The 72,089-nt window shown below is 40.5% G+C and overlaps 2 protein-coding genes across 2 annotated transcripts; both read right to left on the reverse strand.

Annotated features, from left to right (window-relative positions):
• Positions 1-19,491: 19,491 nt before the first annotated feature.
• LOC131394113 (sperm-associated antigen 11A-like) lies at positions 19,492-28,371 on the reverse strand. Its single transcript, XM_058525380.1, has 2 exons — positions 28,317-28,371; positions 19,492-19,679 (listed from the first exon to the last, which is right to left on the reverse strand). The coding sequence occupies exons 1-2, from the start codon at positions 28,369-28,371 to the stop codon at positions 19,492-19,494; spliced, it is 243 nt and encodes an 80-aa protein (XP_058381363.1).
• A 17,286-nt stretch (positions 28,372-45,657) lies between these two features.
• Positions 45,658-51,713, reverse strand: LOC131394112 (sperm-associated antigen 11B-like). Its single transcript, XM_058525378.1, has 3 exons — positions 51,659-51,713; positions 50,584-50,733; positions 45,658-45,791 (listed from the first exon to the last, which is right to left on the reverse strand). Exons 1-3 carry the CDS (start codon positions 51,711-51,713, stop codon positions 45,658-45,660), a joined length of 339 nt encoding a protein of 112 aa, XP_058381361.1.
• Positions 51,714-72,089: the final 20,376 nt, after the last annotated feature.

Here is a 72,089-nt window from a genome sequence, read left to right on the forward strand (position 1 = left end):
ACTCTCTAAGTTCAGCAATGACTTCTAAGTGTCTAATGCAATGGCCTCTTTGTCCATAATATTCTGACATGAGCTCTGTGCCACATGTGACTTGAGGGGTCATTTTCAATCTTACAACCTGTCCCTCTACTTGAATTCAACATCCAGAAAACTTTGTGGCTGTCTGCTCCACATTAGGACCTTAGGACCTGATGCTGTAAATGGTACAAAGATGAACAATATTTAGCCTCTGGGATCTGTTACCTTCACTATTCTCAGTCTAATGGTGGAATAGACACAGACACTGACATGGTAGCGCATAATATCAAAGATATAGACTTTGCATTTTGTCCACCTCTCCTTCTGATTGTTCCCTTTGATTCATCCTGGAATTTTTCATCCTTCTCCTTTCCCCTTAGCCCCTAAAAGGGGACATCTTCAAGAATCTAACATTATCATAACAATGATAATAAGGATGATGATCATCATGACAGCTGACATTTGTTGACCACGTACCATGTGCCATACACTGAAAGCAATTTAAAATGGTATAAACACAAATTGCATAAGCAATTTATATGCATTTACTTCATTTGAATCATGCCTAATTCAATAAGGTTGATATGATTATCTGCACATCACAGATGAGGAAATTAAGACTTAGAGGGGCTAGAGAACATATCTTATGGTCTTAATTATATAGTAAATTCTTACTCCTGGTCCTCTTATTGCCACACATAATCCTTGAGATGTGGGTTATCTATGCCTCTATGAAGATGACTTCCATCTTTATCACTAACCTGGGCCACTTTTCCAACTTTCCTGACTGATCTTTACAACCTTTTAGAGATCATTACCATCTTGATAACATCTAGCACCTTACCCTCACCTCAGCTTTTAATTGTCTTCCCGCTTTTTGTAAATATCACTTTCACTTTCTAGTTGCTTGGTAATCCATGCTGGAAACTAGACTTCTGATACTTCTCTTTTTTTAATTGCTCCAATGCAATCACTTACTGCATCCATTTCTACACAATGGTTTGCACAATCTACAGAGCCCAGCCCAAATACCAACTCCTTGCCCTGTTGAAAGTGATTGCTCCTGATTCTGCATTTGGCCAGGGCATATTTTATGTCATACTTGGAGCTATTGCCAAACACCATAGTGAATGTCATGTAGTATCACTGTGAACATTTCTTATGACCTTTAATGGATGGTGTCTTTTCATTCGTGTCCTTGTGTTAATGAGAAATAGATATTCAACTCCTATGTTGCTTTCATCCTTTGAATAATTGGAGACATTTGCAAATTAGGAAACTTAGGAAAAAATATCATAAAGGTGAAATAATCCCAGAAGACTTAGGAAATAGAGAGGGAACATAGCAGGTAATGCAAAGTCAACAAAGTATTTACAACAGGAGAACAATCTGAACATATTTATGTTTTAGAAGAAAATTCACAGCAAATATAATATAGAGGATGGATTAGAGGATTATGAGGTTCAAGGCCAGGAAATGAAGAGATGAACTAAGAGATTAAGGGCTGTTACATTCTCATTGACAATGGCATAAAGACACAGACCGACTTGAGAACTAGAACCACCTAGAAGGTAGAATCAAAAGTTGATATGATTGCACAAGAGTGAAGGAATTAAGAGTGTGAAAAAGTCAACTAGGAAGGCTGTCAGGGTTCTATTCAGGCAGGGGACAGGGTCAATCATGGTACCATAAATGAGGAAAGAGAATCAAAGTGATGACAGCCAGCAGGATCTGAAGGGAGACATGCTGTGGAGAGAGAATCAGGCTGAAGTTATGTCATCTTTCAACAGGCTCAGACAAGTTTACGAATCTGAAGCCCTAGCAGTGATGTGGGACTGTGTGCCTTTCCGAGAGTCTAAAAATCATACCCAACAAGGTGGTGGCTGACTCTCCTGACTCCTGAGGTCAAAATCAAGAAGGGAGTAAGTGCAGAAAAAATTCATCTAAAGCTACTCTAGCATCCTCCTGCTTATCTGACAGTGATATTTTCACTCAGAGTGAAGTGCTCATGATGCCTCATGATGTTCTGTTTATACTTTTACACTCTAATGAGATTATTGGACTGCATTTCATGGTCAGCTTCAGTGAAAACTCATCATACAGCAACTTCTGTTACCAGCCTATAGAGTCTCCTGGCTGCTCCCTTGGACAGGAATTTTAGGGTGGGTGACTCTTACAAAACAATCATGTAGTCAACTCATCAATGGACTGGGGACTGGGGTGGAGGAAGTGATGTCTCCAAAGGCAAGAGGTGGGAACCCAGGGAAAAGTTTTTAAATCATAGGACTTCTGCCACTATTATTTAGTCAGACTAGTAGTTGGAATGAACCTATTGGCTGTTGTTGCAATAGGCAATGGGAAACCATCAAATGTTTTACACATGATGACTGGCATCTACTGAGCTGCAATGATGTACTTTGCACTGTAATTGGTGCTTTACTGCATTTTTGTGGCAAAACAGTATGGGGTCAGTATTATATTCTGGATTTTAAAGACAAGGAAATTGAAGCTAAGAGAAATGAAATAACTTGGTAAAATTGAAGTTTGGAGTCCAGGTCCATCAGGCTCATAGATTATGCTAAGTATTTACTTTGCTACTTGAGGTCATTATAACTATGTTTTATACCCATCTTTTTGTCAAAAGCTTTGGGAGTGAGTTTCCAGTGGCAAGGTGAATGACCACATGCAGTGGAAAATGAATAGGAGATGACTCAGGGAATTGAAGCCGTACCTCACCCACTTGACCCAGACCCCAGAGCTGCTACTGTTTTGAGAATTCTCAGATAACTGCCTTTCGGAAGTGCCCACAATGATATTTATGATGCCAGAGCACCAAGATAAATTCAATCAAACAATGAATCTCAATCTCCTCTTCCATATTTAAAAAAGAAATATTTTATGACTGCATACATAAGAGACCAGAAATCCTTTTCTATAAAGAGCTAGATAATAAATATTTTTATGCATTACTGGTCATGCAGTTTCTGTTGCAACTACTCAGCTATGGTTGCTGTCATGCAAAAGCAGTCATAAACAATATATCAACATTGGGCATGGCTTTGTTCCAATAAAACTTTGTTAACAAAAACAGAGAGCAGCTGGATTTAGCCAGTGGGCCATGACTGCTGACCCCTGGCATATATTTGTAACACAGCGAGCGTGTAGGTGCCTCTAAGATGGCCTTTGATGACCCCTACCTACTAGTTTTCACTCTTTTGTGCAATCCCCTCCTTTTGCTTGTGGACTGGCCTCACTTATTCATTTCTAACAAATAGAATGTAGAAGGAGTGATGGATGCCACTTCTGAGATTAGGTTATAAAAAGAATATGGGTTCAATTTTGGGTGCCCTCTTACACTCTCACCTGCTGACTCTCAGGGAAGCCAGCTGCCATGTTTTGAGCTGCCCTGTGGAGAGGGCCAGGTAGCAAAGAACTGAGGGACACTTTTGGCTAACAGCCAGTGAGGATCTGAGACCCTTAATCTAACAGCCTCCAAGGAACCAACTCTTGCCAACAACCACATGAGTGAGCTTAGAGAAGTGAATCCTTCCCTGTTGAGCTTTCAGATGAAACCGCAGCCCTGAGTGACAGGTTGACTGCAACTTCATGAGTGCCTTGATCCAAAAGCACCCAGCCAAGCCAAGCATGGTTTCCACAACCCACAGAAACTGCAAGATAATCAGTGTTTGTTGTTTTCAACTACTATGTTTTGGGGTCATTTGTTATGCACCAGTGGATAACTACTATAGTGACATGTAGTACAAACAATATTCTACAAGAGATTTAGAGACCTGCATTCTGATATCAGTGTTTTGACAAATTTATTGTGTGAATTTAGGCTAGCTGCTGACCCATTCTGGGTCCTCCATTTACTTATCTTCCTGCCAAAGAGACAAGTATCATGAATTTCCAAATTATTACAGGTCTAAATCTTCATAGTTTATTGAATTGATTCAAATTCACTCCTGCATCTAAACCAGATCATGAATTGGAAACCCATGGGTAAAATATAGCCCACCAACTTAATTTTTATATTAATTGCCAACATTTATAAAAGTAAAGATTCTGCATAAAAATCTAGATTTTTGGCTTCTTCAGAAAAATTTGATGATTTAACCACTAAGATCCACATTTCTACATGGTGCCATCAAAGTGTATCCAAAGATCTCTCACCCCTTTACACAGAATGTGAGCCCCCTAACACACTACAGTGGCCCCACTCACTATCTTTCCCTGGCCTGTCTCACTTTTTCAAAAGGCCTGGCTCTGAAGGGCTTTAGTGGGCCACTTAAATGATACTTGATCTTGCTTTGAGATCTTCCCTAAAACAGAGGAAAGGTGTTCTCTTACCTTCTAGTTATGACTTGAGTCCAGGACATTTGCCAGTTTTGGGTTCAATCTGCCCTTTTTGAAATGCCAGCTGTGTCATAAAATCCGCACCCATGAGTTCTGCGCCACAGACCTCAGGGAAACCCCAGCTGAGAGCGTGGGCAGGATTTACCTCTGATTTGCCAAAGCTCCTTTTCTCTTCCCTCTCCCACCATGCATCTAGAAGATTTCACATCCCCCACTCCATCTTTACAGGAAAACACACACTCACTTCTGAACTCACACACATGCTCACACGCGCACACACATACACACACTCAGAATTATAGAATTCGCACTAGCTCAGATAGAACCTATATTTGTCTTATATTTCCTCTGCTCTAGATATATAAAAGCCCTGGAAAACTCCACATTTTTCCACCTCTTGCAAGACATCACTGCTCCTCTTACCTGATGTCATCACTCTCTAACCCAATCCCTACGAATCCTTTTCTCTTTCTCATTCTTTCTCCTTCTACTTCCTTCCTCTTCACCCTCCCCCTTTTCCAGTCATTTTGGACACATTTTTTCAATTTTTTATGTTATTGGCTTTTGTATTTTAATTATTCTGAGTGCCAAGAATTATCAGCTCATGAAAGATATGATCCATATAATATATGCATATATGTGTAATATATGTATTATGTATATGTGTACTTAAATCACTATGACTTAAAGTTTACTTTGTGTGGACGAGGGTATATTTGTGTTTTGTTGTGAGTATTCACAGGATATGCATGTTTTAGGAAACACTGGCCTGGTGCCACATCTCGTCTTTAGCACACTAGTTATGTGCAGCTATGCATAACTTCCCACACCTGCTCAGAGTGGCGCACCCAGCCATGGAATTTGTCTACTTGCTGACAACCTATAAAAACTGGGGGAGAAAGCAACAGAATATCTAAATGCTTTCAAACACAGTACATATTTTAGAAAAATCATTTTGACAGGGCCTGTGTTTTAATTCTCTGGAGGTTGATGTTTTGGGACCACCTGCCTGTCGTGTCCATGTTGTTATGAACATCATGGTTCACTGACCAGGAGAGACCTCAGGATGGCTAGGATGGGGCACACTGCTTTCCAAAGGGGTGAGAGTTGTCTCCGTCCAGTTGGTGCCTGTAGCCTCTCCAGAACTGGATTTTCTTCAAGACCATGGTGCACAGTGTCACAGGCTGCCTTGCTCAGTTACCAGAAATTTCTACTGCAAGTCTCACTTCATGGGCTCTTTTGATATGTGCCTCTTCCCTGGGAGCTGTGGAAGTTCCAGATATCAGCCTGCAGACCCAGTGCAAAACCACACTCATTTGCTTCATTGAGGAAAAACCGTAACGTGTGCCCAAATATTTTTATTCATTTCAGTGTCTCTTGAATGGTCTGTCTCTTTCTATTACCAACCCCTCACATCTGTATCTTTTCCAATCTCTTTCCCCTGGCGGATCCAACTCAGTCCTTCTCTCTGTCTTGCTCTTGGTTTCTCTCTGCCTCTATTTCTGTCTCTGTGTTCTTGTGTCTGTCATCATCTGTCTCTCACCATGTTCTCTCTTTCTATCACTGTGTGTGTGTGTGTGTGTGTGTGTGGTGTGTGCACGCATGTGAGTTCTCTCTGGTGGTCTCTCTACCTCTGCTCTTGAGGAGGATGCAGTGGTACCGGGGTCTCTCCACATTGGAAATCTCTTCCTGACATGTTGCGTGTTTCCAGCTCTTAAGACCACTCTCTCCACCTGCCAAGGGAATTTCCTCACTGGGAACTCTTCTTCTGACCACACACATACTTCCAGGTTATTTTGGGAGAGCAGGACCAGGACACATAGTCCTACTTCTGTCAACAAACCTTGCCACAAAAGTCAGCAGTGACGCTTCTTTGAAGATTCATGGGGAGCAAGGTAACAGAGATATGAACCAACCCTTGTTTTCCATGGAGAGAAGAGTTCAATGGGGTTCAGATATTATCTAAGACCAAACATTGTTAAATATCAATGAAAGAGGCAGAGGGCAGGTGAGTGTGTCTTGTCTCCATATGAGCAAATATGACCAAATACTGAAACGGTCAAAGCCATGTTTTCGAGGGGAGTTTATTCATTTTTTTCTATGATTTTTATTTTTCTCTGGTGAGGAAGATTAGCCCTGAGCTAACATCTGACGCCAATCCTCCTCTTTTTGTTGAGGAAGTTTGGCCCTCGGCTAACATCCATGCCCATCTTCCTGTACTTTATATGGGACACTGCCACAGCACGGCTTGACAAGTGGTGCATTGGTATGTGCTGGGGATCTGAACCAACGAATTCCAGGCCACTGAAGTGGAACGCGCACACTTAACTGCTATGCCACCGGGCCGGGCCCTAGTATATTCACTTTTTTAAAGTGACTATTTTCTAGCTCTGCTATTTATAGCAGTGGAATCTCAAGACTTAAAGGGATCTTCAAGGTCATGTAATAAAATGTCTTATGTGTTTGTTGAATCCTGCCTCTTTTTGAACACTTTTGGTGTTGCTGAACTCACTGTTTCCAAAGGGATCCCATTCCATTTTCAGCTGCAATGATTATTATTTTACTTTTCCCCATATTGAGCCAAAAATTGCTTCCCTAAAGCTTGTCTCATTGTTCCTATCTTATTCCTGGTTCTCAAAAAACCTTTCTTCTTTCCCTCTTCCTTCCTCCCTCCCTCCCTCTGCCTTTCTTTCTTCCTTCCTTTCTTCCTTCCTTCCTTCCTTCCTTCCTTCCTTCCTTCCTTCCTTCCTTCCTTCCTTCCTTCCTTCCTTCCTTCCTTCCTTTCTTTCTTTCTTTCTTTCTTTCTTTCTTTCTTTCTTTCTTTCTTTCTTTCTTTCTTTCTTTCTCTCTTTCTCTCTTTCTCTCCTTCTCTCCTTCTCTCCTTCTCTCCTTCTCTCCTTCTCTCCTTCTCTCCTTCTCTCCTTCTCTCTCTCTCTCTCTTTCTTTCTTTTTCTCTCTCTCCCTCCTTCCCTCTCTCCCTCTCTCTCTCTTTCTTTCTTTTTCTCTCTCTCCCTCCCTCCCTCCCTCTCTCCCTCTCTCTCTTTCTCTCTCTCTCTCTCTCTCTTTCTTTCTTCTTTCCTTCTTTCTTTCTTTCTTTATTAATTAGGTGGTGTTCCCTATTTTATTTTTATTTTATTTTATTTTTGTGAGGAGATCAGCCCTGTGCTAACATCTGCCAATCCTCCTCTTTTTTTGCTGAGAAAGACTGGCCCTGGGCTAACATCCCTGCCCATCTTCCTCCACTTTATATGGGACGCCGCCACAGCATGGCTTGCCAAGCAGTGCGTCGGTGCATGCCCGAGATCCGAACTTGTGAACCCTGGGCTGCCGCAGCAGAGCGCACGCACTTACCCACTTGTGCCAGCGGGCCGGCCTCTATTTTAATTTTTTTTTGTTCTTTTGAATTTTAAATTTTTTTTAGCTTTATTGAGGTATAATTGACAAATAAAATGGTAAGGTATTTAAAGTGCACACTGTGATGATTCAATATACACGTGCATTATGAAAGGATTCCCTCCATCTAGTTAATTAACACACCCATCACCTCACATCTTTATCATTATTTTTTTTTCTTGGGAATAATCTTATTCCTTTCTTTTTCTCTAACCTTGAGAACAAATTTCAAACTTGTCTAGCGTGGCAGTGACCCAGGACCAGCTGCTCAGACTGCAGTGATTCTGGAGAGAAGTGAAATATTGGGCTGCCCCTGCTGACTTTCCTCAAGAATTTTCACCTTGAGCAGAATATTTATTTTGAGTACAGATTAAAGCCCTTTATTTTTGCCTGAAATCTTCTGGAGGAGACTAGAGACATAAGCCAGTAACTGGGGTTAGACTTCCTTGGGCAGCCTATAGGAAGAGGGTTCCAGTCATTCGGACTTCCTGGCAGAGAGGAATGAACATTTGAGCAAATTGGTCTGGGTTCATGTTCAGACCTGAAATGCTAACACTTAGTCAACATCCCACCCATTAGACAAAAACTAATTATCTGGAAGAGATAGAGCGGAGATTTCTTGAGAGATGGCTCCGAGCTGGGGTCTTCCATTAGACATTGGTTCCTGTTCTCATTCTTCTTGCCTCCACAGAGGCCATCAAATATAAAATGCATTTTTTAATGCATTAACAAAAATTACACTATTTGCAAAGTGTTTTTATCACATGGAACTTTAACTTTATACTTATTGAATGAGCTCTTTGAGACTTCTTTAGACATAATTGCTTATTATATTTTATGCTTTTGTATAAGTGAAAAGGGTAAATAAAGTTTCCATATTGAGAGCATTGTTAATGAAGCCATTCTTATAAGAGGGCTTAACTTGACTTTTTTCAAGGACATTGACACCCATTATGCAAATTTTAATGATAATCATTTCTTGATCTTAAAACAAGGTGTCAACAGAGAATTTCCAGTCAAACTCCAGAGCCTGTACCTCCTTCCCCAAATGGCCCTTATATGGCTGTTGGATGGAGCACTGAAGAGCTGCTGTTTTTCAGCCATGTCACCTGGAATAACAGCTGAGTTTGCAGGTGGACAGGAGGTGACAAATGTTACAACTGCTGTCTGGCCAACAATGTCTGTAAGACGTGTGTCTATTTCAAAAATATGAAAATGAAGAAAAGTGCATATCTGAGAATCTATGATATATGGTGGCTCAACTCCTGGGAAAGCAGCCCTGGGATAGATTTGTGTTAGAAGTTTAGTGGATGCAGAGAAGGTCGCTCAGGCTTTTGGGTGGGAATCAAAGCCAGGACACCCTAGAGACCACAGGCAGAGCACATCCGCAACCTCCATCCCCCTTCCCTGAATTTGCCTGCTTGTGTTTTCCATCTGTTTTCCCAATAAATGCAAATATATATACGCAAAATTTTCCTTGTTATGGATATTGGATTCTTCGAAAAGTCAATCAAAACTTCTATATGGTACTTTATGTTCTTACGTTGGTTTCTAAGCTTGAAATAGGCTATTAGGGAAATCGTGGGAAAAAAGATACTCATTTTGCAAAGTAGAAAAATTAATAAAATGACTAGTCATTTTACACTTTTAGTCTCTGAGTAGTAGACATTCAAGAAGCACTGCCTCGTTTCTTTATATCCTTTCTTATCCTTCTGACCTCTCTCATCTCCCTTCTAGAACTGAGATTCTGCTAGAACAAATTATTCAATTTTTATTTGCAAATAATGATAAGACTGATTCTCATCTTTGAGGGGGAAAACATACACATCGTCATGTGCATAGAAAAAGAAATCTATTTGTTAAATTTTCTAAAGTTTATGAAATATTTTTTTCTTTTTCTGCGGTTCAGATCTCAGAGTATTGTTAAGAATATCAACACCATCAAATAGTTGCTCATTAATTCAGCCTCAAAATTGGGTGTCTTCTTTAAGTCAAGCTATTAGCCAAAAATGCATTTCAGATTTTTAGTAAAAAAGATATTGGAATCTCATCATCTGTTTTTTGGAAGTGGAAGGTCGTAGGAGTGGAAATCAATATCTCCTTCCCCTCTTCTCCAGCTCTATCTTCCATACAAACAAGAGCACAGAGGTTGCTATTGGCATTTCTCTATCCTTTGGGGACAGTCTCTTACAAAGGGAAAAGCTCTTTTCTCTAGTATGAGAGATCTATTTTTATTTCTATATAAGCAAATAAAGAAGATGGCTATGTATCTTTCTACCCCATATTTTATTTGTTCTTATTTGAAGGTCCCAATGTCCCTGCCTACCATGCTCATCTTTTCCAGAAAGACACAATAATTTGACTGAATCCTAACCAGAAGAAGCCAGCTTCAGCCCCTCCTGGGATACAAAGGGAGGTGAGGTGATCCCAGCGGGCACTGATGTGGAGCAGGAAAGAAATCAAATGCTACTTTGCTGAACAATGGGTTCCTAACTCTTGGGGAAGTGAGAAACATCTTAGTAATTAGGGAAGTATTTCCTTCCTCACTATGAGTTAAGACTGCACAGTCCTGGAAACTTGATGCCTGCACTGGGGAGCTGCACAGATGTCCCATCTAACAGGTTTAAGAGCTAAAGAGATGAGCTTGTATGCACTCGCTCTGCTGAGCATGCATGAAAGAAGCTTTCATGAGGGGTTGGACCCATGCCCATCCTTGCAAAGGGCTCCTTGGAGAGCTTAGCCCCTCCCAGTGTGATGTTCTCTGGAGCTGGAGTGTCATCAGACACCCTGGATTATCCTGCTACCCTAGGTGGATGCTCCAGCCTTTGGTTGAACCGGAAGAGGTGGCTGGTCAGTAGGAGGCCAATTGGGGGTAAGAGACTCAGGCAGGAACAGGAAGAACACACTGGGGAAAGACCAGCTTTTAAAATGATCTGAGCAAAGGGACTTTCCTTCTGGAATCTGGGCAAAGCATTTATTTGCCAGACTTTCATTTTTTGTCCTTCTCTGATAAATTTTCCAGAAACTTCAGTAAAACATTCTATTTGTACCTGAAATGTCTGGCGCAGGAGTGTGGTGGATAAGGGGAGGTCCTCGAGGTCTGCAGCAACCCCTGTCTTGTGCTTCTGGAGAGAGGACATTACCTACTGCGTGGAGGTGACAGCAGCGGAGGCCACAGCCCACAGCAGAGCTGCGGTGCTGGGGCAATCTCACGATGCTGCTGGAGAGGGCTCAGGAGGAGCCCTGAGGCTCCACCTGAGGCAGTGGTTCTCAGCTCTGGACGCACAATAGCTTCACTCAGGTACCTTTACAAAAACAACTAAGGATCCACTACAGACAAGTCAGTCAGATCCCTACAGGTGGTGCCCTGGCTGGGAATAATACATAATTCTTGGAAAAGCTGACAAGATGGCACTGAGAACTACAAGAGTAGAGAAAAATGATTTCTCACAGGTGAGGACACTGACTTGGCTTAGAGACATAAACCTTGCCCAGGAACTGCTCACTGTATGTGCTCCTCCAGGTTCCTCCCTATAGCAACACAGTGACACCAATAAAGTGAAATGTGCAGCTATTCCAGTTCCTTCTGTCATGCTCACTTGTGATGTGCACCACACCTAGCCTCAAACATCACACCTGAACATCCAGTTCCATGAGTCACCATGACTCTGCTATCAGCTGGTCCGGCAGACGTGAATTCCAGGAGGCCCCAGGGTGGTTCATCCAGTGGCCTCAGTCTGCTGGGAAAAGACTGGTCCCTGCTCTGGCTCACCATATGAATTTGCATCCCTGGCGCCTCTGTCCTCCTCCCGCATTTTCTCCCAGTCATTCTGGCATCTACAGTGCTTTGCTGACGTGGAGGGAGGACACCATGAGTCTTGGGGATGGAATCGGATAGAGAGACAGCTCGTCATTCAAGGAAGAGGATAGAGAAGGACAGTGATGACAGAAAGGCTTCCTGCCTCCGGGGTGCTAAAGCCCACCCTGGACCACCCCGTGGAGAGTCTGAAGGTCTCATTGGTGGCCGGTCTTGCTGCCTCCTGCTGCCCCTTACCTGGCCACAGAGCTGGTGCTTCCCTCCACAGGTCCTCACTCCTGCTCCTCCACCCCTGAATCAACTGAGTTGCGGGGGCAGGACAGAGTCCCTTGAGCTCCCCCATATTCTGGGAGGGGCTGGTCTAAGCCACCCTTCCAGATGCCACCCACTGATCTTGCTCTTAACTTCCTTCCTCCTTTTTCCCTCCCTCCTCACTCCCTCCTTCCCACAGATATACAGCAGACACGGAAGTAAATGTTCAAGAAAAATGGAGTGCAGACACCGGTCCTGGGTTGTCAAGGAGGCAGGTGGGGGTAACAGACAAGGGGATGGCGGTTGAAGGGCAGGTGATACACTGGCGGCTAGTGGAGCATGGGAGGGGCACCCACGTCCACACACGGGGATCCTGCCAGCCTCCCTGAGCAAACGTAGCCTCAGCTGAGACCTGAAGGGCTAATCCAGCGAAAGGGTGAGCAGTGTCTGGGCCTAGGAAACACAATGTGCAAGATCCGAGAACTAAAAGGACCAAGTGAGCTGAAGAATTTAAGATAGCTCAGGTGGTTGGAGCTTAAGGAGGAGGTGGGTGCATCAGGGGGTTCATGTGAGGGATCCTGAAGCTACAGCAGGGGGATCACGGTTCACCATGAGGATAAGCAGCAGCCATGGATGAGTCTTCGGCAGTCCATCCTGGGCAGTGTTTCAGAACGTTCAGTCTGGCTGCAGTGGCGAGGCTGGGAGCTCCTGCCTCTCCCCAAAGGCCAGCTGGCCTACGTCCTGTCTTCTCTGCCCCTCTCTTATACCCAAGCCTGTTGCTGAGTCCCCGCTCAGGGGCTGGCTCAGCTCTGCTCACTGCAGATGCCCTGTGCTCCCCGAGCGTGCACTCACTCTTTCTCACTGTCTTTCCCCATCACTTGTTCTACCTGCTTTGGGAACCAGCTACCTGCTGGATGACGCCCCGTCCCCCCGGGACCCAGAGCCATCAACCTGGCTACATCAAGTTTGAATTTTCCCTCTTCCACCTTTCTGCACCGCGCAGATGTGGCCAGGTGAGTGGCTGTTCTGCCTTGGCTGCCCAAGGGGATGGTTCTCTGTTTGAACCTCATCTTCTCCCTTTGCTGCCCTCTGTTGCAGTGGGACACTGACCCCTGAGGAGTCCCAACATATGAGAAGGCCCAACAGTCAAGGCCTCTACAGCTGGCTTAAGCCAGAGTTTCTGCATCTCCAGGTCCTTTCAGGTTTGCAATTAGAGAAATACAAACAAACAACTGATTCAATCCTCTCCTTGAACATTCTAGTGGAAGAGGATGAAGCCTGCTCATGCTAACACAGGGCAGAGGGATGGACATTTTTAAATGTAAAGATTAATCACCAGAAGCACCCGAGGCTCTAGCGGAAGTGGATCTCCCCAATTTCCCAGGACCATCTTGTCAGATCCCATCTGCCTCCTTCTTCCAAGGTAGGATAGTGGTTCTTCATCTCCTAGGGGCCCTCTTAATCTTGGGGTGAGTTCCTTAATACCTTAAGGTGATCCTCCTCCAGGGTGCTGTAGCAGCATAAAGCCCATAATTCATTTCCTTCCAGGCCCAAATCTAGGAATGCAGGAGACTTGGCAGAAACCCCAAACTCCTTTCACATGTTCCCACTCAAGGGCAGAAGAAAGCACAGATTGCAGCCCTTTCCTGCCACTTTACTCACTGTGCACTCTTCGGCAGATTTCTTTACTTGGGTAAATGTCAGTTTCCTTGTCTCCAAAACCTGGATATTGATACACACCTCACTACAGATCAAGTGTGTGGCATGAAGAATATGAAAAGCAATTCATAATTTGTGGTCTTCTACTACCATTACTGTGACCAAACTGATTATCACATCATTATTTATTAAGAAAGAGAGAGCTGGAAGTGATATTACACGTGAACACTGCTTTCTCTATATTTTATAGGATGGGGGAATGTGGAATGGGGAAGTGGGCCAGAGAGAGGCCCTATCTGGGTCCACCCTCGACTTGCTGCATGACCTCAGGCAAGCCTCTGAAACCCTAAAATAGGCATAACAAAAGTCTCTGCTGGCTCCCTGGTGGATCTGAACAGAGCTTGCTTCCTTAGATGCTGTGTGGCTCTGGGTAAGTAGCTTCACATCTCTGAGCCTTAGAGGTCTCATCTGTTTATGGGCATACTCATGCTTGCTGCATAGATTAACCAAGATAAATGCATGTGAAGTGCTTGGCATAGAAGCTGAAGCACAGGAAGCACTCAGTAAGCACCACGTAGCTCGTAGAGGTGGTATTTCCAGGTATATCTTGAGAACGTACCTGGGTCCCTAGGCGTTTAGCAGCTCGATGCCCATGGTGACCACCAAGCCCTCGCTGGCCTGTTAGGGTGCAGGACACTCCCCCGTGTGAATGCTCTGACTTACCCAGGACAGGCACATGTTTCCCTGCAGGTGAGAAGTGTGACTGTCTCCAGTGTAGTCACCTGTGGAATAACCCGCAGGTGAGGTGCTACCACTTGGCGTCCTACAGGGAGGAAACCTGGAAACCGCAGCTTCGCCTGGCGTCCAGCAGCTTGAGGATGGTCAGGATCGTAGGTGTGCCGTTCTTGGTCTTCTGAGTCTGGAGAATGCTTACTTATCCCTTGAGTAAGGGATGTAGCCAGGACCCAGGACCATGGGTGGGTTTCTGAACTTCCAGGGGTCTCAGCTGCTAAATACACGATCGTGCTAAACTAGATTCTTTCTGTGAAGACAGTATTATTTGTAATTCATGGAGGAAGATTCCAATGACAGTTCCAAAAGAAGAATTTTAATAGATTGAGCTATTGCAACATGATTGTTAAAGCATGTGGCCTATGGTCTCCCAAAAGGACTATTTTGAAGGATTTTCTTGTTTGTTTTGTTAAAAACCCACCTCATCCCTTTGCTGATGCAGTGTCTCCATGGAAAGTATGATTTTTAGATGATAGATAATTGCTCTGGGAGGGCTATGCTGCCCAACTATGCCTAGTGTGAGGATATAGGGTTTGGCCTGGAGGAATTCTTAATGATATTAGCATGCTCACCTCCCCAGCATGGTATTGTCATGAGATCTTTAGAGGCAGGTGAGGGGACAAGAATCTCACCTTTCTCTACAGCTTACCTGGGCTCAAAGATTCCAAGACATGGGGAGGGCAGGTGCCTTCATCTGAAGAGTCCAGATGAACTCCAAAAGATAATAGACATCGGACTAATGTGAGGGACTGTTTCACCCATGGGTGATTGAAAAACCCATTCAGGCTACAGTTATGTAGAGAAAGACCTTACGTAAATGTGTACATGCATGTGTATGTGTGTATTTTGATCACTAAATCACTCCACCCATTGGTATTCAAACATATTGCAAACTATTTCCACACTGAAAACCAATCTCAAATCATTTTTGCTACATCTCATTTGAATTAAGAAGCTTCAAACATCAGATAAAATTAATCACTTATATGGTTCCAGTACTCTATCATTCACAAAGAATTTCACGGGTGCTTTGTCATTTGAAACCAGCGAATACAAAACTTACACCCAAATTACAAATGAGATGCCTGAGACTCAATGAGGCTGACCAGGATGGGCGTCTCAGGACTAGAACTCAGGAGTTCTGACTCCTGTTTGGAGTTGTTCCCTGACAACGTGCTGCCTGTCAGAGGGGATGGTTTTGTTAAAGGATCTCTTGGGTCCTTTTTTTGTCTAAGATTTTGTGACTGAGGGTCAGGGGACAGCAGGGAAATGCTTGTTGTTGAGACTCTGCATCCAGGGGCACTCTTCATGGCTTCTCCAACCCTTTCTCCTTTACTTCTGCTGCCCAGTGAGGAAGGGGACAGCGGTGGGAGCCTTTAAACTCCCTGAAAATGAACGGGTTACAGGCTCAGTTGTGAGGCCCTGTAATAGCGCAGAGCTAGCCTGGGCTAGGTCCCACTTCCTAGAGGGTCGTGAGAGAAGAGTCTGGGGTGCAGGCTTCAGGCTGTGATGAGGATGTGGCAATGGTCAGTGTGGAGTGTCCGGAGTTCTCTGGTAGCCCCACATACTGCCTTTGGATGAGAAGGGACGGCAGTGATGGATTGAAGAAGATCTGTGTATGAGGCTTGCATTAATTCATTTATTCCTTCACCTAATTCATACTGCTTGTGCTTGGCTGTCACTAAAGGTATAAACATGAGAGAGAGCCAGTACTGCCTTGAGGATTTCCAGTCCAGACATGTAAGTGAACAGTGGCGGCCCAGGGACAGGTACTATAATAGGAAGGCACCAAAGCACCTGAGGGGCACAGAGCTACAGCAGTTGATCTGCCAGGCAAGGCACAGGGGAGAGGGGTAGGGAAGTTACAAGTGGAGGGGACATTCGCGCCCAGTTGAATTTAGGGAGGGAACGCCTCTGTCATTCCTAGTTACTTCCTGAGTCATCTCAGCAGAGGACGTTCGGAGAGATACAATGGGGATAATTATTCTTGTCTCAGAGAAAGGAGCTATGAGGGAGTGTAAACACTTCCCAAGTATAAAACACTGGACCCTTGTTGGACCCAGCCTGGTCCCTCTGCTCCCACTGGCTGCCCTGGGCCTCAAACCACCACCAACCCCTCCTTGGGTCAGTGGAGGGTTCATGCTCCTAGCGCCAGTTCCGCCGAGAAAAGAGGCTTACCAAAGTCCTGGGTCTGCCGGCGCCTCCTCTCAGCTGCCCCTGATCGCTTGCTGGAGGCATCTCAGAGCAAGGAAAGGGCAGGTAAATCCCCAAGTCGAAAACAGATCTGGGATCCAAGGGCAGGATGGAGTGAACGCAAGCACTGCTTTCTATTCGTATGTGCGCTTACAATCCTGTCTGAGTCGCTCACATAAGCCCCTGGGGGAGGCAGTGCACCGAGCACAGCTGAGTGGCAGACCTGGGTTAGAACCCACAGATCCTCCTCTGAGCCTGCTGTGTTTCTGCAGCTCAAAGCCGCCTCCCTACAGCTGAGGGCGCTCGGCGGGCGCCGTGCCACTCCAGAAGACAGGCAGCAGCAGGAAGCGGGCAGGCTCAGCTTTCATTACCCACAGCTCTGCTGCTGGCCCGGCCCTCCCCCCAAATAAGAAGAGAGGCACATGGATGCTTTAATAAATATGCTGGTCGATTCTGTCTGGATTCAATTCGGTCCATTTCCACAAACCTATAGTAGTACTCTGTGGAGGGCGGAGATGAACGAGACACTATAATTTAATTAACGCCAAGAAAGGCAGGCTACAAGTGTGGGAAATTCAGGCTCCCTTTGTTCTCCGCCTGGCTTTTATTCCCAGGTGCTGCTCTCTGTAGCCCCGTCGCAATCCCTTAACAAAACCGAGTTGCAGGCATTGAGGGTGGCGGCCCGCCCTCTGGTGGTAAGTGTTGGTATTGACATCTGCCCTCCTTGCCAAGGTCGTTTCTGGCTTTCAAAAACGGTCAGCGTTTGGGGCTGCACATCATCTGAGAACCATACCGGCGCTTTTTAGGACCATGTTCGACCAGATTGTTTTAAAAATGGGGAAATGGGTGCTATGGAGATGAAGTAACTTGCCCAATATTTCAGAAAGGCGGAGCAAGAACCTGAATCCAGGTCCCTGGGTACCTTCAGGTCTCTGCCTGGCCCAGTCAGCGTCTTCCCCATGCCTCATGGGGGGGTTTTCATAGGATGCAATAAAGGATCAGATTAACTCCAATACTGGCCACCAAAGACACCCTGGACACCCTCCTCACCCTGGTCTTCCTTCCCTTCCCTTCATATTTGCATTCCTCAGCCTCAGCAAACTGTGGAGCCTGTTTTGTGCCAGATAACGCTGTGACTCCCTCTTTTCTACCATATCTGGCTGGGGTATGCAAATACTCCTTTCAGAGAAGTTTCCCATTTTCCACAATGTAGGCCAGACCAGGCCCAATTTCTACTAGAAAATGTTTCCATTAGAAAAATGTTAACAGTGTAGTTTGGGGCCTTGTGCAAATCTCCTGCTGACCTGCCCTGGACTCTGCTATGGGTTCCCAACAGGCTCTCCCCTGACAATGCCAGGGAGGAGGCAGGTGGGATGGGTTCCCTATCCTTGTTTCACTTGATGGAGACCCTACTTGGGATCACTGATGAGGTACTGATTCCATACCCACATGATAGGCTGTGATGCGGTCTCGGAGGTCTAGACCAGCAACCTCCTTTTGTTTTTGAAGAACATGAGGCCAAGAGAGGGACTGGTTGGCTAATGGCACATGCTCACTGAAGGAGGTGGAACCAGACTGTAGTTCTGCAGTGTTCTGGGCACTGGCCCATCCTTTCATGTCTGGTGGAGAGAGGCACTGGACATGGAGTGATGACACTCCTGGCAGAGTATGTGTCTCCCCGACCTGAAGCATGAAGATTTGCTGTGTTTCACTTGGTAGCAAAAAAAAAACCCCAAGGCCAATCCCCTTCCCAGGCAGGCATTCACACCAGGTCTGGACCAGGTCCTCTGCCCTCTGAGGGCATGAGAGAGGGCTCCATAGAGATTCCTGTGCTTAAAAGAGTCTCCACTGCATAAATCCCAGGGGTCTATTTGAGTATATTTAGAAAATAAAAAACAAGAGTGAGTTTAGAAAAGACTGGGGAAAAGCCCAAGGCATTACTGCAGTGTTCATTGAAACTTGAGCTGGGAATAGAGACAGGACCCAGAAGCTTTATTTTCTTGGTGACTCTTGCAGTAAGTTCAGCTGTTCATGAGCAAACTTGATTCAGGCAGTGAACAAAAATACTGAAACAAAGTATCTTATCAAGCTATTAGTCTCAAAAACCTTGGCATATGGTCTCATACATCAGCACATTTTACTTTTATTATTTTGTTTTACATTTCTCACCTGTAATTAATATTCACTACTCTTGGGATGACTGGCTCAAAGATATGGTGGGGACAATATGTTTGAACAGGATCCAAAGAAAAGCAAAGAGCAAAGGGTTGTAAGCTCAGGGAATCTTCATGAACAGGAGCCCCACTTTGCTTTAGTTGCTCAGAAATATGTTCTTGAGAAGTGACAAAGAACAAGGAGCACTTAGCTGGTTAGGCATACCAAGACTCCCACTATGGATTGTTGACCTGAGGCAGTTTGCTTAACCTTCTGATTTTCACTTTCCTTCCATCTCTAAAATGGAACTCCTTATACCTTATTACATACTCCATAAGATTGTGGTGTTAATCAGGTGAGATAACCTAAGCATAAATATTTAAAAACAATCAAATCCTAATTACATGAGACCTATTGTGATTTACTTGAGGAGGCCATGGAAAAGGTACAAGGCTTATTACAGCCTGGGAATAAGTAGGATGAGGCTGGTGTTAGATTTGATGAGAAGAAAGATGTCATTTAGTGGAAGAGAGGCCAGTATATTGGCTGCATTTCTGTCTCTCTCAGATGAGATCAGTTTGAAGCCTGGTTTCTGGTCCACCCCCGTCTGTAGGTAGGTAAGTGATGCTCCTTGGAACAGGAAAAGGAGATGGAATATTACAGAATTCTGAGACTCTTTAAAAAAAAAACAGAAAAAGATAAAGTAAATAAGCTTTTAGGAAAATTCTTTCATCAGACCTCCACCCTTGGTGCTAGACTCATTCAACAAGTGTTTATTAAGCACCTGCTCCAGCCACACATTATTCTAAGCCCTTGGGATACTTCAGGATCCCTCCTGCCTTCCGAAAGCTTACGTTTTAGGTCCCAGACTCGCCATCCATCTCTGGTTTCTCTTTTCTCTCTTCCTTTGCATTAGGTACGCAGCACCTGTTCCAGGGATCAGAGCAGATTTCACCCTTTTTCTCCCCAGAATGGCAGAAGAAAAGTCTGCAGGTTCCATGTTGCATAAGGCAGATAATATTTCTAATTCCAGGCGGAATATCCCCTATTGATACAATAGAATAGAGTTGACATTTAATTCATATAGTATGGGGTATAAAGGATGACCCCAGCCCAGCCCAACTCCAAATGTTTACTATACTCTTACAAAGTTGTGTTTGAACAAGTTCCAGTTTAACTGACCATCAGTTTCTTAGCTTTGAAATAGAAACAATAAGGCCGGCCCCGTGGCTTAGCGGTTAAGTGCGCGTGCTCCGCTACTGGTGGCCCGGGTTTGGATCCCGGGTGCGCACCGACGCACCGCTTGTCTGGCCATGCTGAGGCCACGTCCCACATACAGAAACTATCAGGATGTGCAACTACAACATACAACTGTCTACTGGGGCTTTGGGGAGAAAAAAAGAAAAAAAGGAGGAGGATTGGCAATAGATATTAGCTCAGGACTGGTGTTCCTCACCCAAAAGAGGAGGATTGGCAGGGATGTTAGCTCAGAGCTGATCTTCCTCGCACACACACACACACAAACAGAAACAGTAATCTCCACCTCAAAATGTTGCCAGGAGGATATATGTTTTTATTTTCTATATTATTATATTCTAATGGAGTTCTCAAGCTTCATGGTGATAGACGAGAATTAATGAACTGGGGAAAGCGAAGAGAGTGTTGGAGAACCGAGTGGAATGGTGGAGGGGTGGGTCCTTGTCTCTAGGAAAATTGGAAAGAGTGCTGATTCTCAGCTTGTGGCCCAATTTTCAGTCTTATATCCTACAGTGAAAAGAAGAAAATAAAGCCTTTCTCCTCACCGTGACTTGTGGACTTGTGGGTCAAGCACAACCCCCTAACGATCCCATAGGGAAAGCATTTTCTATTCGTCACAAGGAAAAAAACATGTAACTACGTGTGGTGAGGGACGTTAACTAGACATATTGTGGTGATCATTTTGCAGTATGTACAAATATGGAATCCTTATGTTGTACAGCTGAAACTAATATAGTGTTATATGTCAATTATATCTCAACAAAAAAAGAAAACGTTTTCCATTTTGGAATGAGATGGTTGAAAGAAAGTTTATATGTCAAGTCTGCAAATGCCATTATCATGACTACAAAAACAAAACAAAAGAAACACAAAACAGGAGAGGAAGTCAAGATGGCTGCGTAGGCAGACTCTGAACTCACCTCCTCCCACGGACACAGCCAATTTACAACTACTCGTGGAAAAATTACCCCTGAGACAGAACTGAAAACTGGATAAGAGGAACTCTTGTAACAACGGACAATCCTGAGGTGGAAGAGGCAGAAACTCCCTTCTGGAGAGGAAAAACACTGCCTTCACAAGCCACAGCACCTCACGGCCGCCCGGGAGCAGCCCAAAGGTAGGCAGCTCTCCTTGGAGGAGCGGGGCCCTGAGCCGGGGAGCATCCCCTCTGTGGGCATTTTGTGGACCCAGCACAATCGAGACGAGTGGCAGAATATCTGACTTTGCCTGCTACTAAAACATTGGCGAGTACCCCCAGAAAAGCTGGTTCACAAAGACATTAAAACCGGCTCTTCCAGGGCCCACGCGCAAACTCACCAGTTTCAGAAAGCAACCTAAAATCACCAGAAAGAAAGGTACACAATGCTTTGGTGAAAAGAGACTCACCTGATAGGCCCTGATTGCATCTTGGTGAGAGGTGAGACCTCTCCAGGGACGGGGACATTGGTGGTGGCCATTGTTGTGGCCTCATGTGGGCATGCTGACACAGACACCATTGGAGTTCTCCCTGAGGCCTGCTAGCCCAGGGTTTGCTGTACCCACTAGAGCATCAATTTAATCCAGCTCAGCGAGGGCAGGCAGCCCACCCTAGAGACTGGCCACACACAACAACAAGCCCTCAGACAAATTGTGGGCCTGCATAGATTGGTGACTGGATTCTCTGCAGCCTGGCAACTGAGCCGACTTGAGCGGGGCAGGGTGTGCACAAGGAGCAGGTGGATAGTGTGGGGCAATGATGGAGTGTGTGGGGCTCTGGCCGTGGAGAGACTGGGTCTGCTTTGGGAGGTTGGGCACCCACACGAGGCAGGACTGTGTTGACTATGTGTGTGGACCTGTGGGCAGCAGGACTTGTCAGCTACAAAAGACTTGTGCTTCTCAAAGACCCACATAGGGGGTTTGCCCCACCTTCCAAAGCCTGAAACAATTGGGTGCTCCCATGCTTGAGGCCAGCCCCACCCAGCTGCAATCCTCAGAGAGTTGACAAGAGACCTAAAAGCTGGAGGTTTATAGCAATTGTAAGGCCCTGAGCCTAAGAACCTGCTACGCTGGGGGCCTACTCACTTAAAAGAAATACTGCAACACAAATGTGGTATTAGAACTTGCAGCCAACTGTGCCGGGGCTCCCCACACCTGATAAAGAGACTGAAGGGCCCACAACAACTACAAGCAGCTGAGCATTACAACAGCTGGCCAGGAACAAAACTTGGCCTCCCTGGGCACCTACAGGAAAGGCAAACAGGCCGTAACAGAAGGAAACACGTAGCCTACATAGAGGTCACCACTGGAACATTGAGAACTGAGGGAAGCACACTGCAGGCCTCCTAAGGCATCACTTACATAAGGTCACCTATCCAAGAGCAGGAGACGTACCTGACCTACCTAATATATAGACAGAGGCACAGGGAAAGAGGCAAAATGAGGAGGCAAAGGAATGCATTCCAAGTAAGGGAACAGGGCAAAACCCCAGAAAAGGAACTAAGTGAAACAGAAATGAGCAACCTACCCAACAGAGAGTTCAAACTAAGAGTGTTAAGGATGCTCACTGATCTGGGGAGAAGAACAGATGAACTCAGTGAGAATGTCAACAAAGAAATGGAAGATATAAAAAAGAACCAATCAGAAATGAAGAATACAATACTGGAAATGAAAAATTCACTAGAGGGACTCAAAAACAGAGTAGAGGATACAGAAGAATGGATCTGCGAGCTGGACGAAAGACTAGAAGAAATTACCCAAGCTGACAGGTAAAAGATAAAAGAATTAAAAAGAGTGATGACAGTCTAAGGGAACTCTGGGACAACATCAAGCACACTAACATCCATGTTATGGGTGTCCCGGAAGGAGAAGAGTGAGACAAAGGGGCAGAGAATCTATTTAAAGAAATAATAGATGAAAACTTCCCTAATCTAAGGAAGGAAACAGACATGCAGGTACAGGAAGCACAGAGAGCCCCAAACAAGATAAACCCAAAGAGGCCCACACCAAGACACATCATAATAAAAATGTCCAGAATTAAAGATAAAGAGAGAATCATAAAAGTCACAAGAGAAAGACAAGTTACATATAAAGGAAGCTCCATAAGGCTATCAGCTGACTTCTCAGCAGAAACCTTACAGGCTAGAAGAGAGTGGCACGATATATTTAAAGTACTAAAAGGAAAAAACTTACGTCCAAGAATACTCTACACAGCAAGGTTATCATTCAAAATGAAAGGAGAGGTTAAAAATATCCCAGACAAGCAAAAATTAAAGGAGTTTGTCACCAAGAAACCAGTGCTACAAGAAATGTTAAAGGCACTGATTTAAGGGGAAAAGAGAAGACCACAAATAGGAAAAATTATCTATTTCCATGATAAGAGGGTAATGGACACAAATGCACAAAAAAGAGCTTTGATATGTATCAAAAACATAAAATGAGGGAAGAGGGGAGTTAAAGAGTAGAACTTGCAGACAGAGGTCAAACTAAAGAGACCGTTAATTCTATATAGAAGGAGAAAGGAACAGAGAAGGACTACTAAAACACTCAGGGAAAACAGTAAAAAATGGCAGTAAGTACATACTGATCAATAGCTACTTTAAACGTCAATGGACTAAATGCTCCAATTAAAAGGCATAAGGTGGCTGATTGGATAAAACAACAAGACCCATATATATGCTGCATACAAGAGGCACACTTCAGACCTAAAGACACCCACAAACTGAAAGTGAAGGGATGGAAAATGATACTCCACGCAAAGGGCAATGAAAAGAAAGCTGGGGTAGCAGTACTCATATCAGACGAAATAGACTTTAAAACAAAAACAGACAAAGAGACAAAGAAGGGCATTACATAATGATGAAGGGAAAAATCCAATAAGAGGATATAACACTTGTAAATATCTATGCACCCAATGTAGGTGCACCTAAATATATAAAGCAATTATTAACAGACATAAAAAGAGAAATAGACAGTAACACAATAACAGTAGGGGACTTTAACACTCCACTTACACCAATGGATAGATCATCCAAACAGAAGATCAATTAGGAAACATTGGCCTTAAATGACACACTAGAACAGATGGACCTAGTAGACATATACAGAGTGTTCCATCCCAAAACCGAAGAATACACGTTCTTTTCAAATGCACATAGAACATTCTCCAGGATTGATCACATATAAGGTCACAAAACAAGTCTCCATAAATTTAAGAATATTGAAATAATACCAAGTATCTTTTCTGACCACAACAGTATGAAACTGGAAATCAACTATAGGAAGAAATCAGAAAAACCACAAATACGTGGAGATTAAACAAAATGCTACTGAACAACGACTGGGTCAATGAAGAAATCAAAGAAGAAATCAAAAAATACCTGGAGAAAAATGAAAATACGACATGCCAGAATTTATGGGATACAGCCAAAGTGTCTCTGAGAGGGAAGTTTATAGCAATACAGGCCTATCTCAGCAAACAAGAAAAATCTCAAATAAACAATCTAACAATGCACCTAAAGGAACTGGAAAAAGAGGAACAAACAAAGCCCAAAATCAGTAGAAGAAGGGAAATAATAAAAATCAGAACAAAAATAAATGAAATAGACACTAAAAGAATCATAGAAGAAATTAATAAAACCAAGAGCTGGTTCTTTGAAAAGATCAACAAAATTGACAAACCTTTAGCTAGACTCACCAAGAAAAAAAGAGAGAAGTCACAAATAAGTAAAATCAGAAATGAAAGAGGAGAAGTTACAACAGACACCTCAGAAATACAAAAGATTATAAGAGAATATTATGAAAAGCTATATGCCAACCAATTCGACAATCTGGAAGAAAGGGATAAATTCTTAGAATCATACAACTTTCCAAAACTGGATCAAGAAGAAGTAGAGAATTTGAATAGACCAATCACCAGTAAGGAGATCGAAACAGTAATCAAAAACCTCCCCAAAAATAAAAGTCCAGGACCAGACGGATTCCCTGGTGAATTCTACCAAATATTCAAAGAAGACTTAATACCTATCCTTCTCAAACTCTTCCAAAAAATTGAAGGGGGGGGGGAAGCTCCCTAACTCATTCTACGAAGCCAACATTACCCTGATACCAAAACCAAACAAGGACAACAAAAAAAAAGAACATTACAGGCCAATATCACTGATGAACATCGATGCAAAAATCCTCAATGAAATACTAGCAAATCGCATACAACAATACGTTAAAAAGATTATACACCATGATCAAGTGGGATTTATTCCACATATGCAGAGATGGTTCAACATTTGCAAATCAATCAACGTAATACACCACATTAATAAAATGAAGAATAAAAATCACATGATCATCTCAGTAGATGCAGAGAAAGCTTTTGACAAGATACATCATCCATTTATGATAAAAACTCTGAATGAAATGAGTATAGAAGGAAAGTACCTCAACATAATAAAGGCCATATATGACAAACCCACAGCTAATATCATCCTCAATGGTGAAAAACTGAAAGCTATCCCTCTAAGAACAGGAACCAGACAAGGATGCCTACTGTCACCACTCCTATTTAACATAGTACTGGGAGTCCTATCCAGAGCAATCAGGCAAGAGAAAGAAATAAAAGGGATCCAAATTTGAAAGGAAGAAGTGAAACTGTCATTATTTGCAGAGGACATGATTTTATAAACAGAAAACCCTAAAGAATCCACCAGAAAACTTTTAGAAGTAATAAACGAATATGGTAAAGTTGCAAGATACAAAATCAACATACAAAAATCAGTTCCATTTATATACACTAACAATGAAGTAGCAGAAAGAGAAATTAAGAATACAATCCCATTTACAATTGCAACAAAAAGAATAAAATATCTGGGAACAAACTTAACCAAAGAGGTGAAAGAGCTGTACATGGAAAACAATAAAACATTGCTGAAAGAAATTGAAGAAGACACAAAGAAATGGAAAGATATTCCGTGCTCTTGGATTGGAAGAATTAACATCGTTAAGATGTCCATGCTTCCTAAAGCCATCTATAGATTCAATGCAATCCCTATCAAAGTTCCAACAACATTTTTCACAGAAATAGAACAAAGAATCCTAAAATTTATATGGAACAACAAAAGACCCCGAATAGCTAAAGGAATCCTGAGAAAAAAGAATAAAGCTGGAGGTATCACACTCCCTGATTTCAAAATATACTACAAAGCTATAGTAACCAAAACAGCATGGTACTGGTACAAAAACAGACACACAGATCAATAGAATAGAATCGAAAGCCCAGAAATAAACTCACACATCTATGGACAGCTAATCTTTGACAAAGGAGCCAAGAACATACAATGGAGAAAAGAAAGTCTCTTCAACAAATGGTGTTGGGAAAACTGGACAGCCACATGCAAAAAAATGAAAGTAGACCCTTACCTTACACTATACACAAAAATTAACTCCAAATGGATTAAAGACTTGAATGTAATACCTGAAACTATGAAACTTCTAGAAGAAAACATAAGCAGTACGCTCTTCGACATCGGTCTTAGCAACATATTTTCAAGCATCGTGTCTGACCAGGCAAGAGAAACAATAGAAAAAATAAACAAATGGGACTACATCAAACTAAAAAGCTTCTGCACAGCAAAGGAAACCATCAACAAAAGGAAAAGACAGCCTAACAATTAGGAGAAGATATTTGCAAACCATACATCTGATAAGGGCTTAATCTCCAAAATATATAAAGAACTCATGCATCTCAACAACAAAAAAACTACCAACCCAATTAAAAAATGGACAAAAGACCTGAACAGACATTTCTCCAAAGAAGATATACAGATGGGCAATAGACACATGAAAAGATGTTCAAAATCATTAACTATCAGGGAAATGCAAATCAAAACTACAATGAGATATCACCTCACGCCAGTCAGAATGGCTGTAATTAACAAGACAGGAAACAACATGTGTTGGAGAGGATGTGGAGAGAAGGGAACTCTCATACACTGCTGGTGGGAGTGCAAACTGGTGCAGCCACTATGGAAAACAGTATGGAGATTCTTGAAAAAATCACGGATAGAACTACCATATGATCCAGCTATTCCACTGCTGGGTATTTATCCAAAGAACTTGAAAACGTGAAAATGATCCATGAAGAAACATGCACCCCTGTGTTCATTGCAGCATTATTCACAATAGCCAAGACTTGGAAGCAACCTAAGTGCCCATCAAGGGACGAATGGATAAAGAAGATGTGGTATACATACACAATGGAATACTTCTCAGCCATAAGAAATGATGAAATCCAGCCATTTGTGACAACATGGATGGACATTGAGGGTATTATGCAAAGTGAAATAAGTCAGAGGGAGAAGGTCAAATACCGTATGATTTCCTTCATTAAGTAGTAGATAATAACAACAATAAACAAACACATAGAGACAGAGATGGGATTGGTGGTTACCAGATGGGAAGAGGGGAGGGAGGAGGGTGAAAGGGATAATACAGCACATGTGTGTGGTGATGGATTGTAATTAGTATTTGGGTGGTGAACATGATGTAATCTATGCAGAAATAGAAGTATAATGATGTACACCTGAAATTTATACAATGTTATAAACCAATGTTACTGCAATAAACAAGAAATTAAAAAAAAATAAACTTTCTGAATCTGCTTTGTAAAAAAAAAAAAAGAAACACAAAACACCCACAGCATTGGTCTTGCACGATTGAAAGAACAACCTTACACAATATCTCAGCAATGAATGGGGCCTACTCTGTGACCCTCTATCATTCCAGCTCTGTTGTGGTCTGGAGAGGACGGTGAAGTGAAGAGATGGGTGCCCCATTCAATGGAAGTAGAAGAACCACAAGCCTAGGGATCTGGAGACCTTGGGTTCTAGTCTTACTTCTTCCAAGAACTAAATATTTCTCCTTGGACAATTCATTTAACTGGTCATGCCTCATTTTCTCATGTGTAAAATAGGCTATGTTTGGAGCTGAAGGAATACATGAGGAGTGTGGATAGCTCCTGTGACGGTAATTGTTAATTGCACAGCAGTACCTTACGCTTTCTTCAGAGCTTGGCTTCCTTTCCCTGTAGAGTGTGGGGCTGCCGTAGAAGATCACTAGTTCCCTCCCAGCTCTGACATTTCTGTGACTGTCATTTCTTTTAGAAACTTTTCTCAGACTTCAGTGAATGCTTCCTATTTTTATTAGAGCAAAGATGACCCTGTGTCTTGTGCTATGACCCCGAGGACTCATATTTAGCTTTTAAAAAACTCTTCACAGGGAAGATCAAAATGTCCCAGAGCTGAGCCCAACTGCACCCACTAACTACCCACAGACACATCCCCAGCCCCGTCACACAGACACACACATCAATGAAATTCCTGCACGACCTTGCCCAGTCTCTCCCAGTTCAACTCGACTGGCTGGGAGCAGCTTCCTACACTGGCCAGGAGACATTTACCTGAGTTCATTTGAACCAAGCAGAAGAGAACAGCGACAAGAAAGAGAACCTTCATGTTTCAAGGTTCCCTTGGATCTCCCAGCCCTCCTGTGCCGAAAAGCAATTCTGATCAAAGAGTGAAGTGGAGTGGAGAGGAGAGGGTGCAAAAATGGGACATTTATAGTTTTTTTGGGAACACTAATCAGAAATGAGCACATTTATCTGGTCTACTGAGTAAGGCTGTGGGCAGAAGGTACTGGATACACTTCCTTTCTGCCTAAAAATAGACAGGTGGTTTGATTTTCAGAGAAGTAGGGCTTGACCAATAACTCAGCATATTGAGGTTGAAGTGGAAAAAACAGATCCACCAGTGGTGAACGTGTACTTAGCACCAAATGCTGTGCTAGGTGATAGAGAGAGAGACGTGAAAGACGTGTTCCCTGCCTTCAAAAAGCTTTCAGTGGGCTAGCCTGGGGGCGTAGTGCTTAAGTTCACGCACTCCACTTCAGCAGCCTGGGGTTAGCAGGTTCAGATCCTGGACACAGACCTACACATCGTTCATCAAGCCATGCTGTGGCGGTGCCCCATATACAAAATAGAGGAAGATGGGCACAGATGTTAGCTCAGGGACAATCTTTCCCACAAAAAAAACAGCTTTCACTTGGGCAGTATCTACCAGTTGAACACATGGATACATGCCCAGGTGTATACCCAACAGATGTAGGCCCATGTGCACCAAGAGACGTGTACAAGAATGTTCATTGTAGTATCATTCATTACAGCTGGCAATACAACACAACCCAAATAGTTTATTACAACATAATAATGAAAGAAATAATGTATTCCCCCACAGCAATGAAAACAAAAAGGACAACTACAGATGCATACAACATGGATGCACCTCACAAACATGCTGAATGAAAAAAAAGAGGAAAAAATGCTGGATACAACATACAGCATTATATCAAAAATTTGTCAAGTCTAATCATGTATTAAAAGTCAGGGAGTTTACTTTGGGGGAAGAGGGACTCTTCTCTCACTAACCAAAGCTTTGTTGATTTGAGGAGGTGGCAGTCCAGTGGAGATACAGGGAGTCCCAACCAGAGGGAGCGCTGGGAGAGCTCTACAGGGTGCTGTGGGTGCAGGATGGAGAGCCGCCTGAGGGGGACACAGGGCAAGTCTTCATAACAGGGGGCAATAGAGCAGGGTGTGGAAGGACAGCTTTCCATGTAGGTTTATACAATGGTAAGGCAAAAGTGCTCAGTGGACATAGCTACACATTTTCTCCCTGCTTGATTTTAGTCCCAGCATCACTAGATTTATATCTTCTAAAATTCACTTTGAAGTGAAAAGCAAATCTTTCCATCCTGTCCCCCAGGCCTTCATGAGAGCTTGCTAATTTCTTATCAGTCCTTCCAGAAGTTTTCTATGTATACATAAGCATATAGGAATTTATATCCCCCTTTTTGTATAAATAATAACAGACTACGCATCTTATTCTGGACTTGACTTTTTTTTTTTAATATGATATATCTTGGAGATTTTTAAGTAGGTTCATGGAAAGCTTTCTCATTGTCTATAATAACTGCATAATATTTCTTGTAGGTGGTCTCCTGCCTTATTTAACCAGTCTGCAACAAATGTATTTGACCATGAGTCTTAACCTAGAAAATGGACTTTGACAAAGAGAAGCCAGGTGGTGGCCCCAGACTTCTGGAGGTGAGCAAAGGCCCAGATGAGTGATGTGGGCAACCAGAAGAGGTGAGGGCCAGGTGTTCATTTTGGAAATTACAGGTTTGTAAAGATTAAGCAGACAGTGAGTCCTAGCAAAGGATACCCTGATTCACTTGCCTTTCTGTACCTTCTAAAACACTTATGAATATAGGACTTTGGGAGAAATTATTTGGGGACTAAAAGGTGCTTTTCTCTCTTTGCCAACAAAAAGGTCACCCTACAAGTAACCATGAACTAAGTAATTATAAAATAGATATAAAGATGTGTGTGTATGTGTGAAGGTGAAACAGTAAATAATAAATCTGTTAAAAATTGAAATTCTTTTCTATGAAGCATTTGTTCTGATCACATCTCTGAAATTTCCCATTGTAAAAAAAAATGCAAAAGAAGTTTGATTAGACCCTTGAGAAAACCTACTTCCACATCAAGAACGCATCCTAGTGTCAAGAGTTTCATTGAATAATTGGAATTCTGAATGCACTTCTGTGGATGGAGAAAGTGTAATTATAAGATACAAGAATTATTGTTTGATAAAAACACTACAGTGTATATATCCAAGTGTTTGGGCCATTTTTTAAAAGTCACCTTGGTAGATTAGACAAAAAAAAGTATGTTTTATACTTTGTGTTCATTCTTGCTATTTATACTGACCTGATTTAGAAAGAGTTTAAGGTAAAATTAGATGGTATATTTTTTCTAGCAGTACAGCCGCTGATCAATAGTTGTGAAAATAAAGTTTGGAAATAGTGTTCTGTATAGTTTTGAAATTTTATGAGCTATGTTGGAAAATAAGTTCATTTCGGGGAGAAATAAATTAACAGTATTAGGATTTATAATCTACATTTTCCTCCATACCTGAATCTATTTCCGAGTCACAGTCTTGGAACATAACCACTAAAGAAGAATTTTATAAATAGTTCTGGAAAGTCAAACATGCCATTCTAAAGGAAGACCAACTAGAAAATCAAGCCCAATGAATAATATCATTAATGTGGTCACAGGTCCATAGGTTTGTATAATTATAAGATTGAAAGGAACTAAAGCTTAGTTTGTCCCAATACAGAAGATAATTATTCTGGTGTGCATTATACTTCGTGAAGAGAAGATAGTATAAGGAGAGACAAATGATGCCCTTGGGTTTGCAAACATTTGATAGTAGCAAAACATTTTAATATATTAAAAGAAAACTTTGATATAATTCAACAATAATTAGACAATCCCATTTAAAAACCCATTAAAAATGATAAAAGGATTTGAATAGACGTTTCTCTAAAGAAGAAATAAAAATGGCCAATAAGCACATGAAAAGATACTAAACATCATTAGTCATTAGGGAAATGCAATCAAAACCACAAACAGATATCACTTCACGTGCACTAGGATGGCCATAAAAAGCAAAACTATAGCAGAAACAAAATAGAAAATACCAAGTATTGGTAAGGATGTGGAGAAATTGGAACACTCATACATTGCTGGTGGGACTGTGAAGTGATTTAGCCACTGTAGACAAGTTTAGTAGTTCTCAATAAGTTAAATGAGTTATCATATGACCTAGCAAATATATATTTTATTTATTCAAATAAAAACTTGCACATGAATGTTCCTACCATCACTATTCACATTAGCCAAAAAGTGGAAATAACCCAAATGTCCGTCAACTGATGAATGGGTAAAGAAATGGTGGTATAGCTGTATAATGAAGTATTATTCAATTATAAAAAGGAATGAAGTACTGATACATGGTATCACATGAATGAACCTTGAAAACATTCTGCTAAGTGAAATAAGCCAGACGCCAAGGGCCACGTAGTGTGTGATGCCATTATATGAAATGTACAGAACTGGCAAATTCAAAGGGACAAAAGGTAGATTAGTGCTTGCCAGGGGCTGGGAAGAGGGAGGATGGGGAGTTTCTGCTTAATGGATGATTTTGGGGTGATGAAAAAGTTCTGGAACTAGGTAGTGGTGGTGCTTGCACAACACTGTGAATGTACTTTGTGCCACTGAATTGTACACTTTAAAATGGTTAAAATGGTAAATTTTGTGTTACATATATTTTACTACAGTGAAAAAGAAAACCTTGAAGATTTTAGAAATCATATAGTATCAGTACAGAAAGGAACCATTAATGATTGTGTTGTTAAAATTCCCCCTTCATTTTAGAGGAATTGACTCAGCTGAGGACACAGGGATGGTTAATTACAGTTCCAGGAAACAGATCTTTGAACATCCAGGAGGTGTTTCTGTCAATGTGACGAGTGGTAATACTAACATGCACACACAAACTATTCTACACCCACCATATAAAATAGAATAAAATCTGATTTTACTTGTGGAATCCAAGATAAAACTTCAGCTTTATGTCTGTAGGTGGCAATACGTGATTCTTATTAGCCTTGGGACACACGCCTATCTGAGACAACTATTTAGAAATCCATGAAGAGAAAAAAGGACTGCGTGAAGCCACAACATTTTCAAACAAAATGAGAAATATTTCACTAATCTTATAAAATAGAGACTGTATAATCACCAGTGCAATAATCTCTAAAATCTTAATAAACTTCAATAGGTTCTGAGGCCAGATTCTTCATCTCTCTCTGGGGGTTTGATTCTTCTATCTGTAGAGCAAAGCATTGTGATTTTAAGTTGTTTAGAATCTGAAAGTTATGCAATTCTTTAATTCTATCTCTAAAATTCATTAATAATAATAAATGATAGTAAATAAAAATGAAACTGACCTATGCTTTAGCTGCCAGAAAAATGCTCTTTGGGAAAAGACCATCATAATGAAATTGTGCTGTGGAACCCGAAATGATACATATTTCCATGACATTTCTGCACTTCTTACTTGACCTTGTGAGAAATATGAGGCAACAGAACTTAGAAATTAGATGATGATGACCAAGTAGAAAACTTTTTATTTCTTATTTTATAGAATTATTTAATCATAAAATCTTGTTTTTGTGTATTTTTTACAGTTAAAAATTGACTTTCACGGGCCGGCCTGGTGGCTTAGCAGTTAAGTGCGCGCACTCCGCTACTGGTGGCCCGGGTTCAGATCCTGGGCGCACACTGACGCACTGCTTCTCTGGCCATGCTGAGGCCGTGTCCCATATACAGCAACTAGAAGGATGTGCAACTATGACGTACAACTATCTACTGGGGGGCTTTGGGGAAAAAAAAGGAGGAGGATTGGCGATAGATGTTAACTCAGAGCCGGTCTTTCTCAGCCAAAATAGAGGAGGATTAGCACAGATGTTACCTCAGGGCTGATCTCCCTCACAAAAAAAAAAAAAAAAAAAAAAAAAATTGACTTTCACAAGGTTTACTCTTCTTTATCAATTCCATAATCTAGACAGGCCATTTATCATTTTCCCAGTTTTAATAGTTAAGAAAATGGAAGCCGAGGGAGGTAGGAAGTTATAAGGATTGTACAACTCTGACTTGTAGTTTGGTGATTTTTGGTTCCTGATGTAATGTTCTTTGTCTCCTCATATTTGTTCACAATTTTAAATCTATCTTCCTTTATAAACATTAATCATGCATTGTCATACTATAGTTATCTTAGTCTGTCGCTTAACTCACAGACCCTCAATACTGGTAGCCAAGCATCTTGGAACTCCTTCGCAAGAGAAGCTATATCATTAGTTGGTTGATGTCAATGATCTATATGTCATTAAGGATGTGACCCACAATCACTATAAAAGACTATACAAAGTGTGAATCCCCTCACTGCCCCTTTTTAATGAGCTTAATTCAGTTATCTTGATATTACTTTAGAGCCTGTAAGGAGAATTCTCATTCACTAAAAAGCCAAGCATTAATTTGGCCATTGATTTTCGCCTTCGCAAATAAGAGTTGCCTCAAAGGATTAATTGGGGACTATAAACAAGGTAAGTAAAATTCCAAGCACCATGTTTGCAATCAGGTGTATCTGGTAAACGACAGCCTTCTATTGGAGACAGTGTGGTGAACCAGAACCCCACTCCAGTCTCCTGAAAGATGCTATTTTTGTTCTGACAGACATGAACACAAAGGCATTGGAGCTTCCAGGTGCCAAACCTATGCAGCATTTTGTGGCACAAGGAGGGAGAATGTCTTTGCCCAGTTTCCATTAGGCTCTGCTGGAAGAATCCCAAGGCTGTGCTGTTGTTCTCCAATGTTTTATAGAGTTTTTATTACCAATTTCAGTCTATTTCACTAAATAAGTGATTGGATACAGATAGAATTGGGCTGGGAATCCCTCCCACCTGCCATCAGGGTGATTCCAAGATAGGGTTCTACTGCTCTCAAATAAATGGTGAGTAAAGTCATTTACTCTTTCCACTAATTTATTTATCCCACTAGAATGTAAGCTCCAGGCAGGCAGGTGTTTTCCGTGTTTGGTTCTTTAGTGTTCCACGTTTGGATCTTTACTGTATCTTTAGCATCTAGAACAGTGCTTGCATATAATAGAAGCTCAATAAATAAGTATTGAATGAATTCACATATTTGCCAAAAGAGATAGAACTCAAAAGAACACAGAGTTTATGGAAAATAAAAACACAAAATAAATGGAAGAGAATATTATTAAGAAGACTCAGCAAAGGAGCTGTCCTATGAAAGAGATGCACTGCAGGAATCAGAACACAGTTCTGTTTCATGTATTTAAAAAATCAAAGCCTATACTAATTAGAAGCAAGAGTCTATAAGGACAAAACAGGGTTAAATAAAACAATAGCAGGCTAAGAGGAAAAGTAAAGAAAAGTTTATGGTAGCAAAGAAAAATTGATACTTTGGAAGTTGAATTAATGATGTGAGGATCAAACTTGAGCTGGCATTCCTGATTGAGGAGGAAAATACACAAACATGAAAGCTACTGGAGAAGGTAAGACAAAAGTCAGAGGAAGGAGAGTCAACCTAAAGTCCATGGTATTCCTGAGAAGGAAATAGAAAATATTCAAAGAAGAAGTAATGTTGAATGGTGGTCACTGAAGACTGGAGGGAGGGGAAATGGGGAGTTATTAATATGTGTAAAGTTTCAGTTAAGTAAGAGGAATAAGCTTTAGAGATCTGCTGTACAACATTGTACTTTATAGTCAACAATACTTAAATTTTGTTAAGAGGCTAGATATCATGCTGTGTTCTAATCACATTATAATTAAATTTTTTAAAAAATAATGTTAAAATACAATTTTAAAATCATTTATGAATTATAAAATTACCAGAATAAGCCAGTTAATAGGTTTTCTAGGTTTCAGATAAAACCAATAAAATGAGAATTGTGGCTAAATATGCCTTAATGAAATGTTTGAAGCATAAATAAAAGAAAAAAGTAACCTAGAAAAATCAAGTATCCTTGGAGCTGGCCTGGTGGCTTAGTGGATAAGTTCACAACCTCTGCTTTGGTGGCCTGGGGTTCGCAGATTTGGATCCAAGGTGCAGACCTACACACTGTTCATCAAGCCATGCTATGCTGGCATCCCACGTACAAAAAATGGATCAAGACTGGCATAGATGTTAGCTCAGGGACAATCTTCCTCAATCAAAAAGAAGAAGATGAGAAACAGATATTAGCTCAGGACAAAACCTTCTCAAAAAAAAAAATTGAGCATCTTATGAAAGAACAAAAGTAGATCTGCCTTCTGTGTCTCTTACACTACATCATTATGAGGAATAGTGCCTTTGAGATTTTAAGAGAAAAATTGTGTTGCAAGGACTTGGTTCCATGACTCATTATCTTTTGTGGGTAAAAGAGAAAATCATTCTGAAATATTCAAGGAATCAAAAAATATTTCATCCAAGTGTCATTCTTAAAAATATCATAAAATTTACTTTTTCTTATGTCACATTGCTTTTTTTTTTTTTTTTTGAGAAAAGGAATGTCAGATGCTAATTTCTTCTTTTAAATTGGCCATGTTCAAACCCATTTTCATGTGTCCTTGTTGCAAATGATACTCATCATTCTGTGGACAGAAAGCATGATTGTGTCCTTCAGCATTAAAACTCTATGGCTTTGCCATTCTGTTGATTCCAGAAGTTACATCTGCCAGTGAAAAGCAGCTGGTGGTTGGTTAAATTCATCTTTCCCATCTCAAAGTCATACTTACATTCATACTTATATTTCCTCAGACCAAACTGGATCTTCACCTTGACCGAAGCATTTCTTACCTCATGATATGTCCATTTCACCACATACAGAATTTCATGTCCTCATTTTCATTCCTGGAGAAATAAGCAGAATTTTCAGCCTTCACTGTTTCAGTGGAATTATTTCAAATTCTCCAAAAAACCATGGAGGAGTGTCTTCATTGTCTATAAGACCAGTTTCTTTATTCTTCATAAGCTTACATCCAGTGCTTGGTTCCTAACCATCTGAATTACATCAACACAGACCTTGGGTTTAGACCAAGTGAAATAATAAAATGGGCTCCCCATCACCTGACTCTGGCTGTGGGCAGTTGTTCTTATTCTTTGGCTAAGAGTTCTTACCACAATATATCCTTGGATTGATCTTCCCACTGGCTTCCTCTCATCCTAGAATCCACATGGTTTCTTTCTCCAGTGGCTTCCTTTTGTTTTATTCTGTAGTTTCAAATAAAGACAAAAAGTGACTAATCAGCATACCCAACCTCCTTTCCTCCTCACCCTGGAAACTCCTTTGGGGCTTTCTTTCCACTGTCCTGACTCAATTCTTTAAGTTCTTCCTATAATCCTCCATATTATGACCCCCTGTACAGCTAACAATCATTCAGTTTCCCTTCATTTTGACATATTAATTTTAAATTTTGTTCTTATTTATAAGGGATTCCTTGGGTCCAGTAAGGTCAAATTCTATGACCAAAGAGATAAGGGTAAGCAAGTCAGAGTAGGCCAAGCCTACAGGGCTATGGTGACCACCACATGTGTGGACAGGAAGAAATGACTGGGTGAGGCCATTATTAAAGTCATAGAAAGGCAAATGGGGTTATGACTGACTGAGCCTGCCCCCTGCCTCCTCCCTGCCCCAGCAGACCTTGGCATTGAGGAGGAAGTAAACTTCCTGACGAAAGGGAATCTCTGGAGAATGGATGAGTCAGAGAGATCAAAGCACATGGAGGCTTCTAGGGGTGCAGTGGGAGGGCAGGACACTGTGTGTGGATGGTGGGTGTGGAGAGCAGAAAGGGAGGCAGTCAGGTGTGTTATGACTGGCTCTGTAATGACCTGAAACAACCTACTGGCTAAAGGATGTCTTCCCACCACGGGTACAATTGGCGTCCATAAAGCCTCATCATCACTCAGGGTCCTGCACTAAGCAGGCTTCTGTGAAAACAACAGCACAGGTATAAGTAGTAGAGTTGCTGGCTCAGAACTGACCTCGAGAGGCCATCATCTTCAGTCCTTTGTATCCAAGCAGAACTGCAAAAATTACCACAGAGTGGTAGGAAAAAATCAGTTTTTACCTTTGCTTATGAATCCCAAAGTAAGTTCCAAAATCTCTGCGGGTAACATGATTTAATGTTTTACAATCTTAATGCCCAGGAAGTTCTTATGTTAAATGTATGACTTCCTGGAGGCAACTTAAGGCTACTATAGAATGTCTTTCCCTAGGATGGAATTATGTCTTTGTATATGCATGTATATTTGTCCTTAGGCACATCAATTTCATCTTTTTAAAGGCATATCTAAAACTTAAGAGTAATGCAATAACTTGACAGGATATTTTTAAAGATTAAATAATTAAAAAATCACCTATAATCTTAACTTTGGAAAATAATTTTTTTTTCCTTTTGGACATATTTTTCACAATTAACTTAACATCAAATATATGAACATTTTCACCTATAATTTCTAAGATAGAAAATTATCTTGAAATTTTTATTTTGCATTTTTATATTTTTATTTGCTTTTATGTTTATTATACCTAAGTAATATGGAACACCCCTTTAAGTAGGTGTACCATAGTTTTCTAAGGCATTGCTCCATTTTGAAAATTTAGATTTTTTTTCAAAATGTTTCTCCAAATATTTTTACTTCTTGAGGATAATTTTACTTTAATTTTTTTAATTGAATTTTGTTTTTAATTTTTACAAACTGAGGATAATTTTATTTTCCTGAGAATAATTTTGTTTTTACATTTTTCTTTTTAATTTAAATAAGGTAAGAACACTTAACATGAGTTTTCCCCTCTTCACAAATTTTTAAATGCACGTTACAGTATTGTTAACTATAGGCACAATGTTGTACAGCAGATCTATAGAATCTGTTCATCTTATATAATTGGAACTTTATACCCATTGAAGAGTATTTTCTGAGAAGCAGAATAACTGAGTAAATGAATACAAGTATTTGCTGTCTTACACACACATTTAAAATTGATTCAGAAAGAGGTTCTATAAGTTGGCAATGCTTCTGCTTTTGCATGTAAGTACTAGTTTCATCATATCTTCATCATCCCTGGGTATCAGCCACATGTGAATGTGCCATGTGTGAATTAAGTATGGAACATATTTATTCAGAAAGGAGACTGGAAAGGCAGCATTCTGGAAAGAGGTCTATGTACCTAGTTTTGTCACTCTGAGCTCTGGAATCCTGATTTTAACCCATACATGCATACATAACAATATCAGAAAGGATTTTTTTTTTACGTTCATAGCATCTCCTTCCTTTTTAATTTTTCTGGTTTTATTGAGCTATAATTGACATCAGAAAGGATTCTCTTTTTTTTCCTTTCTGCAGTTTTATTGAGATACAATTGTCATGTAGCACTATATAAGTTTAAGGCCTACAACATAATGATTTGATAAATAAATGGCAAACAATAGGATATACTGAAGTGTATGAGGAAGCCATTTGGTGTAAAACTAATTTGGCTTGACCTTTTTTTCCCAAAAGAGCTTGATGTGGCCATTGAGCATGCATTGTATATCTGCTTTAAGTATTCACTACAACCCAAAGACAAGAACAAAGCCTTTTAAGATAAAGAAAGATGTAACTTCCCCCACATTGTCATTTCCTTAAGGATAAGCATCTATGTCTAGGCTAGGAATTGATTGCTGACCTGCTGTGACCACCCAGCTTGAGACCACAGACCTGCTACATGCAGTGTTCATCAATTGCTGTGTGAAATCCTGTGCCAGCTAAGTATCTTGTGACAGTTGTAAAAGGGACATTCTTACCACATGTGAAGTATGCTCTTTGTTCCAAGATGGTATATAACCACTGTATACACCCCACTTCTTTGATGCCCCTCCTTCCTTGGGAAGGAAGGCCCTGGGCTGTATGGTCTTCAAATCTGGCTCATGATAAATTCACCCCAATTTTGATTTATAGATTGCTTATGGATTATTTGATTTACATATATTGTGAAACAATTGCCACAGTAAGTTGAGCTAACATCCATCACCTCATATGGATATAAAAAAGAAAAAGAAAAAAATGGTTTATTCCTTGTTATGAGCAGAAAGGATTTTTAATTCATGAGAGCTAAAGAAAGATGTAGAGAAAATGATGGGCTCAAAATTTTGTAACATGAGTTACAGTTTACTAATAATTAACTTGAGCCTAAAAATAATCACCACTTGTAAATATTTTATGGCAAGTTTATTTAAAATCTACTATTTCCTCACTATGGATCTATTAAGATATCCCTGAAACTTCCTTTGAGAAGAGACACTTGACACAAAGTTCTAAGATAACAACAGATCAGTTCTGTCCCTGGAACACACTCATCCTTTCCCCTCAGCACTTCCTTACCTCCCCCACAAGAAGACATCCCTAGCTGGGGTAATTGAGAAAGTAGGGGCTAGCAGTCAGTATAAACTTACTAGAAGTTTAGCAGGAATCAACACTTTAAAAAGGTGGGAGAGACTGAACTGAACTGGAATAGGTGTCATTTCAAAGGAGAAAATGCAGAGAATTTTTTTAACTTAATATATATTTATTCTTAATGAAATTTGAGAAGATACAGTTAGTCAATAAAATGAGAACTGGATCACATGAGAAAAGTATACTTTGAGGAAGAGAAAGACTATTTGTAAAAATAGGAATATTTAAAAATAAATAGAAATCTAATATCTGAACTTGAAAATCCCATAATAGCGAAAAGGGCACTACTAAAGGAGAAACTGGTGATCTAAAAGAAAAAATAAATATGAAAAGTAGAAAGCAAAAAGAGAAAGGTGTAGAAATTACAGGTTAAAGATAATAGACAGGAAAACTATTCCCAGGATAACTAAGCTTTAAACAATAGGCATTCCAGAAAGAAGGAAGAGAATCAATGAAGGAAATAATACGTAAGATGAAATGACCCATATAGAAAAAGAGCAGATATACATAGATAAGAATGAAGTTGTAACCCAATACGGTTATTAAAGCTTACACAAGGGAACAAATGATCAATGAATGAAAAAATCCTCAGCTACAATGATCAAGGATATGCCGATTATAGAAACGAGTTATCATTTTTCAGCCAACAGAGTGAAGATAGTTACTTAGCATTTAATAATATCAGAGGTTGAAAAGGGTGTGGAGAAGCAGATATTTTAATATACTGCTGATGGGAGTACAAATAGATATACTCTCTTTAATGATAATTAGTGTAGATTAAGATTTTAAACAGACATACTCTCTAATTTAACAATGCCAACTCTCAGTACCTTATACATTTTCTTAAAGATGGATGAACTAAAATGCTTACTGCATTATTGTTTACAATGTCAGAGAAATGGTAGCAATGTGTTTGTCAACAGGGGAGTGATAAAATAAGCACAGTACATCTATACAGTGAAATATTATACAGCCATTTCAAGAAAAAGGGTGAAATTATATACACTTGCTTATAGAGATCTCATAGATGTCATTTTAAGTAAAAAATGAAAGTTACAGTGAAAATGCCATTTTCCTAGTGACAACTAGGCACAACTTCCTTAAGTTTACTGTTTGCTCCTTGGAATATGAGAGCAGAAATGAAGTGTGATCAAGTGTGGGTAATGGAAGACTAACTCTGAAAGAAAGACACACAATGAAGCAGTGAAGCAACGGGTGACACTTAGCCTATCCTAACCCATTCCATTCCACCTCCGCTGCCCTATTTCTCGTGACTCAGGAGGTTTGGAGGAGCTAGTTAGGAAAGAATAGAAGGATTATTGATTACTCATTTGAGAAGAGGGGTGGACCAGAGGGGAGCTCACTGTCCTGGCTCCACTTTCTGTTCTGTCCATCTAAGAAAGTCCATTTCAACAAGAACACCATCAGTCCCTCTTCCCAATGCCTCAAGAGAAGGAATTCCCTTTTCCACAGAGTTTAGGGTAGTCTCCATTGGCAGAGCCAAGGTTTTCCTATCATCCAACTCCAACCTCCATCAGGATCACTGTCTTACTAGTGAGGAGTAGAGTATTCTATACTGTCACTTGGAGTAAATATTTCTGTTTGCATATGGAGGTCATCCTCCCATTACCTCACTGCTTACAATATTCTATATAACAACAGGAAGACCCGGCGCCTGCTTACCCAGATTTATTTTTGTTGGTGGGTTACTTTGAAAAGCAGATGTTGCTGGGGATCTTCCCTGTCCTTCAAGATCTGAGTAAAATCTGGGGTATATTTTACGATTATTAGCCATAGGGTAGAAGGGGGAAGTGAGGCCTATCTAGTTGCCCCTTATTATAAACTGTGACTCCAGCCATGCTTTTTACTCCTAACATCCTTGGGATGGTTACTACATCATAGTAAGCTCATGATCTGTCCACCACAGAAAGTGCTCCCACTGCATTCCTGCCCAGGACTGAAATTGAAATACACAGGCAAAGCACGGTACAGTCGTTTGGAGGTGGCAGGGTATGTTAACATGGCATCTAACTTCTCTCTATGAAAAAAAATTCCCTCAGTCAGATTAGCAAAGTTAGGAGCAATCATGAGGACCATAGATGGGGAATCAGGCCAGCCTGTGGGGAGAGTGACACAGGACAGGGAAGGGCCTGGAGATCTCTCGTGGAGTTCCCTCTGCCCCAAGGACTCTTCTGTCTCCGTTCCTTCATTCACTCACAAATACTCATTGAACGAATATGATGTATAAAACATGCTGGGCACTGCAGTATGGCAGAGAAGGGTACAGATGTGCTCCCTGCACTCCTGAAGTCACCTTGTAGTGTGGGGAATTAGACATTTGACAATCCTACGTTACTTAACTGCGGTTTTGCAAGGACATTTAACCTCCCTCTGAAGGTGAGAAGGTCAAATGAAGGGGCATGGCAGCCTAGAAGAATTCAAAGCAAAAGATCAGTTTGTACCAAAGAATGTCAGGGAGAAGGGTCATGTGACATTTGAGGAACAAAAGGCCCTCATGCCTGGAACTCAGGGAGTCAGGAGGAGAGGAGGTGTCGTTAGGCTTTAGAAGTGATGCTAGGGATGTAGGAGCAGTAGTCATTCTTGACTCGCCTCTTGCTCTCACTCCCCATGTCCAGTGTGTCAGCAAATCTGGCTGGCTCTTATTTTTTCTCATTCAGACCTTAACCCCTTATCACCTCCATGGCCCAGCCACTATCATCCCTCACCCGACTTATTGCAAAAACTGCATAATGAGTCTTCTGCTTCTGCCTTTCCTGCTCCTCTACCCTCCACCCAGCAGCAAAGTATCTTCATGAACCCACAGTGGGACCTGACAATGGAGGCAGTGAAGGGGATGCAGTGGAACCAAGAGATGAATGTCATGGGGCATGGTTGTGCAGTGGCCAAAAGAGAGGGAGGGGGATCTGAACTAGGAGGGACACTTGTGCGATTGGGTGGTGTTAACTACAATCAGGAACCCTGGGGGCAAATGTGAATGAGGATGAAGTGGAGGATTTTGAAGTGCAGTTGTCTGTGTGGGCTCCCACGAGAAACTATTCAAGAGATGATTAGAAATACTCAGATGGGATTCCAGTGAGGAAATAAGGATAAAGAATGAGTGTGGGAGTTGCTGATATTTACAGTGTTCACATGAAAAATGAAAATTTAGAATTATCATAATAAATATACGTCTAAGTCACCAGCAGTTGTCACAGGCTCACATTGGCAATCAGAGTCACATGACACAATAGGCCTTTGTCCAGTGTGACTTTTACTTGGTTTAAAGGGACAGAAGATAAGACATGCACAGTGTTTTCATCTCACAAACCTGAAGAGAGTTGTAAGGTCATTTCCCTGGGAAAGCCCAGGTCTGATCTTGACCCTGTACTCCCAATATTGTCTATAAAATGCTCCTTATAAACACAGGAAAACAAAGAAACAAACAAACTCCAAATGGCTTCCTATCTTCCCTAAAGTGAAAACCCAATTCTTACTCTGACCTCTGAGTTCATTACCTGACCCTGCTACCCCTCTGGCCTCAAAGCTGACGCTGCTCCTAGTTTCCTTCACTACAGCCAGGCTGGAAACCTCTTTCTGGTCCTCAAATATGCCAAGCACGTGCCTTCCTCGGGACGTTTGTCGTTTCCTCTCCTTGGAGGAGAGGCTTCCTCTCCTTGGAGATGGGTGCACTGCCCATCAAACACAGCATATGGAGGGCCCACTCCCTCACTTCCATTAAATCTTTACTCAGTGAGGCCTTCTCTAACTCCTACACCCTTGCCTGACCATTAGTATTCGCTTCCTGCTTTTTCTTATTCCATATCATTTATCACTTTCTAATATATCATGTATTTTACTTACATATCTTGCTTATTGTCTGTCTCTGGATTTAGAAGGTGAGCTAAAAGAAGATGGGGGATTTTGCTCATTATTGGATCTCCTGTATCTATAACAATACCTGGGGCATTGTAGATGCTTACTAAATGTTTGTTGAATGAAAGAATGCGTCAAGAGGGCAGGGACACCATTAGAGAGATTTGAGGAGAATGGTGATATATTTAGATGTGCTTTTGGCAGGGAGGCTCTAGTTTTCTCCATCTCTTTCTCAGTCACTCAACTTTATGCTTCCTTTAAAAACATCTCCTCACATAAACATATGTTTCACCCACTTCACTCTCATACTTAATCACTATTTTAACTCTTACACCAGAAACAAATGAAAAGCTTCCTTGAGTAAATTTTTATTCTCATCACTTAGAAGGAGACACTGACATCCTAAGGCTAAATATCCCAGGCTACATGCCAACAGGACTCGATCTAGGACCCAGGTGCCCTGATGCCCAATCCCTCAGCTAGACATAGCTGAGATAACACGGAGACAGATGGCATCCTTCACTTTTTCCCAGTATCTCATCCTGTTGTCTCGGGCTCCACTTTCTTTCCTGGACTACCTTCTATTACATCAAACCTCCTTCTTCCTCATCTTTCAGATCCCTCATCATCTCCCTCAATGACTCCTCATTTTCCATGCTTCACTTAAACATTAGCCTTCTTTAGTGTTGTCCCTCTGCTCCCCTAGAAAGCTGTCCTTGGGTGATAAATTATGAGACTTTTTCAAGATTTCTGTTACCACCTCAAGCAAATGACTTCTACCTTTTTGTTTCTTGTCTCTTCCTCTCTCCTGGAATCCACACAAGTCCATTTACATCCCATTCAGGAGGACAGCCTTCAAATCCAACTTATCCAAGGCCAATCTACTCCTCTCCGTGCTCCTCCTGCTCCCTCTCATCCTGAGGGCATTGCCTTGGTAAACATGACTCATCTACCCCATGCTCTCCTTTCTTCTTCATCATCAACCCTATGAACTCAATTAAGGGGGTCTTTAGAACCCCCTTAATTGTTCCCGCTTCATAAGCATCATCTCCACCTTAGTCATTTGGGCTTTCCCCATTGTCATCATCTGTTAACTGGTGTTCCCGCCTCCATTCTCACACATTTCCAGTGCCTCCCCAATTCTTTTGTTAGAATGAATGTTCTAAAATTGAAAATATTTTTATGTCACTCCCCTAGAGCACATGATAAGCTTCTCTTGTTTAACAGTCTAAGGTCTTTAGCACAATATTTGTTTTCTTCAACAATTTCCCCTCATTTTCCTACACCAGTGTCATTTCATACTTATAATTAGTCCTTCTCTTTTGTAGTTATGCAGAATTTCTCCCCATGTACTTAGAAAACCATTCTTTCATGTCTCCATGCCTTTCTATAAATTGTACCCTTTGCCTGGAAATCTCTGCCACTCATTCACTTAACAAACTCCTAGTCATCCTCCAAAATCCTGTTCAACTTTCCCCAGGAATCCTTTCTTAATTCTCTTATATTTATCTTCTCCACATATTGCCTTGGATATATCCACATTATAAAATATGTCACATTTTATTGTTTTTATTTTTTTTTTGATGTCCATCTCCCCACATATTCATGTTTCCAATGCATTACATTCCTCAGTGTCTAGAATAAAAGTAGCTACACAAAAAATATTTTTAAAATAAAAGAACAAATTAATTCAACGTTTTCCTATGGAAGTTTATCACTTCTACCAGCAAAATCATGTGATTTTGAAGATTTTGTACACGTCAAGCTAAATCACTTGCTCTAAGACCATGTGTAGCCAGTTTTCTTCTTTTCTTTGGCTATAATAAAATGTTGAGATTCTCTGACATAGATGACAATGCCTGAGCTCCTCTCTGCTTGGCCCTTTCTATCAACAACTTGCATCTGGATTGATGACGCAGCCCAGGAGAAGAGGCAGGTGGGCAAAGCTGTGGCTCCAGTGTAAGCAACCTCAGTTCTGATGTAAACAGCAGGCGTCTTTTCTCTTAGAGCAGTAGCCCACTTGTACTTCCATATAATTACAGTATTCCTGACAGTAGCCTTCACTCCTCCTGCAGTTGACAATTTTGAAATCTGGTTCAGGTTCTGTATAAAGAAATATCCAACATTAGCCTCTTAAGGTCATCTCCAGAATCAAACAGTGGTCAGTTTACCTGAAGGGATATGGTGGGCGATGGCAATGGATAGGAAACAGGTTTCTTTTGTATGTGATCTCTCACGTTTCCATGCAACCATCTTATGGTGTAAAAATCAGATCCTTGATTCTGACTTAAAGGTCACTTCCCTTTCCCTGAGAAATGAACTGTTAATTTAGAGACAATTAGGAAATGAAATGGTGATAGATGTGTCATGATATAAATTTTTCACTTAAAATAATTTGGAACATTGTGTAAGGGGACAGATAAGTACTCTCTGAGATAAACTGGGAGGTGATGTCTCCAACAAATGTGTACTGAAATGCAGTGGTCCTCTGAGGTGGTGGATTGAGCCATCACTGGAGAGTAGTTAAGATCTCTAGGGCAGGTCATATGAAAAAGAGTAGCAGAGGGTAGAGTTCTAAAGAGTTAAAATTATTTATTTTTCCCCTTCATTATGAGGGAGTGCCTGAAAGACGATTTGGGCCTTAACATGTGCCAAGTTATTTGAGTAATGTGAAATTGTTATCTCACTCTAGAGTTCAAGAGAGGAAATTGTTAAACATTAATTTTTCTCCTAAATCATTTCTTATGATGACAATTGATAGAAAATGGAAAGGGGCAAGCATTAAAAAAAGAAAAAAAAGAAAAACACAATGCAAGCAGAGGCATGATATCAGAGAATTAGTGATAACTGTCTGGCTGGGGAAGACTTCTGATAGAACACCATGCCAAGGATGCTCTGATTATCATAGGGTTTGTCACTGACTTGAGATTTATCTTCAGACAACTTAAATGAGAAAACACATTGCCCTCTTCCTAATATTTTTTCACCTAAAATTATTTTCTTATCTCTTCATCTCTGACCAGTAGTGGTGACCTTTTAATATACAGAAGACTGAGCATATTTAATGTATACAGTTTGATTATATACCCCCACGATATGCATACTACGATGATACTATCACCACAATCAAGGTAATAAACATATCTATCACCTCCAAAAATTTCCTTTCATCTCTTTGTTTTTTTTCTGTTTCATTTTGTTTTTGTTTCTCTTACGGTGAGAATGCTTAACATAAGATCTACTCTCTTAACAAATTTTTAAATGCACAATACCACATTGTTAACTATAGGCACCATATCTCACAGCAGACCTCTAGAATTTATTAATGTAGCAGAACTGAAACTGTATACCTATTGAACAACAACTCCCCATTTATTTCCCCCACCACTTATCCCCTAGAAACACCATTCTATTTTCTACTCCTATACCTTTGATTATTTTAGAAATCTCATATGATTCAGAGTTTCATGTTAAAATCTATAAAATCAACTCCATATGTATAGCTCTGTTTCTTCCAAGAGACTGATTCTTTATTCAGGCCTATTATCTGTCTAGTTAAATCCCCAACATGATGCAGGAATTATTTCCTGTATGCCATCTCTGGCAGATGAACCCCAAATCATCTAAACACTGCTAATAACTTTCACATTTTTCTAGTCATCCTGTGCCAAAGTTGTAAAACAATCATTGTTAAGAATCCTTTTCTTGTTAGTATTCAAAACTTCTTTATAAACTGTCTGGTTTTGCTTAGTCTTCTGGATCTACTCAAAATAATCCTGCTTGTTGGCTAAAGAATGGCTCTTAAGTGTTTTAAGGGAGTTATGTGTTCCCTTAAGTATTCCTGTCTCATGATTACATATTTCACTTGTTTTAAAGTTATTTTAACATAGATTTTCATAATTTTCTGGTTTCCTATCTAGACCTCTTCCAACGGGAAACAGAAATGGACATATACTTTCCACCAACAAAAGGAGACTATTCTTATTGCAGCTACACACAGTCCAAACCAGGATTTTCCCTCCAGCCCCTGTCAATCTGCATCTCGAGCCACTAAACTTAATTCTAAACAATTAATAAAACTGGTACCATGAATTGAAATGAGAGGGGGTTATATTATATGCTCTAGAGGAAAATAGTTCTGAATTCAAACAGTTTTTTCTGCTATTTAGGTGGTGTGTGATTTAGAGAAGGCTGTTCTTCAAGGATCTGCGAACTCCTTGATCGTCAAGTGGAGATGATAAAACTCATGCTCTACATTTGTATGATGTCTAGCAAAGTACCTGCACACAGTAGGTGTTTATTATATGCAAATCGTTATTATAACAATTAAATTGGTTGGGACATACTTGGGTCTTAGAAGTCTCTGTCCCTAGAATCTTCTAGCAAGTCAGTAAGAACAATAAAAAGAAAGACTGTAGAGTCTTTGGAGACCATTTGGCTGGCCTAGCTTTTAACTAGCTCTCTCATCACCTGGAGAAAGTCCATGAGCCTTCTTCATTTACTCATCTGCAAAGTGGGGATATTAATAGTATTTACCTCCTAAGGCTATTGTGAAGATTAAATGAATTTATGGCAAGCATTTAGAACAGACAAGCACAAAGTGAGCTGTGTATAAATATTATTATTATTATTATTATTATTATTATTATCATTAGTACTTGTGATAATGTCTTAGTCATATGGATTGGCACAGTAACTCATAAGACATAATGATCTAATGTTATGAATCTCATGTTGCAATAAAGACAATAAAGTTCATAAAAAAATATTGTCCATTGCACAATTTTCTCATTAAGCAAAACCAATTTATCTGATCATTCACTCAAGACATCATTATTGAGGACCTATAATATGCTAAGTCTTGTTCTAGATTTCTGACTTTGCACAGTGAACATAGCAGTTGACCCCTGCTCTCTTGGACCTTATTCTCTGCTGAGGTTTACATTTCCCACAAGCTTTCATGCTGATGTAGAGACTCAGGCAGAGCATGAAGGAAACACAGAAATTGTGTGGTCCAGAATGTCCAGCAGGTGGGTCACAATCAATGAACCATCTTGAGAACATTCAAGGTCAATCTCCAAGGCAATTGTCTCTGTGTCATGCCTCTTTTTATGGCTCACATGCCTTCTCCCTTCCCTGTGCTTGGTGATTTTGCCAACAGCATCCTCCTATAGCACCAGCCTTGGTTCCTCCACCTTTTCTCTCCTGCAGCTCCAGGAAACATCCCTGTTAACTAACCCCCCCAACACACACCCATACATACATACATACATACATACAAAGATATGTGAATGAGAACAATTCAATCACTCTTCCTTTTCCTTTGTACGAGCTAACCTTTATGTTGTAAAGACACAATGACAGAGCCCCAGGAAGCCCATACAACTTCCCTGAAGTTGACTGCTCAGTGCTGCTGCATGCAAGGCATGGAATGTGGTCAGCAATAGGCTGTGTTCCTTGAAATTTATACTCTTCTTCCCTTGCCTGGATTACTGAGCTTTCTGACACCTCTTAGCCTTATAATAGAGAAGGGAGGATGAGGAGTACGGAGAGCAGAGTTTCTTATTGATTTGTTCTGTTATAAGCTGACTTTGTGTTTTGGAGTCAGCTGGCAGGAGAACGCAGCTCCACTCCAGCTCATGGCTTACTCCTTCCTAAGCCACTCGTTTTCTGGTGACATCTAAAGCAAGTTGTCACTGATGTCTCATGGCCTCAACAGTGTCCCTCTTCAACAAGACCAAAAGGACTCCTGTGTGAGACTGAAATCTGGACCACAGAAAGTACACAGTCTCCCCACCCCAAATCCCTAGGAATGCAGGCCCATTCCAAAGCAGCAACAGCGTCTCCTTTGCATCTCCCGTTTAGGAAGACCCAGGTTTAAGTCTTGACTCTGTCATTTACTAGCTGCATGATCTTGGACAAATTATTTCACATCTCCTCAGTCCCCTCAGTAACCAAATGGCAATAACAATCCTGTCTCATAGATTTGCTGTTAGACTAAATGACACTGCCTCATATTGTTTGTATTTGTTGCACTGTCACTGAATTTTCTTTTTCCCTTCCTTTGGGAGGAGAACAAAACTGATGAATCCCTTGGATCCAAGGGTCACATCCAAAGGGATGGAAAAGAGGCTAGGATAATGCAGGGATTATAGTCGCCAGGACTTTAATTTCTAGCTATCCTTTGCCAACACTCTCTTGTCCTCCTTGTTCTTGCCTACACAGCTTCCAGCCTCATTTTGCGTGTTTAGGGTCAGGAATGAGTTTGGGAGTAAGGACAGCTTGGAAATTACTGTCTCCTCTGGGTCCTTATGGATTTGAAGCTGGCCTGGAGAGGGGTTTAGGACTGACCAGAGAAGTGGCCTTGGACTCTTTGTTCTTCGTCCTTCCCTATATTCCTCCTCATCCCAGTAGCCTGACATCATTGTCCCTCCTCTGCCACCCCACCCCGGAAGGCACTCCCTGAGCCTTGATTGGTCACCTGGCGTATAGCAAGTATTTAGCAAATTCCTGTAGACTGAATGAACTCCAAGGCCAAGGGAGTAGGGTTCAATCTGGCAGGAGAGGATGTCTTACTCAGTAGCATCTCCTATTGGTATTGGGTTTGTGTGAAGTCAGAGAAGTGGCCTCACATACTTTTGCCTCTCAGCCTCCCAATGCTCTCACATTTCACAAGACCTTCAGTAATCCAGTTTCAGAGGAGGCTGTAAGACCCCCTATGACCTTTCTGACAGGTAGGGCAGCCTAAGCCATCCACATAGCATCTTCTGGAAACACAGCCTGTCCTCACTGTTGATCACTGTTCCACCCCCCACCCCACAGAGTCACCTTCCAATCTATTCATTCACTAAGGATTTCTGGGGTTGATGAAATTGACATGCACTTTTTTACTTACCCTCGAAAGGGGGAGTGCGTGGTAAGAGGTAGCGTTTTACTTGGTGGTGTAACAAGTGAGATCCATTTGTTCCTTGTCCATGGGACTCTTCCCTAGGTTCTCTGGGACCTTCAGTGCCTTGCTGGTTAATATATCTGGCTCTGGATAATCCTGGTTAAGAGTAAATAAGCAGCAGAGAATTTTTAGAGCTCTCCGTTCAGCTAAACCATGAGGATTTGGTACATGTCGTCTAAGAAGTGTGTCAATGTGGAGGAGGGAAGGGTGTCGAGAGTTGTCGCTCAGTTGGTGTGAAGTTTCACTCATGTAAGATGGATATGTTCCAGGGACCTGCTGTACAGCGCAGGGCCTGCAGTTAACAATACAGTGTTGTGAACTTCAATATTTGTTAAGAGGGGAGATCTCATGTTGTGTTCTTACCACAAAAACCAAAGAGCCACAAGGACACTTGGGAGGTGTTAGAGACATCTGTTCTCTCAGCTGTGGTGATGGTACCACAAGTGTCCACATGTGTCCAAGTTCATCAAATTGTACACATTAAGCATATGTAATTCTTTGTATAACAATTATACCTCATTAAAGCTGTGAAAGAAGAGGAAGTGGATCATGGGATGGAGTGGGTTGGAAGGAAGGCGAATGTTGTTTGTATTTGTGCGTGTGTGTGTGTGAGAGAGAGAGAAAGCCAGAGAGACAAAGAGGTGAATGATGTGTGAAAAGATCCTGGAGCCTGAGTACCTCGTGGAAGGCATGCTGAACATTCTCCTAGGGAGTCACCAAAATAGTTGTTGAGCTCTCCCCCAGTGTCCTTCCTGACACAGACTGGCCTTCTCTGTAAGGGGAAGGGGAGTGTTAAAAGGATAAGAAAGTGGAGTTTAGGGAGGGACCTTCTCTCCTGGGAAATTATGCCATCAGCATGTTCAAAGAATCATTTGCAAACCCAGCTAGAGACTCCTGCCTAAACCCCACCAGGAAATGGGCTCCCAGGGCCCAGTATCTCACTGCCCAGCCGGGACTCCCATCCCAGAAGTGACCATTGGAGAGACCCTCACCCCAGGCACAGTTCACATTTTTGATTTACCTGGAAACAGCAGGGCCGGGAGGAGAAGGATGAATGGAGTGAGGAATCGCTTCATGTCTCTGAGATGACTGCAAGCTGGGAAGGTTGAGGTGGGCAGGGAGCAGGGCCTCCTTTATAGTGCTGAACAGGGGAGTGGGCCTGGGGCCCAGGAAGAGCTGCGTTCCAGAATAATTTCTCAGTCACAAAGGACACACGTAGGTGCATTATATTCCCACTGTTAACAGAACAAACATTGAGCCATTTTTCTCGGGAAGTAAATGATATGCCTGAATGCTTTGGGTGGGTTTGGTGAATAAGAAAGAACAGAGAAAGATAGAAATAGCAGAAAGTGGAAAGAGAAAGGCAAAACAAGTATGTAATTAAAATAAAATCAATTTCCTCAAGTGCTTCACATTAAAGCACTGTTATTTGTTCAATGGTGACATAAATACAGTTGTCATATGGCTTCTATTCTGTCTTCTGAACATATTTATTTTAGTGTAAAAAATCATGCAGAAAAATAAAACATTTCAGGTCTGACCTGATTTTCAAAATTGTCATTCCCAAAATTATGTAGGTAGTTCCAAAGCCATTCCACATTCTCAACCCTGTTCTTTCTCCCTTGAGTCTCTCCCCCTCCCTGGCTTCCTCCACCACTCCACCAGCTCCTTTTACCCTCCGCCTTTCAATTTTCATTTATCTCACTCTCTTCATTTCTTTCTCTCCTTTCCATGCTCTTTTCCCTAGATGCCTGAGTATTGATGCCATTGGGTCCAATAAAACTCTGCTTTAAAAAGTTTTTTAGTTGAGTCTGGGTTTTCTCTTCTAGTAATAACTAAGCCAAAAACTCTTTTTTTCCCTGCTCCTTCCCCTTCTTCTCAGCAGGCATGAGGTTTTGTTTTGCTGCATTGTCTCAGGAAGGCACAGCCCAAGCAGCCTGCTCTGGACTCAACGGGAGAAGTGTAGGCTCTGGTTCAAGATGTTATAACTATCTGACATCCAATATGACATCAGTGATGCTGGAAAGGGTAGTGTTTATCCCATTGGTCTCATTTGCATGTGCCATTTTGGTCCAGACAGAGAAAATGTCTTAAATCATTTGTGTAAATGAAAGTACTTATACTCTACCTGGAGAAAGGTGAGAGTGGCTGGAGAAAGAGGCAGAAACCACAGCAGAGACTCGAACACCCAGGGAAGCAACAATGAGGTAGAGAAGGTTCGGAGCTATGAACAGATGTACACAGAGGTATCCCAGCATCATGAACATGCAACAACCATTACTCTAGGTCTCAGGACAAATTCAATATTAGGGATCATGGAGGTGCTAGTCAGAGATAGAATAAGATCATTCATATCCTTCTATTTTTAGGTACTAGGAAATCCTCCAATCTGAAGAGGACATCGAGTACACTGGTGGAGATGGGAGGCAACTGGAACTTGATAAGGGCTGTTAATCACCATGGCCACCAGATTCTGACAAAAGCAGAAGTTCAAGAAGCTAGGTGGAGAGCTGCTGTAACCTCAACTGTCAGTGAAGTTTTCTCTTATCCCCTCCCCTACACACTATTTTTTTCTTTTATACTCTAGTCAAGAAGCTCTTTCTTACAGTTGTGTTTATATATATTTAAGTGTAGAATTCAGACCTTTGTAAAAATGACACAAGCTTTAGAGGATGTAGTCTACTTATTCCTACAGATCCTTATCTTCTCCATAAAAAGGGAAAAAAGGAAAGCCTATATTAATATTCAGACATTAATAGTGATGAATCATGAATAAAAATGTAACAGTATTTGATAACTAACACTCAGCTAAAGAATTGTTCTAATTCATTAAAATCATTTGATCTAATTAGATGAAGACATTGATCTAAGCACAGTCATGTCTCACTTCCTCTGTCCAGATCTTAAGATAAAATAAGCCTTCTCAATACTTCTGAAAGAAAAACTTTGAAAAGGAGAGACCAACAAAATGCTAGTCCTCCTTTTTGACAGACAAAGGGAAGTGAAGTCGTTGTAAAGGCAGCTGGTGTGGCATCTGTCCTAACAGGACAATGTCCTGAACTCCAGTTCTCTTCCCAGCATTCTATGTTCTAGAAAAATCATCAAACAACTGGCCTTTTGAAAGCCACAGACACCCTGAGGGGAGGATAGAACCCATTCAAGAATATTCCAATCAGTGGTTCTAACTCTTCCTTCAATTTTTATTTTGTCCATGAAACTGAGATGCTTAGTATGTGAGATCTTGATTTATTTGAACCAAGTAGGTGGGGTAAAGTAAAAAGATAGAGGCAGCATTGCTGAAGATGTTCTGCATTGCATATCCCTGCATATCGCACAGTCATATCTTCCAGGACTTAATGGGATGCCTCTTGAGAGGCAAGAAAGAGGATGTGCCATTGCTGGAAATCCCACCCCTGCATGTTTCCTTTCTCCAAGAAAGACCTGGGTGGCAGATCTGCTCACCCTGATATTTGCTCCATTGATCTTTCAACTTCAAATAATACAAATGTATAAATTATGAAGTGAAAAATGTCTAAACTCGATTCTTCTATACATTTATTTTCATTAGGCTGATTTCAAATAATTATTGGTCTTCCAAACTGACTGTAGCCTACAGATCTGTATCCGTCCTTCAGAGAAAGAAGAAAAGTAGCGATGTCGTTGAGTTTCTGAATGTGTATGCAGCGTGTCAAATAATTCTTGTTAATGCTAGAAACAATAAAATAGAACAATCTACCTTTGTTCTTTTGCTATTAAGCCACTAAATTAAAATAGTGTGACTTTGTAATTCTCTTAAGTGCCGAGAGCAGCGGTTCATTAATCTGACCATGAATTACACCTTGGAGGTGCTTTTTCAGAGTCCAGCCCCTTTAGAAATTGAAAGGATTGGACATCACGACAACAAGCAAAGAAAAATCCCTGGGGTTCCTCAGGGCAAACCAGGACGTAAGGCCACTGTGATTTTACCTGCTGATGAGATGTTTTTTCTCTCTGCTTGCTTTTGCCACCCTGACCATTATCATTGGTGGTGGTAATTGAAGTTTGGGAAAGTCTGTTGCTTTTTTATATTCTCATTTTGGGAAATACAACATGGCCTTTCTCTTGGCAAAACATCAAATTGAAAATAAGAAAGGAGACAAAAAAATAATCATTGCAGACTAAGGGCAAAACTTGGCACTGTGCTAGTAAGTGTTGTTTGAACAGTCATGTTGCAGATGGGAAATCAAGGTAGAAACCTTTCCGAGGTTATCCGTTGAGTGCGAGACCTGGGATCCGAGCACACCACGCTGTGGTGCTCAGATGTGTGCTGGGATGTGGGGTCTGTGCCTCGCCCTGCCTAATACTCTGACCGACTTTAGGAAAGTCACACTGAGCCTTAGTTTCCACACCTAAATAGTCAGTAAGATGTGACTTGACCTGCATAATTCAAAGCTTACTGTGAGGATCAAAGAGATTATGTACATGAAAGTACTTTGAAAAATGCAAAATATGAAAATTACTGAAGAGAAACACCAAAGCAGTATGACAAACACCTTAAATTCAATGTTATGTTGCCCTATAACACATTCCATACACCGCATTTGGAGTGTTACATCTTGAGGACTGATTAACAGGTTCCTCTCTCCCCTTTAATCGCTATGGAAACATCTAGAGGCTCGTATAGTGTGTATTTGATTTTTGGCACAGTATTTTACAGGTGAAACGGCAAGTATACAACGCCATCCATACAAGATGCCTCGGAGGCAAACAACCAAACCCAGTGTGGACCTTTCAGGATCCTGGTTCTAGGAAAATGACTCTGACAAAAGCATTTATAAAATCACCAGGGTCATTTGAACACTGATTTGCTATCAAATCATCCTAAGGAATTAATGTTGATTTTTTTTCCAGGTGTGGTAATAGCACTGTGGTTACAATTTTTAAAAAGAGTCCTTTTCTCTTAGTTATATATTCCAAAGTACCTTCTGATGATGTTTTATGGCATCTTGAGTATTCTTGGCAATAACAGTGGGGGGAGCTTATCAACGGATGAAACAAGATTAACCACATGTTGAAGCTGTGTGATGGCTACCTGAAGGCTCATTGTACTGTTTTTGACCAAAAGGACACAATCCAGCTTAACAGCTCCTAGGTGGCATTGTGTATATCTATTAGGAGGCACATCACATCAGGTGGTCATTCTTGTTTATTTTAGTGGCTATTGACATTCACTGCTAAATCATTCTTTCCCTAGGTGTTTGCAAAATAGTGATATTCTCATTCTCCCTCTCCTCTTTCATTTATTAACTGGACTATTTTTGTACAGAGGTTTTCCTCACAAACCATTTGGTTTCCCTGAAATACAGTTTGGACAGAAAAGGCAGATCAAAGCTTCTATGACTTGCCTTTCTTTACCAGTTATCAGGACAATGAGTCTGGGTGCACCCACCCAATACTGCCCACTGGCAATGCCGCTCTCTGCTGCCATCTGCTGGATGTGACCCTGCACACACATCCCCCGGCTCAACCCCTACCCTCTCCTCACATAACATCTCTCATGTTTTTCTCCCTGGAGGTCTACGTTTTGAATTATAGTGTATGCCAAACAAATTGCACTAAACATTGTTTAATTTTCCATTTTAATTGATGAAGACATATATAACTGCTAAGCAGAACTTCTGATCAGAAAAGAAAACCAATGTTAACAAGATCAATTGATATGATCCTCACTTAGATTTGTGATCGACTAGATAATTTTTGGTTCATCTTTTAAAGTGTTAAACTCTCACTAACCCTGCATTGCTACCCCGTTTCACAACCAGAGAAGGTCCTCTTGGGCTCAGAAGGCTTAAGCCCTGTTTTCTGCTGCAACCTCCTACATTGGCTCTGCACTGAGTGAAACCTCAGCAAATCCTCACTTAATAATTGGATTGATGGCTGCCAGTGGGGATGTTCTAGCTGTGCGGCCTCAAGAATGGAAGGCTTAGAGATCCAGCTGTTAGCCACTCTAGGGACCAGGGCTTCAGTAGTCAGGATTCAATGAGGTTGGCATTCCAGTTTTTCAAACAGAATGGATAGGCATTGGGGCATCTTCCAATTTTGAATTCCTCTTTTTTATAATTCTTCCGGCAGTGAGCGGTCCCATAACCACATATCCTGTCTGCATCGAGGTCTCTTCTCACTAAGTAACAGAATAAGTCAGTGTGATTCACTGTGCCCGGGGACCGATAGGAAAGATTGTGACAGTGGGATTTTTTTGGGGGATGTAGCGACCGTAAAGAATGCCGGGGAGTCCTGGTGGAGCAGACACATAGTGGTGGCTTACCCAACACCCCCACCCTCCTCCACTTTCCCAGCTGATTGACACCACCATCTGATTCTCTTCCAGCATGACTTTTTAACAGAATATTAATTGGTTTATATCACAGCTCTCCTTAAAACCCCTAACACAGTTTGCTATTACTTTTTGATTAAATCCAACCAAGCCCCTTACTGTGGTCTACAAAGAGATCATGCTCTGACCCTGGACCACCTCTTCTGACTCATGCTGTTCCATGGCGCCCTTGCTCACTCCACCACAACCTCACTTGCCCCCTTTCAGTTCCTGAAGCTGCCTTGGTGCCTTCACTCATACTGTTCCCTCTGCCTGGGATACTTTCTCCTCTTCCCATGAATGACTTCTTTGAATCTTCAACTTTCAACCTAAATGCCACAATATTGGGGAAATCAGCCCATGTCCTCCTCATGTGGTTAAATTCTCCATATGCAATTTTTTTATTCTTTCATAACATCTATCCCAAGTTGTAGCTACACTTTTTTTTTTTTAGAAATTTGGTCTTCTCAATTGAATTCTAAGTTCCCTGAGTGGGAGGACAATCTTTATGTCCCATGCTCACCGTGATGTGCTCACTCAGTACCAGGCACAGACATGTGCTCAGTAATTACCTGTTGAGAACATGATTGGATAGACTGGTCTAGACTAAGGCACAGTTGACTTGAGGAGATGAGAGGAGATGGAATCCTGAGCCTTTGTCCCTTGGCCCAGAGCACTAAGCAGGAGATGTGGTGTTAGTTACTTGAAGTCTCAGGGAGTGCTCTCTGAGATTGAAAGTAGGTATTTAAACCTGCAGCTGCCTCACATGGCAAACTGGTTACATTTTTCACCCAGGGGAGCCCAGGAGCGTGGTTGACGGTGGAGGGGAAAGGTGGATGGTGGATCCAAAGAGCCTCCCTGGAGAACTTTGCTTGAAGAGGTTTTGCAGCCAGGTGCCTCTTGCACTGGGCAGGAACCAAATTTGGTGAATTTGTCAGGAAAACTCAGGAGATGGAGGGTCTCATGTGCACAGTCAAGGCTGCATGTGTCCCCCTTTGTGGAGGTCCAGAGCCAAGGCCCTTATTGCATCTGAGCCCCATGCCCTCTCCATCCCCATCTGTCCATTTTCCACAAAGCAGAAGGGGCAGGACAACTCAAAAAGACTGCTTATCCTTGGGCTCGGGTTTCACTGTTTTCCTTTGTCCTGGTAAAGAAAGCTTCGTATTTCCAATGCCTATCTGGGAGGATTCTTTGATCAGGGTGCAGTTGAGGATAAAAAGCATATTCACAAAGTAATGCACTGGGCAGAATACTGAAGAGGTTCATGGTTGGGATTTCCTCAGTACTGCGACCTCCGTGGAAAAGTAAGCCCTGTGGTCAGAATCGAAGACAATGAAGAAAAGAGTGACGTGAGATGAGATATTCATTATTACGGAGGACTAAGTGGAGCCTGGTACCAGATATACGACATCTGACATCTTAGGAGCCAGCTGCTTTACAGCCTGTAGGTAGAAGAAGAACAGGAGGCCCCTATGTGAGCTCAGGGACAGTGAAGCATAGGGTAAGCGCAGAATGGACCAGAAAGAGAGTACAGACCTGAAAATGCTGGATTGTCAGTTTCAAGAAAGCCCTCATAGGCCATCTGTTGAAAAATGGGAACTGAGGCCCAGAGAAGGCAAGTGACTCACCTGAGGCCACACAAGTTAGTGTCAACACTGGGACCAAACCCCAGTTTTTGTGTCTTACAGTCAGAGTAAACAGAATGCAAAACTGAGAACACAGGTTGTGAATTCAATCTATTCACCGAGCAGTAAACACGTTCTAGGGTAGACCAAATTACACTGAGTCTCCTTCTTACATAACTCATTGCCCTCTTGTGCATCCACCCTCCAGCTTTGAGGGCCTTTCAAGGGGCTGGAGGTGTGTAAAAGCCAAAGTTACAGAAGGAGGAGCAGCAGGAGCTGAGGGGTGGGCAATCACTGTAGTTCATGCTCATCTGCCTCCCCTTCTACCTTCCTCCATATCACCTTCTTCTTGAGAACCTTTCTCAGAATCGGACTGTAGAGGCCAATCTGACCCAGCCCTCAGCCGCCAAGTGTAGGCAATAGCGACCAGCTCTTCAAGAGCTTCTTCCTGGTTCTGGAGGGACTCAGACCCAGCTTTCTATCTCAACAGGTTCTTTGTCTTGTGATCAGAGATTGAGGGATACCTTTTTGTGATAAATAAATAACTGTCATATTTTAACAGACCTGGAGTATGATCATAGCAGAATTTCAGAGACATGTCCACAGGCAATGCCCCAGGAAGAAAAAACAAGGTAGAAAGAATTAAGCTAAACAAGAACCTCTGAGAAAAAGAAATAACCCATCTGAACCACTGCAGGGACACACTCTAGAAGACCACAAGGAGGGCAGGCTGGATATCCCTTGGGGCCTAGGGAGGCTACCGAGGAGCTTGGGGAGAGGATTGGGGGTTCTATGTGTCAGAAAAATTGGTTGAATCCAGCGTAGCTAGACTTGAGTGGCTCTGGGAAAGTTAATTTCCCTCACTGTTCTGTAGAGCATTTGACTCAGCTTTAAAATGGAGGGAATTAAACTAGATGATCTCTCATGTCCATTCCAATCTAATAGTAAAAAATGTATACTTCTGGGTACGTAGATTAATATAGGTGTCAGTACACTGCTGACATCTCCATCTAACTTTGAAGTTTTCTTAGCAGACTCCAAAGGAGCCTGCTATTTGTGTTATCAATAAATTTCTCTTTTATATATTTAAATCACTGTATCCCTCTTAATTCTAATATCCTGACTTGATATGAAAAGGTCTTGTACAATTTAGGAGGGTGAATATACTCCCCTTCTGTGCAGATCAAAGCTGTTAAGAGGGAGGCAGATGGGGGCCATCAAGGGGAGAAGACATTTATATCCACAAAACCAACAGTGAATAAGTGCATATTCCTGAAGTGTGATAAGTATGGTTAGTGAAACCCCAATGACATTAAGATCCCTATGATTTTTGAGCTACGGAGCCTTGCTACAAGAGGTATATGAAGACTGCCTTTTACTGAATTTTACTCGTGGTCTCACTCAGGGCAAATTGATTAAGAAGGTTGCTGAACCACACAGGATGTTTATTCTTTGTCAAGATTTTTATTCACATCCCATCTTCTGCAACTGTGTATATTTCTAGCTGAGAGTCTCTTTTTACCTGAAAGACCTTGGTAGAGTCAAAGAAAAAGGGTTAAGACCAGGACAAGGTTCCTCATGGTGCAAGGGTCGTTGAAGAGAGGCAGAGCAGATGTGTGGGAATTGTGACCAGGCAGGAGAGGAGAAGCTCTATTTACGGGCAGAGTGCTGCCGCTGATTGCTGAAGCTGATCAAAAGCCAGTATGCATTGGTGAGCATTCAGCAAGAGGCAGCACAAGGGGCAGGTGTTAGGGACATCAGAAGTGTCAGCGGACAGTGCTCGGGGTATGGGGTGGATTATTACACGGAAAGGACCCTTTAGGAGGAGTTGTCTGTAACCTAGCACAATTCACTTCATTTATTTCCCCACCGGCAACAAGGATCGGATTAGATGAGCTCTGGGATCTTCTCTGATTCGGCTGAAGGGACTTTCAGTTCTTTTTCAGTTCATTGGCATTAAATTGCCCCAGGTAAATTTCAGTTTGAGCTTCTTGTTGAAATAGAGCTGTTGGCAATTGGAGTAAAGTCCATCAATCATGGAACCCTACTGACATAAAGACATAAAAAGAAATAAATCATATCAAAAAGAAGAGTGGTGTAGAAGGTGGGGAGGACATGAATGCCAAGGGATCTCAGGATGTTTCTGGAACAGAAAGCTTATGGGATGAAGACAAGAGATATCTCCAAGGAGCAGATATCAAAAGGAATTAGTAGAGAAAGATATTTATTGTGGGAAATTCCTGTTCAGGATGAAGGAGGAAGGTGCAAGATTGGCCAGGGAAAGACTTCCACCACATTTAGTGTCTGAACCTGTGAAAATGTGGGTTGGTGATGGGTAGGAAGAGCCTCAGACTGCAGTGCAGAACATCTCAATATTGTTTATGGGGACCCCTGAGCAAATGTTGCCCTTCAGAGGAGTCCTACATTAGAGGAATGGGCCAAGCTCTGGGTCTGCTCTGTGCCTTTTCTCTGACTGGAGACAGTGGGGAGAGAGTGGCCTGGGTGTGGTGTGGTCTTCTTACAGCAGACAAACCAGAGCATCATGGTGTATGACGTGTGGGCTCTCCCAACCTGTCACAGCCTGGCTTTAGTCATCTTTATTGAAGAGCCTCAGGGTCAAAACAGCCTATATTCAAGGTTGTCTATCTGATGAGGATTCTGAAGAACACTGGCAGCTTCTGATGATAAATAATAGAAAGTGGCTCTTCACAGAAAAATATACAAAAGGAATTCAAATATAGGTGCTGAAAAACCAAAGTTCAGAAAAGAAAAATCCAATATCTTCTTTGTGGAAGGAAAAAGAAAATATACATATGACTTTGCTGGGTCCTTAAGAAGTATATGAGACTTCTGGTTTCAGCTGCTACATGCAAAAAACCTGGATTTCATCCCTTCCACCCTTAAAAGAAGAAAATTGCTGAATGAACTAAAGGTCAATGATTTTTATCGGACCCTTCAGAGAACTGAGATCACAGGGCAAACTGCCACTCCCAAATTTTAAGAGAGGCATAGCTGAGATGTGGTAACTTGGAGCAGAAGTCCTGGAGCCATGAATTGGTAGGAACACTTGTTCTAATTTTGACAAATTGCCAGAAGCTCAGTATGGAAAATTGAGAGTGAGAAAATACTAAGCACTATTAAGCATCTAAGGGAAACCCCCACCTCTTCCTGGTTTTAACTCCAGAAAATCTACCAGGCTGTCTTGATAAAGAGTGAAAAAGGAAGTCCTAGTGGCTCTGGCAAGGAGAAACAAAGAGTAATTATGTAAAATATTTCTAGAGAATTCTCTATAACAAGAGCTTACTCTCTGGGGAAACAACTTTACCAGAGCCATGTCCCTCCTGGAAGAAAGTTATTGTCCTTAGTCCAGTCCTGTCTCAACTGAGTTGGGTGGAGAAGCTAAGAAATACTTGTGAAGGTCACACTGCAGGGACACAAGCCAGGAAAAGACAGGTTTAATCATAAGATTATAGAATGTTTCCTCTCCCCCACACTATACCACCATGCCAGCAGTGTCCCAATATAATAACAATGAGCTACAGCTAGAAAAAACTGCCAGCGCAGATTCTATTTAAAAAGGACCTTTTCTAGGAGAACCCAAAGACAACAGGAGTGACAAAAACAAGGACATTAGAGAAAACAGAAGCTTCTGACACCTACAGCTACAGCAAACAGGATACACAGCCCAACTCCAAGCCAGATTAACATAAAACCTCACACTAGAGGCCTATTTATCTCAGTTCTATTACCCCATACTTCATGTCTGGCTTTCAACAAAAAATTACAAAGTATACTAAAGGCAAAAAAAACAAATTCTGAAGAGACAAAGCAAGCATGAGAACTAGACTCTGATATGGCAGAGATTTTGGAATTATATGACCCTGAATCTAAAATCAGTATGATTAGTATGCTAAGGATTCTAGAGAGATGAGTTGACATCATTCAAGAAAAGATGAGTAATGAATCAGAGAGAGAGAGATAAACTCTAAGAATGAATTAAAAGATGGGGGATGGGGTCATGGGAAGGTATTGTTTAATGGGTACAGATTTTCAGGGTTGCAAGATGAAAAGAGATTTGGAGATATTTGTGATGGTTACACAAAATGAATTAAGTAATACCACTGAATTGTACACTTAAAAAATGGTTAAGATACGAAACTTTATGTTAGGTGTATTTAACCACAATAAAAAGGTTGGGGGAAAAAAAGAAAATGAGAGAAATAAAAAAACATTGTAACAGAAATAAAGAATGTCTTTAATGGATTCATCAGTAAATTGGACACATCCAAGGAAGGAATCAGTGATCTTGAAGATATATCAATGTAAACTTCTAAAACTAAAATGCAAAGCTTAAAAATACTGAAAATAATATCCAACAATTATGATGCAATGACAAAATACGTATGTATACTTAACGGTAATACCAGAAAGAGAAAAAGGAGCAAAAGAAAAAAAAATGAAGTAAAAATAGCAAAGAATTTTCAAAAATTAATGGAAATTTTAAATCACAGATCTAGGAAGCTCACAGAATGCCAAGCGGGATAAATAATAAAAAATCTACACTTAGCCATATATTCACACAACAGAAAAATAGAGGCAAAGAGAAAATCTTGTAAGAAATCAATGGAAAATAAAACATCTTATTCATGGAGGAGCAAGGATAAGAGTTAAAGTTGAATTAGAAGGCATGTGAGCAAGAGGATAGTGGGGTGGCATATTTAAAGTGATGGAAGAAGAAACCACTAACTTAGCATTCTATACCAAGCAAAACTATTCTTCAAAAATGAAAGGGAAATAACAACTTTCTCAGACAAACAAAAACTGAGGGAAGTTTTCATCGGTAGATAGTCCTTTCAATAAAAGTTAGAAAGAATGTCAGAAAGAAGGAAAATTACATAGGTCAAAGACATGGGTATACCAAAAGTGTGTACAGAGGAAATACATGAAGATAAAATAATATCTTTCATTTCTCTTAATCTTAATTGGTCTAGCACATAACAGTTTGTTCAATATAATAATAGCAGCAATGAATTGGCTGATTCCAAAGCATAGACAAATGAAATGGATGACAGCAATAAGGACTATAAGGAGGAATTGGAAATACTCTGCTATAAGTTACGTTGGAAGAAGTAAAATGTTATTTGAAGGTGGACTTAGATTAGTTAAAATATATATATTGATAAATCTAAGTACTACTAACAAATAGAAAAAAGAAATATAGTTGACATGATAAGAGAGGGATAAAATGGAATAATATAAAGTGCTCTATTAAAATAATAGAAAGCAGAAAAAGAGGAGGAATAAACAATGGAGGAACGCAATGGATAGAAAACACTAACAAATATGGTAGGTATTAACTCACCAATATCAATAATCAGTTTACCACCAATGGTTTACATATACAAATTAAAAGACAAATATTGTTAGGGTGGAACATATAACAAGACTCAAGTCTACATGGTCTACAGAAAATACAATTTAAATATAAAGGTAACATAGATTAAAAGTAAAGAGATGGAGAAAAATATAGTCATATGCCACATAATGACATTTGGGTCAATGACGGACCACATATACTACAGTGGTCCCATAAGATTAGTACCACACTGTCTAGGTGTACAGTAGGCTATATCATCTAGGTTTGTGTAAGTACACTCTATGATGTTCCCTCAATGACTAACTCAACTAATGACACATTTCTTGTAATGTATTGTTATTAAGTGATGCATGACCACACAGGCTAAGACAATCAAAGGAAAGCTGGAGTCACTTCATTAGTTTCCAACAGAGAAGACTTCAGAGCAAGAATGAGTATTCCGGATAAAGAGGGGCATCATATGATGATAAAGGTGTCAATCTCCAAGGATTGTACATTCTACAATCCTTAGTGTATATGAAAATAAAAATAGAGTGTCAAAATACATAACACAAAAGCTGATAGAATTATAAGGAGAAATAGACAAATCTCCTACTATATTTGGAGACTTAAACACGACTCGTTCAGTAAGTGACATATCCAGTGGGCAGAAAATTGCTAAGGACACAGTTGACCTGAACACCACCATAAAAAACTAGGTCTAATTGACAAAATACAATTCTTTATCCAAAAAAAGCATATTGTTTTCAAGATCACATGTAGCGTTTACAAAGATAGAACACATTTTTGGTCATAAAACACGTCTTAACAAATTTAAAAGAATAGAAATCATATAATGTCTGCTGTTAGACTGCAAATATTAATATTTTTAAGAGATAGCTGTAGAATCCCCAAATATTTGGAAATTAAAAACACAGTTCTAATTAACCCCTAGGTTAAAGAAGAAGCCTAAAGAGAAATTAAAGCAATATTTTGAACTAAGTGAAAATGAAAATTCAATTTACCAAATTTTCTCGGATGCAGCAAAAGCTGTGCTTAGAGGAAAATTTATAGGATTAAATCCATATGTTAAAAAGAAGAAAGACCTAAAATAAATAGCATGCTTCCACCTTATTAAACCAAAGTAAAAAAAAAAAAAGATCATTTTAAACCAATAGCAAGAAGAAAAGAAATAATAAAAATTAAACAAAAATTAATCAATTTGAAATAGAAAAATAGGGAAAATCAATGAAACCCAAAGTTGGTTCTTTGAAAAGATCGATTAAGTTGATAAAGAAACATGTTTCATGACACTTTTAAATACAATAATGAAGACATTATGCAAGACGTACTACTATAATGGGCTTTGTAGTCCAGGAGAGAGATAGGGCTTAACTCAGAACACAGTAAGGACAAGTGGAAATTTATAGTCAAGTAGCAGGATGGGGGTCAGTGGATGGAAAATTACTAAGAAGAAACACTAGGCGAAGGAGGAATCTGGCTAAACTGACATGACAAGATTCTTACTAAAGGCAGGCCAGGGTGATCAAACACTGAGGGGAGTTGATGAGGAATTTGAACACTTCAAAATGCCAGTAAGCTATTCAGTAGATACTGACAAACTGTTTCTAAAATTTACATGGAAAAGCAAAAGACCCAGAAGAGCCAACACAATACTAAAATAACAAAGTTTGAGAAATGACACTATTTGATTTCAAGACATACTATAAAGCTGCAGTAATGAAGATAACATGTAACTGGCAAAACAACAGACTAATAGATAAGTAGAACAGAATAGAGAGCTTGCAAGTATACCCAAACAAATGGAGTCAACTATTCTTTGTCAAAGGAGCAAAAGTAATTTAATGGAGCAAGAATAGTTTTTTCAACAAATGATACTGGAACTATTGGATGCTAGTGAATAAATGAAAAGGAATGGGATATTTTGGAGTATATGAGGAAGCCATTTGGTTTAAAACTAATTTGGCCTTACATTGTTTTTCCAAAAGAGCCTGATGTAGCCTGTTGAGTATACATTGTATGTCTGCTTTAAATATTTACTATGTCCCAAAGACAAGAATAATGCCCCTAAAGATAGGGATGTAACTACCACGCTTATCAGCATTTCTTTAAGGACAAGCATCTCTTCCAGCAAAATAAGGATTAATTACGGACACGCTGTACTCACCTTGTGACCACTGACCTGCTGACCATTGATCTGCTGTGCCAGCTAAGTAGCTCAGGACAACTGTAAAAGGGACATTCCTATTATATGTGATGTACGCTCTTTGTTCCAATATGGTATATAACCACTCTGTTACACCCCACTTCTTTGGTGCCCTTCCTTCCTGGGAGAAGCAAGACCCTAGGCTAGTCCTCAGACCTGGCTTATAATAAAATCAACCCAATTTTGATTTATAGATTGATTATGGATTATTTGTGTCAACATTTCTTGGCGTAGTTGTGACAGGGTCAGAAAAAACACCAGAAAGCTTATAGAATCTACACTGAACTGGCATTCATTACCAATACGGGCATATTGGGCCCCCGTAGATAACTACATTCTTCAGAAGACCCTGGTGAGTTCTCCTAAAATCCAGATCTCCCTATTTTAAGTCAATGGTCCAGAGTTTACATGAGTTGTTTAAAATTTTAAGACCAGGTGACTTAAGGGGGTACCAGTATATCCCCTATGTAAGAAGGGTGTAGTGGGGAAATTCCTAGGAAAAATAAACCTGGGGGAATTTCCCAGGCCTGTGAAGCCTAGGGAAATTTGGCTGCCTAGTTTGGCTTTAAATTGGAAAGAATGGTGTTTATAATATCTGAACAAACTGCTTGATAGAGAAATGAGAGTCTGAACTTGTTTAGATCTGAAGAGAAAGGATAACAGCTTGTTATACTGTACGTAGAGATTGTTCAGATTTTATAGTAAAATGAAACTAAAGGAAAAGTGGGAAATTGAGCTTCTAAAAGCTGACTGGTTCTGGAATGGGCAGCCTCCTCTTTGAATTCCGGCTGGATACATGCTGAAACTTGCAAGTGCTTGATGAAATAAGGATAGCCATAAATGGCTGGCAAGATAACTTGGGAAAATTTAAAATTACAGTGGTTACTGTCGGGCTTCTTTTTAAGAGCCAGATAACAGGGACATTTTTAAAGATTTGAGCTCACCAATTTCCAGCACAGTTGCTCAACTAAAGGTTCGAGAAACTGTAAATATTTACAAAGAACAGCAAAACAAAACAAAAAAAATCTTACCATGTTTGCTTCAAGTCCTGAGGTCTTGGCTTAATAATCCTCAGGTTGAGGTTCCAATATACAGTCAGATGTAATGCAGTTGTACCCCATTTTGCAAGTCAGAGGTGGTCAGACAAAAATTTGGGTTGCATTCCATTCATGGCTAAGCGTCCTACCAAACCGCTGCCAGCCTCAGTGGAATTATATCAGCCTTTGGAAGGAACATTCTGATTCTAACAGTCACTTAAACAGTGCTTATAAAGCAAAGACTTCAAAATTCCAAAATAACCTCATTGACAGTTTTGTTGCAAAAAGCTAATATAAAATTCTTATAAAAAGTACCTAAATGAAAATATATTAGGCCATGGCTTTACAGACACACCCGTAATCTGCTCCCAGAGTTAATGAAACTCTGAGAGATTTTTCTTGGAAAATGCTATGTTAAACATTATTGAAACTGTTCAATACCACCAGTTCGTTTCTGTTTGTCTTGGTTGAAACCTGACAAAGTATTTGAAAGTATTTAGCAACTTCAAATCAGAAATTCAGCCAAACTGGAAACTGATTTTCAGAGCCTGATAGGAATTTTCTTTCCAGGCCTTCTTCCCTAAGTTAAAATAAAACTAAGCAACCAGAGGGAACAAAAGCAAATTGGGTTGATGTAGTTGGACAGGTAGAACAGTTGTCTTTAACTTACAAACCCTTGCAAAAGTAAAAAGCAGCTCTAGAGGCAGTTCAGATTTCACCAAGTTCCTTTACCTCAGAAAGGATTATCGCCTCACCTCTCTGGGAACTGTTATCTAGTCGATCACCAATTCCAAAGACTGAAGGGAAAAAAAAAAGGAAAATGGCAAGAAAAATGGCCATAAGAGCACCCATACACAAAATCTAGCAGCTTGAGTGTCTTGTCCACAAATGTTAGTAGAAGACGTTTAAAACAAAATTTGGATTCATAACTAGGCAGCTTTGTATTACTGTACCTGATTCATGGCAGTGATTTTAATCAAAAACTGTGATGTCTCTATGTACATGTGTCTATATGAATATAATTTATGTGTGATATCTTTACCTCTGAACGGTGTAGTTTCTAAAGAGTGCTATTTAATTGGGTTACAGTAAGTGCTGATGTAAACTATTTCTCAATGTAATAGAAACTCACCCAAATGTCTTTCAAGTTAACACAATGTGAAATAATCTTTGGTAAATAAAAGCTTATTTAAGTTTGTTGGTTTGATTATAATGAGAATGTTTTCTTGGTTATCAGCATTGGATATGACACAGTCATGCAGCTTGTATTCTACATTCATTGGTCAAATAAGCTGATGTTATCTCTATTAAAAAACTGATTAGCAAAAATAATAACTTAAAATGATGCTAATTTTGCTAATTTCCCATGAAGTTTTGTAGGCAATCTAAACAATTATTGAGAATAAATAAATTAATTACATGTGAAAAATATAAAAGCATTGGGTGAACCTTTTAAAATAATTGTACTTTAAGGAGTGTAAATTTAAGATAACTTCTGAAATCTCTCTGGTGACTTGAAACTAAGGTTTTGTTAGGTGAAATTAAATGAAAAAAATTCACTTAATATCTAGGTCATTTTCAAATAAGATAAAATACATAAACATCATCAGGAAATATGTATGGGTTTATCTACCTTTGCCTTCTTATGACAGAGAAACTAAAAGTGTTTGGGTCTATTAAACAATATGTCTTGAATTTTATTGAAGTTGTATTATGAAGTAACATGTTTCTAGAAATTTTAAAAAGTATTTATAAATTTACCAAGCCAAAGACTGCTAATGTAAATGGCAGTTTATAATTACTTCTTAGTTTTCACTAAATGTTAAGGTCCATCATGGTTAAAGATTCTAATTAATACATGGGATTAAAGCTGCTGAAAACTAACAAGGAAAACATCTTTGTATGCAAGGAAAGATGTATGTTTTCAGTAACAAAGGCATAAATAATGGAAATAATTTTTTTTTGTTCTCTTCAGAAAGATAAATTTGTCCCAAAGTACTAGGAGGGGAAAAAATAAGACAGACACAGGACAAATTATAAATGTAAAAATAAAATTATAGAAGGCTTTTTAGAAGAGAAACCTTAAAGAGAGAGATTTATGTATGGTCAAGTTGTCTAAGATTAAAATAAATTTAATTAAGTGAATAAATTTTAATATCGGAAGTAAGCTGGGGCCATCCCCATGGCTTAGTGGTTAAGTGTGCATGCTCTGCTACTGGTGGCCTGGGTTCAGATTCCAGGCGTGCACCGATGCACTGCTTGCCCAGCCATTCTGAGGCGGCATCCCACATACAGCAACTAGAGGGATGTGCAACTATGATGTACAACTATCTACTGGGGCTTTGGGGAAAAAAAGGAGGAGGAGAATTGGCAATAGATGTTAGTTCAGGGCCAGTCTTTCTCAGTAAAAAGAGGAGGATTGGCATGGATGTTAGCTCAGGGCTAATCTTCTTCACAAAAAATAAATAAATAAATAAATAAAAAGAAGTAAGCTGGTACAAAAATTAGAATTTGGTTTACTTTTTCTGAAAAGGACAATTTTCTTGGACTTTTAGTCCACTTCTGATAAAGAGATTAGAAAAAATTTTCTTTACTTTTGAGTGAGTCTCACTTGGGTTAAATGGATAACTAAGCATTGTTTCACAGTGACTATTGTTCCAAGGTGACAAGATCAGCAACCCCTTGATCTTGCTTGAACAAGTATTTCAAAATCTTTTTCTATCTTTTACAAGCTCCCCAAAATTCATATCTTAAACAAAGTTTTTCTTTTGACTTTTATCTTTGAGAATATTCAGAAGGCCCTTGGGATTCTCAAAGAAATTTGTTCTCTCTTCCTGTAAAGAGGAACATACTAATTAAGTTTCTTTGGTAGGCTAAATTGCATGGGAAGGATTGTCAAGTAAATGATGAAAAATTATCTTAGGTTATACTGCATAAGTAAATATTACTCACTATCTTAACTCTGCTACCTTGCTTCCAGAACTGCAAGAGTAAAAGACCACAACTGCGTTTTATTACTTAATTGGGTTTATGGATAGATCTTACATGAAAAGCAAGGACATTATCAAGCTGGGTAGGTTGTCCAGTCTTGAGAATGACTGTTACTTCCTATTAACTCTGCTAACCCAGTATGATATTTCCTTCTATAGGCTCAAGAAATTTCCATGGAATAAGTGAAGTGAAGGTGGAAATAAAAAGAGGAAAACAATACTTTTGGAAACTTTCTCCCACAGTGGCTCATAAATTCTATACTCATTGTGCTATATGTCCAAAATACAATCTATGGAAACTATTTCATAAATCACAAGGCCACTTTCCCCTTCCTAACTGATGCTTTGAGGTATGGCAATTGGACTTTGTCAAATACCATCATCTCAAGGATATAAATATGTCCTGGTAATAATCTGTACGTTCTCATATTCAGTTGAGACCTTTGCTTACAGAAGAGCCATGACTTTAGGTAAATTATTATTGGAAATGATAATTCCTGTTTGTGGAATTCCTACTGAGTTCCACGGTGACCAGAGAACTCATTTCACTGAACAAATAATTAAATCTATTTGTGACATTAGGCCAATAATACAACATTTTAACTGAAGACATGATAAGAACTCAACTGGGAAAGCTTTCAGAAGCATCTAATCTCTCATGGACGAAAGCTCTTCCACTATCACTCGTCAGTCTTAGATTTATACATTTTGCTAAACATTGGCTGTCTCATTTCAAGATAAAAGTGGGAGGGCCTATGCAATTAGACGAAGAAATTTATGAATTAACTTTGCTTAAAGGAGATATCTTAATTATAGTAAAGGTCTCATTGACACACTTAAAAGAAATGAGAGGTTTGTAGATCATTCTTTTCAAAATGAGCTCCTGGGACGTGAAGACATTTAGGATCAGGAACTACAACTTGGAGATTTTGTTTATTGGAAAAGACACCAGATAAAAGTCTCTTTGCAGCCTTGTTGGAAAGATGCATACCACATATGTTTAACTAATAAATACATTTCAGAATCAGAAGGCATAGACTCATGGATTCACATTTCTCATTTTAAATTAAAAAAAATATATATGCTTCTCCGCCTGAGTGGGTTTCAGTTTCTATTGCTGATAGCTGACTTCGACTGACCAATGCAAATATCTCCAAAGGAGGATGATAAGATGACAACATCTGTTGTAGCCAGCTCTCTCAAGACTCCACACCAGGTCTGTATTCCCAAACTTACATCTCCTCATTTAAAACTTTGTAATGTTTAAACTATATACCTATTTCATAATTATTCAATTTAAGGTTTTCAGAATACTATCAAATTATCTTGGTGGGAATTCCACTGGTATGGCAACCTAGTAACTATATTTGCTCTTTCTATGGGGTTAGAGGATGTCGTATCACGTATAGAAACCCTGACTAAATTTGTTCAACAACCCCTTAAAGATAGTCAAGCTGGATAGCCTAATTAAATACTAAAATGTCTTTAATGAAAAAGACTATCCTTCAAAATAGAATGGCCTTAGATATTTTAACTGCATCTGCTAAAGCACATGTAAAAGCAGATGGATGTCTTAAATGAATATTGTATAATTGTAAACATGTGATCATGAGAAGTCATGTAAAAGCACACGTATAATATTTGTGCAACTACCTAAAATTACATAACCTATGAAATCTTTCCTCCATTACTAAATACGTCTATGCTTGTCTGTTTCCCCCCAATGTGGATAACTGGGCAAATAAATGAGATAAAACCTAGCACCAAGGGACATAATGGACCAGGGCTGGCAGGAACCATGCTGATATGGAGGAACTATATTCTTATCATCAATTCTTTATCAAATATAATAGATCAAAAGGGAA

The sequence above is a fragment of the Diceros bicornis genome, chromosome 29 (genome assembly GCF_020826845.1).
Source record: "Diceros bicornis minor isolate mBicDic1 chromosome 29, mDicBic1.mat.cur, whole genome shotgun sequence".
Classification (NCBI taxonomy): domain Eukaryota; kingdom Metazoa; phylum Chordata; class Mammalia; order Perissodactyla; family Rhinocerotidae; genus Diceros; species Diceros bicornis.

Coding starts and splice junctions, on each gene's coding strand:
- LOC131394113 (XM_058525380.1), bottom strand. CDS start 28,371: ATGAAGGTTCTCTTTCTTGTCGCTGTTCTCTTCTGCTTGGTTCAAATG. Junction 19,680..28,316: donor CTTGGTTCAAATGAACTCAG/GTAAATGTCTCC, acceptor TTGTATCAATAG/GGGATATTCCGCCTGGAATT.
- LOC131394112 (XM_058525378.1), bottom strand. CDS start 51,713: ATGAAGCGATTCCTCACTCCATTCATCCTTCTCCTCCCGGCCCTGCTG. Junction 50,734..51,658: donor CCCGGCCCTGCTGTTTCCAG/GTAAATCAAAAA, acceptor ACTCTTAACCAG/GATTATCCAGAGCCAGATAT. Junction 45,792..50,583: donor ACGCACTCCCCCTTTCGAGG/GTAAGTAAAAAA, acceptor TTCTTTATACAG/AACCTGAACCAGATTTCAAA.